This window comes from Talpa europaea (assembly GCF_964194135.1).
Source record: "Talpa europaea genome assembly, chromosome: 4".
Taxonomy (NCBI): domain Eukaryota; kingdom Metazoa; phylum Chordata; class Mammalia; order Eulipotyphla; family Talpidae; genus Talpa; species Talpa europaea.
The window spans coordinates 71,889,988-71,962,076 of record NC_140070.1 but is presented as its reverse complement, the minus strand read 5'-3'; the positions used below and the strand labels follow the sequence as shown (position 1 = coordinate 71,962,076).

Genomic DNA, 72,089 nt, shown 5'->3' with positions numbered 1-72,089 from the left:
CATTATATTTCAATATGTAAATACATTAACACAACTACACAGTTTTTACTATAAATTGATTTCAATTATTTCTCATTTATGTTAGCTGTGACAGTATATTAATATGTTATATTATGTATATTAACTGAAATACATATGTTTTCACTAAGATTTTGGGTAGTGAAGGGATTATTCAAGAATTTGTTACTGAAGGTACTGGGCCAGATAGACCTGAGAACCATTGGTTTAGATTTGTCACCATTCAATCTCCAATTCCTGTGTGAAATGGGAGTTCTATTAACCAGAAAATAGGAAATGTCTCTGTAAAGGTAATAAGCATGTCTTCTATGGTTTTAACACGATGCACTGTTTCATTAATTAACAACTGAATAATTAAAAGTTAGAGTCCACATAATGCAAAAGGCATCTGATAAGTATTTTGAGCCAAGAAAAAGTCTGTTTTTTTATTAATTAAATTTTTTGTTACATCATTGTAGTCCCCATAGTTCTCTCACTACCATATCACCTATGTTCATCCCTCCCCTGTTTTGCTCCCCTCTGTCCCCCTCCTTTGCTGTATGCTTCAGTTCTATGGTCAGCTTGCTAGTTTTGACCTTTTCTTGACTTTTTGTTTGGTTTCCCCATATTCCACATATAAGTGAGACCATCCGGTATTTATCCTTTTCCTTCTGGCTAATTTCAGCTAGTGTAATCCTTTTTTCAAGGAGTCAGCAGTCTAATTGCTGAGGAGAGTAATAGGCACAAAGCACTAAGGAGCACTAAACAATAGAGAATTTAAGAAAGTTGTCTCTGTAATTGTGTCTGCAGTGTAGATTTTTTTGTGCTTCTTATCAAGGGCACATCCACACAATCTAAAAACCTAAGCAGAGAGTAGCCTAGAGGATAGTTTAAAACTATCATGTGTATGTATTTATTTATTATTTATGTTTTTATTGTGCAGTTAATGTAAATTTCTTGATCAAAAGTCAACTGTTCTTTCCTCAGGAGCTGGCACGAAGAGAAGCTGTTGGCAATAGTAGAAATTCTAGCCTGGAAATACCCAGAAATTCTAGCCTGGAAATATCCAAATTATCAATATCTAAAGCCTACTTTTTTCTATCAATCAGGTAATAATGTCATACAGGTAAGTTTGGCACAGCTCATTCAGTGAGTCTCTATTGTCAGCTTTATTCCTAAGTGCCCTCAAAGCACCCGTAATGGACCTTCCTAAAGTTGAATTTGGGATCAATAGGAGACTCATTGATAGGGTATTTTTGGAATTTACCTTTTCTTTCTTTATTAAAACTGGGATAGTTGCCTATCTTTGGAACTCAAATATCTCAACCCCTCTCCCAAACTCTCAAAATCACCAACATTGGTTCTAAAACCAATTTAGAATATTTTTCCATAGAGCTTATTTATTTGATATTTGAAATCACTTATAGCAATGAGAATCTAACATCTCCCCCTAATCTAAATTCACAAATACAGGTTTGGTTCACCTGTGAGTGCCTTATCTTTAATACCAGAGATACTTTCTTTTATAAATTTTATTCTTAAAAATAATTTCTACTAGTATCTCTATGAATTTAACTGTTATCCCTCATTTGTATTCTATTATCAGAATTACATAGTATAGAAAAGGCTAAAAACTTTCCCAAATTTCTAACTAGATTAATTTAGAAATGAGACTACTTTTTTTTCTTTTCCTAGTTAAACAATGATCTCGGTTTCGCAAGGAAAAATATAGGCAAATTTAAACATTCAGATTCCAAGATTTGAAGACACATAGCAAGTGGGCTTTATCTGAGCTATTCTGTTTCCGAATTACAATACAGACATATGAACAAAACAGAGGAAAAAGCAACTAGTAATTACACAGTAGACATTTCCTTTGTGATAACCCAGAAACCAAGTGTCCTTGTTTGGGTTCCCAGAGAAAGAAGATTTAGCTTGCCTGGATGCCGCTAATGAAAACTTGTCATTATTCATAGATATAATGCATTTAAGCCACTTTGAAAGTAGCACCCATCAGGAAAAGAACATATAAAAAGCTCATTGCTTTCTGAGTTGGCATTCCTCTGGAATAAGTTAGTGCAATTCTTTTACTCTCTCTCCCTTTGCAGGTCATATGTGATGAATAGCCACCCAAGTTTCAAACTATATATGCAGAGCTCCTTCAGTAGAAGAGCGGCAAGCCCTAAACCCAAGGGGATTCTCTGCATGTTCCTGGCTCAGCTGGACCACGTTCAAAAATTATGTCTAGCAATGCTCTTTCAGATTCAGAGTCTTTACCCAAGGATGCCCTACAAATCCCATCAGCTTATGTATATGACATTTGTAAAGTTAAACTAAGAGGTCACAATTCAAGCATTCATAGACTTCAGGTTCTGACAAAAATAATTCTGTGTTGAAGTTAAAAGGATTTCTTTTTACTTTTTGGTTTTTATTTTCATATAAAGAGTCATAATTCTTTGTTGCTAACTGCTCTCTGGGAGTAATATTATACCAATCACAAAGAGAGATTCATATCCTAAAGAGAGATTCTTGTTATTCTCTGAACTCTGCCTCCTATTATACTTCAAAGATGCTAGACTTGAGCCATTACTATGCAGATTACATTCCCAGAAGACCCCAAATAACATTTTATGCTATTTCAAGTGCCATGATTATAAAACAGTAAAGGATTTAAGAAAACAAAGGTACAATATATGTGTAGAAAGTATTAAAATACAAATTTTATAATTATGAAAGCATATAATAAGTTGCAAGCTTTTAAGACCAAATAAATGAGAGTGACCACAGAGGGACTAAAATTGAATATTAAAACACTGTACCAATAATAACAAAACTCTTTCCTGTATGATGAAATTTAGTATTACTAAGGAAAACATAGCATAAGATGTCCATAAGAAGCTTTCCATCAAACTTAACAAATGCCTACAACTATTGAGGAGATTTAAAAAGTCTCTGGTCAGAAAACAAACATAAAAACAAATCACTGAAAAGCACAATGAAAATCAGCCAATGTTGGATCCCAAGCTTGGAAGCTTCCCAGGTATAAGCTGAATCCCCACCCCCAAATTCACTGAGGGCAATGAGAGACATAAGAAAGGGAAACCACTCCAGGGTGGTAGGTGACAGTATAATGATCAAGGGAACATATTTATAAGGTTTGTCTTGGGAAACCACAAGACAGGCCGTCCTTCACACTCATGTACCAAATCTTAAAAGTTTATATAGAAGTTTTAGAAGTCACATATATTGCCTAGATGGTCTCACCACCATCCTATACCAAGGCTACAATTTTGGATTAGCTTCTAGGAGCAGGAAAGACAGGTAGAATGCAGATTCTAAAGTAAGGGGAAAGGGAGGTAAGACTGCAGGTCCAGCTCACAGAACATCCGACAATCACATCCTCCAGATGACTTCCCCCACCTTGCAACACTTAAATATCATTAAATGTTCAATTAATAATATGTTGAATGCTATTATGAGTTATCATTTCATTTATTCATTAAAAAAGCTCACTTAACATCAACCATGCAAAACATTGATTATGTTATTGAAAAAATAAGAACTTACCTTCCTCCAGATCCTTCTAAAACTTTTACATGTGTTATTTCATACAATCTTTACCAAAAACAATCTATGATGTATATACTGATTTTTTTCCCTCGAGAGAGAAGGAAATTTAGCCATAGAGAGAGTAAGTTGTAAAGATACCCAAAAAATCAGTGGCACAGTTGAGATTTGGAATCACTGAGGAGTAAGTATAATTTAAGGAAGCAGTACAAAACATCACTGAAGTCATGGCCTCTGGATTCAAATTCTAGCTCTTCCTCTAAGTAGCTATGTGATACAGAATGTTCCCTTAACTGTCTATTCCTTAATTTTATATTGCATCAATTTTTGTCTCTCTTAGATGCTGGTTAGCATAACAGTCCGTTATGCTTATAGAACACTTAGAACAGAACCTGGCTCTTGATAAATATTAGCCAATTTGTACCATTTTCTTCACCTTGAGTAGTTCATGGTCTGATAGAAATCAATGTCAATACGAATAAATGCTTATGAAGACAGCAGGAAGAAATATAAAACCATATAAATGAATCCATTTTACTGGAAAGAGTGTTTGAAAGCTATGTTAAATTGAAAAGGGGAAGGGAAAGTCTCTAAAGATGAGATCACATTGGTGAATCAGTGACTGGAAACTGATGAGGCTTGTCTGGAATGTTCTTTTGAAAACTCTGAGATGAAAAAGTTTTGACAGAGGGAAGGAGATGATTGAAGAGTGTTGTTCAATAACTTCAATAACAGAGAAGACAAAGCAGCAAGGGGAAATGACAGAAAGATTAGTAACTTATTTGAAATGCTTGCTAAAGGGTAACATATAAAATATGTTATAGGTAAGTTATCATGATTATAGTAACATTTTCTGGCCATAAAACTATAGTCATGTCACTTGGCCATGTATAGGCAATTCCCTATGCCTCAGGGAATATGGATAACTACTAATCAAAAGTATTAGAATTTGACCTCTCTGATGGCATGGGGTTGAGACTCAGGACTATCACCTCTATGGCCTGAGTTCGATCCCCAGCCAGGGAGCTGACCCACATATGGCACAGCAGACCTCTCCTTTCTACCCGCTGCTCCCCACTCTGTCTCTGATGAATCCTCTCACCCCCCCACCTCTGGCCTACACCCCAATTCTTCTATGCAAAAATAAATAAAATTTAAATTTAAAAAAAGTATTATAAATTCTTTCCACAGCTGAGCAGACCCTAAGATCTATTGAATGAAATTAACTATGATTTTATTTTTTTAAAGATTTATTTATTTATGCATACAAGAGCTGGGATAAAGGCCAGAGATGCAGGGGAGTGAGTGGATTCACCAGAGTCAGAGCAGGGAACAAAACAGGCAGACTGACAGAAATACACTGCTGAGGGGAGCAGCGGGCGAGACAGGAGAGGTCTGCTGAGCCATGTGGGTTTCTCTCTGGCCAGCCGGGGATCGAACTCGTTCTGCAGAGGCTGTGGAATGCTTCATAGTGAGGTGCTTAACCCCTTGCGCCACCAGAGAGGCCCTGACTATGATTTTAATACAACTTTAAAGAGATTCAGATTCAAACTATTGTCAATGAGGTTTTCATCAACACCATTGCCATAAGTGGGTTCTCAGATCGCATCACAATTGCTATTAACTTTTTGTCTTTTATTACTTTCCAAATGAATTTCTCCTTCCTGGTACATAAATATCTTCTTTGAAACTGTGGTATTAAGCCCCACTTCTATGCCTTGTGGGTCTGTCATCCAGCAGACCATCAGCCACTCCCTTAGTCTTCCATTTAATTCCAAATTCAAGTACCTAATATTAATTTCTCACTTTCTGATTATACAATGCCTCAGGCATTTTATCTCATTTTCTATATGTTTGCTTTCATCCACATTGAGACGCAAGTTTATGGACTTCACCAATTTCTCAAATTTTCATTTATTCCAAGTGTTTTTGAGTCCCTAAGATGTATGCGTGTCCATGACATTGCCAGAAATTCATCTACTGAGTTTGCTTATGCATGACAAAAAAGGGTTTCCAGAGTGTTGCTCCTCCTACAAGGACATGAATGATCGCATGTTGGATCCAATTACTTTTACCATTTAATATTTTATCCTAGCAGGCATTCATCTTTTTTTTTTTTTTTACATGATATGGTCTTTTATTTTTTTTTTTAATTTTATTGTTATATTCCCCATACAATTGCAGCCCCACATTCTGACCCCAATCCCTCCCCTCCCGCCCCCGCCCCCCTAAAAGTGTCTCTGGTTCATAGTTTTTTGTTGATTTTGATTTTCACTTTCTTATAGTTATTCATTTTCCTGGTCCCTTATTTAAGTTTTCTAGATTCCTGCTATGAGTGAGACCATCCGGTATTTTTCTTTTTCTTTTTGGCTTATTTCGCTGAGCATGATCCCTTCCAGCGCCATCCATGTTGCAGCAAATTGCATGTGTTTATCTTTTTTGAATGCTGAGTAATATTCCATGGTATATATGTACCACATCTTCTTGATCCAGTCATCTATTTTTGGGCATTTGGGTTGTTTCCAAAGCTTAGCTATTGTAAACAGTGCTGCTATAAACATAGGGGTGCAGGTGTTCTTTGGAATTGATGTTTATGTGTCCTTTGGGTAAATACCTAGGAGTGGAATTGCTGGATCATATGGAAGCTCTATGTTTAGTAGGTCCAGAAATCTCCACACAGCTTTCCACAGTGGTTGGACCAGTTTGCACTCCCACCAACAGTGCAGAAGAGTTCCTTTTTCTCCACACCCTCGCCAACATTTGTTGTTGCTAGTTTTTTTAATATGTGCCATTCTCACTGGTGTAAGATGGTATCTCATGGTAGTTTTGATTTGCATTTCCCTGATGACAAGTGATGTTGAACATTTTTTCATATGCCTGTTGGCCATTTGCATTTCCTCTTCAGAGAAGTTTCTTTTAAGCTCTTCTGCCCATTTTTTGACTGGATTATTTTCTTTGTTGTTGTTGAGTCTCATCAGCTCTTTGCAGATTTTTGTGATCAGTCCTTTATCATTAGTGTTGGGTGCAAAAATGTTCTCCCAGTTGGTGGGGTTTCTCTTTGTTTTTGTTATTGTCTCTTTTGCTGTGCAAAAGCTCTTTAATTTGATGTAGTCCCAGCTGTTTATCTTTGCCTTCACTATCACTGCTTTGGGTGATGTGTCTGTAAAGATGTCTTTGATGTGCAAATCACGTAATGTTTCGCCTATATTTCCTTCTATATATTTTATGGTTTCAGGTCTTATGTCTAGTTCTTTAATCCATTTTAAGTTGATTTTTGTGTATGGTGTGAGGTGGTGGTCAAGCTTCATTCTTTTGCATGTAGCGACCCAGTTTTCCCAGCACCATTTATTGAACAAACTTTCTTTGCTCCAATGCATATTCTTTGCTCCTTTGTCAAAGATTAGTTGACCATAAATCTGTGGGTTTATTTCTGGATTTTCTATTCGATTCCATTGGTCTGTATGTCTGTTCTTGTTCCAATACCATGCAGTTTTGATGATTATGGCTTTGTAGTATAGTTTGAAGTCTGGGAGTCTGATGCCTCCATTCCCTTCTTTTTTTTTCAGGAGAGCTTTGGCTATTCGGGGTTTTTTGTGATTCCATATGAATTTCATCAATAATTGTTCTATTTCTTTGAAGAATGACATTGAAATTTTGATTGGAATAGCATTGAATCTGTATATTGCTTTTGGAAGGATGGCCATTTTAATAATGTTTATTCTTCCAATCCATGAGCAGGGGATGTCTCTCCATTTCTTTGTGTCTTCTTCTATTTCTTTTAACAGTGTTTTATAATTTTCTTTGTATAGGTCCTTTACCTCTTTTGTTAGATTTATTCCCAAATATTTGATTTTTTTTGTTTCAATAACAAAAGGGATGGTCTTTTTGATTTCTTCTTCTTCAGATTTATTGTTTGTGTATAGGAAGGCTACTGACTTTTGCGTGTTGATTTTGTATCCTGCCACTTTACTGAACTGATTGATGAGTTGAATTAGTTTTTCTGTGGAGTTTTTGGGGTTCTCTATGTATAATATCATATCGTCTGCAAATAGTGATAGTTTGACTTCTTCTTTTCCTATTTGGATTCCTTGGATGTCTTTCTCTTGTCTTATTGCCCTGGCTAGGACTTCCAGTATTATATTGAAAAGCAATGGTGAGAGTGGACATCCTTGTCTTGTTCCAGATCTTAATGGAATTGCTTTCAGCTTTTCACCATTGAGAATGATACTGGCTGTTGGCTTGTCATAGATGGCCTTTATGATGTTGAGGTATGTTCCTTGTATCCCAAGAATTTCAAGGGCTTTTATCATGAATGGGTGTTGCACTTTGTCGAAAGCTTTCTCAGCATCTATTGATATTATCATATGGTTTTTATATTTCTTTTTGTTGATGTGTTGGATAACGTTGATTGATTTTCGGATGTTAAACCATCCTTGTGCCCCTGGAATGAATCCAACTTGGTCGTGGTGAATTATCTTATGGATACATTGTTGGATTCTGATAGCTAAAATTTTATTGAGGATTTTTGCATCAGTGTTCATTAGGGAGATTGGCCTGTAGTTTTCCTTTTTTGTGTTGTCCTTGTTCGGTTTTGGTATTAGTGTAATGTTGGCTTCATAGAACGTGTTTGGTATTGTCCCTTCCTTCTCAATTTTTTGGAAGAGTTTGTGAAGGATAGGCACTAATTCGTCTCTGAATGTTTGGTAGAATTCATTTGTAAATCCATCAGGTCCTGGGCTTTTGTTTTTGGGGAGGTTTTTGATTACCATTTCAATTTCGCTAATTGTAATTGGACTGTTTAGGTGTTCTATTTCTTCTTTATCTAGCTTTGGGTGATTGTAGAGTTGTAGGAATTTGTCCATCTCCTCTAGATTGTTAAACTTGTTTCCATATAACTGTTCATAGTAGTTACTGATTATTCTTTTGATTTCTGCTGTGTCCGTTGTGATTTCTCCTCTTTCATTGATGATCCTGTTTATTTGTGCTTTCTCCCTTTTTTCCTTTGTGAGCCTGGCTAGGGGTTTGTCTATTTTATTGATTTTTTTCGAAGAACCAGCTCTTGGTTTCATTGATCTTTTGGATTGTTTTTTTAGTTTCAATTTCATTTATTTCTGCTTTGGTTTTCATTATTTCTTTTCTTCTACTGGTTTTGGGGTTTTTTTGTTGTTCTTTTTCTAGATCTTTGAGCTTCGAGATTAGGTTGTTTCTCTGCGTTCTTTCTTGTTTCTTAATGTGAGCTTCTATTGCTATATATTTTCCTCTTATTACTGCTTTTGCTGCATCCCATACATTTAGGATATTGGTGTCCTCCTTGTCGTTCAATTCAAAAAATTTTTTAATTTCTTCTTTGATCTCCTCATTAGTCCAATGGTCTTCCAGTAGTGTGGTTTTTAATCTCCATGAGGTAGGAAAGTTCCTTGCCTTCTTTTTATGGTTTATTTCTAGTTTGATGCCTTCATGGTCAGAAAAGATGGTTGATATGATTTCAATCTTGGTGTATCTGTTGATGTTTGTCTTGTGCCCCAGTATGTGATCGATCCTGGAGAATGATCCGTGTGCGCTTGAGAAAAATGTGTACTCCGTTTTTTTGGGGTTTAGTGTTCTATAGATGTCTGTTAAGCCCAATTGCTCTAGGTCTTTATTTAGAGCTTTGGTTTCTTTACTTATTTTTTGTCTTGTTGATCTATCCATTGTTGATAGTGGTGTGTTGAAGTCTCCCACTACGTATGTGTTTTCTCTGATGTCTGTTTTCAGAGAGGACAACAGTTGTCTGATATATTTTGGTGCTCCTTCGTTTGGTGAGTATATGTTAATGAGTGTTATTTCTTCTTGAAGTATTGTCCCCTTGATCATAATGTAGTGACCATTGGGGTCTCTTTTTATCTTTTTGAGTTTGAAATCTGTTTTATCTGATATAAGTATAGCTGTTCCTGCTTTCTTTTTTGGTCCATTTGCTTGTAGGATTGTTTTCCATCCTTTAACGTTGAGCCTATTTTTATCTTTTGTAGCTAAATGTGTTTCCTGGAGACAGCAAAAGGTTGGGTTTTGTTTCTTAATCCAGGCTGCAACTCTGTGTCTTTTTATTGAAGAGTTTAGTCCATTTACATTTAGAGTTAATATTGATATGTTAACATCTGTATTTGCCATTGTGTTTGTCTTTCCTTTGATTTTATTTATTTATTCTTTTAATAACTTTTTTTTTTTTTTGGCCTTCTTTCATTGTTATTCGTCCCTCTGCAGTTCTGGCTTTAGGACTCCTTGTAGTATTTTTTGGAGTGGGGGTTTAGTTGCAATGAAATTCCGGAGTTTCTCTTTGTCTGGGAAGGTCCATATTCTTTCTTCAAAGAGGAAGGAGAGCTTTGCGGGATAGAGTATTCTTGGTTGGCATCTGTTTTCTTGGAGTCTGTTGACTATGTCCCTCCACTCTCTCCTTGCCCGTAGTGTTTCTTCGGAGAAGTCTGATGTCAGCCTGATTGGTTTTCCTTTGAATGTTATCTGTTTCTTCCCTCTTGCCAGCTTCATTATTTTTTCCTTGTCTTGGATTCTTGGGAGCTTTACTATTATGTGTCTTGCTGTATTTTTCCTTTCGTCGTGGAAGTTTGGTGTTCTTCTTGCTTCTTGTATATCAATTTTCAGCTCCTTCTTCACATTTGGGAAGTTCTCTTCAATTATCTCTTTGAATATTTTCTCTGTTCCTACATCTCTCTCCTCTCCTTCTGGTATTCCTATAACTCTTATATTTCCTTTCCTCATGGAGTCAGATAGTTCCCGAAGTCTTTCCTCGTTCTTTTTCCTTCGTACTTCTCTTTCCTTTTCTGTTTTGGTTCTTTTTATTTCTGTGTCTTCAAGATTACTTATTCGTTCTTCCATTTCATCTATTCTGCTTTCATTGCTTTTCCCAGAATTCTTTAGTTCTTCCATTAATTCTTTGATCTCCTGCATTTCTTTTACTTCCCTCTTTAGGGACTCAATTTCTTTCTTCTGACCATTGTTTTCCCTCTCTAGGGACTCAATTGCATTCTTCTGATCGTTGATTATTTTTCCCTTATCGTTGTTTTCCTTTATGACTTCTGTCAGTTTTTTAATCACGGCAATTTTAAATTCTCTTTCTGGAAGGCTCAGAAATTCTTCCAAGTTATTGTCGTTGCAATCTGGGGGCTGGCTTTCTTTTTGTGGTGTGCTTTTTCTCTGGAGAGTTGCTAGGTTGTGTGTGGTTCTTCTCCTCCCTACTGTCTGTTTTCTAATTTGCCGTATGCGTTGGGACACTGTGTTGTTGGGACTGGCCGGCATCTTGGGTGGGCTTCTCTGTTCCCCTCTGGTTCTTCCAGGAGTCATCTGTCAGTTTCAAGCAGCCTTTACTGGAGAAAGGTCCCTGTTCTAAAATGCCGATGGGGGGACACACTCCCCTGTGCGCCTGGTCTGCCCCGGCGGTGGGTTCCTGCTCCCCTCTGGGCTTGGTCTGCAGGCCAGAGGGGGTCTGGTGTGGGCGAACTTCCCCCGCTCACCTCTGGCTCCTGAGGAAGCCTTCTGCAGGTAGTCTTTACTGAAGAAATGTCCCTGTTCTAAAATGGTGATGTGGGACACACTCCCTGCGCTTCTGGTCTCAGGCACACTCTTCTGCGCGCCTGGTCTGCCCTGGCTGTGGGTGCTCGCTCTCCCTGTGGGCTCCGACTACTTGTTCGGAAGGGGCCCGGTGTGGGCTAACTCCCCAGCTGGCCACTAGCTCCTTCAGTAGCCTGTGCTGGGGTCAAGTCGCTAGGTGGCGCCAGAGATTTCTCCTAGAGCCCTTGGGGAGCTGATTTTCCACCCCGTGGGACAGGGAGCAGAGCGGGGATGGTAGGGTACACCTCAACGGCTTTGGGGTGCTGTGTCTGCCTTGTGCCCCACCGTCGTGGGGAACCCACGCCCCAAATTTCGTGCCCCGGGTCTCAGTTCCAAAGCCCTCAGTTCCAGGACGCGGGCTGTAGCCCAGATCAGTGGCGCGGGAATGGCGCCTTTTGAATCTCGCTCCCCTGCCTGGGCGCCTTGTTCCTGCTCACTCAGGGAGGGCCTCCGCCGTCTCCCCACAAGCCTAGGTCGCAGGCGCGGGGACCTGGGCAGCTGCAATCCGAGCGCAAGCCTAGGTCGCAGGTGCGGGACCTGGGCAGCTGCGATCCGAGCGCCGCTTTCGCGCAAGCTTACCGGGCGGCCGGGGCTGTGTGCTGGTGCTGGTCTCCTCCTGGGGGGCGGGGCTCTCTTTAATGGCGCCTGGAGCTCACCTCCGCGGCGGATCCTGCAGGGTTCGCCTCAGCTCCCGTTCACGGGGTGTGGTGGCTGAAATAGTTCCTTTCCACTCACAGTCCCACTTGCTGCATCCGTTTTTCTTGTTGGGCGTTTTGGTTTGTTGTTTTCCTCCTCTCTGCCGGTTGGAGAGTGCCGCCTCTGTGGGCGGGGGAGGGGAGCAGGGTTCCGCGCTTCCCTCCCTTCTCGTCCTCTTTTATGGCAACTTTCTTCTTCGGGCAGTTTGCTGGAGTCACCCGTTTATCTTCCGTGTCCCAGTTCTCACTGGGACCTGCCGCTTTTCCTCCCTATTAACTTTTTTTAATGGGAGATCTTACTCGCAGCGTCTCCTCGCCGCCATGTTGCTCCGCCCCCCCAGGCATTCATCTTTTAAACTTGTAAGTTTATAAGTAGACCCTGAAACTTACTGAAAATCAAACTATAAATCTATAGACTTTCAGATAGTTGAATTTTTGCCAACTGCACACCACCAAAAATCTATTGGGGGACATTTTTGGGGAAATCATACCCCCTAAAAACCAAAATCATTGCTTTTAACACAAATATTAATAATTCATCCACTATCAACTGCTTTCAGGAACCCAATAAAGTATTTATTACTTGTTGCATTGGCATGATCTGTATAAGCAGATGATCCATCATCTTTAGAGATAGATTCAGAAAATATTACCTGGTAAAGTCATGTTTTAAAATTACCTCCCATCTGATAATTTTCTTATAATAAACATTGCCATTTAAGGGTTTGTTTCTATTTGCTCCACCTGTCTCCTGCTTATACCCTGCAGCCTTACATATTTCTGGAAAACTTGATTATAATGATATTGCATGGAGGAAAATACATGTCTACCAAACTTTGTTTTATACACAGATGTCTTTACCTACTCTCTAGAAAACTACTGCACTAGAAAACTTTTCAAGTGCAAAAATTTTCAATAATTTTAATTATATGCTATTGTGCTTCCATTTTTACTTTATAAGTTATAAATTGAAGCAAATTATAAATTGCTGCCTGGAATTTATAAAATAAGGCCCAAAGGTTGCTACAGAAAGCTGTCTGCTTTACATATGTATCTAATTACTGTTTATATGGTTTCACATATACTAGCAACTCAAGAAGCCTAGATTTCAGTAACAATATAGTTAATGAAATGAATAGAATGAAATGAAAGAAAGATAACTAAAAATTTAATAACTAGTTAAAGTGAGGAATTCATTCCATTTCACCCACACACACCAGACAGTGTTTAATTATTAAACATCTTCACTGTCTTAAAATATCATATAATCATCTAAGTATAAGGAAAAAGTGAAACACCCACTTTAATTTTCCAATTTCATTAACCAGAGTGCTTGTATTCTAACTTCATTAGTGTCCTTTGAGGTTAAAAAGAAAATTTTTTTGGAAAATTCAGACAAATAGATCACTGTTGGCATTTACTCGAGATATGCTTTAACCTCTTAAAAAAACATTCTGAGAACTCATTAGCCACATAGAGTCATAACGTAGGCAAGTAATAAATGGAAATGATGAGTTCATTGTAAAGTTTAAACCAATGATAGCAGGATCAGGAATTTTTGTTAACCTGGAATGCATAATTAGCTCTGAGGTGAAATGAAAGACAAAATCATTTCACATATCAGTAAAAAACAAATTAGAACATAATTTTATAAACCACTATAGTCTCTTCGCTATTAAGAATCAATGAAATCTGTAATTAGGGAACAATATAGAAAGGTTAAAGATGAGTCTATCACCAGGAAACCTAAAGTGTTTAGGTTAATGAAATGTCTGTGAAAGTCATATTAATTAGTTTAAAAGATCATAACTTTTATTTTACAAATGCCACAATAGAAAGTATTAAGGTTTCACACACACACAACTGTGTCCCACCCATTTACTACACAATGCTTATCTCTTCTAGCTATCTTCCCCTAACGAGTAGTGCATATTTCTGGAAATCCTTCATGAGATAAGAATTTAATTTAAGATATGACTTTGAAGATAATAAGAAAGTCAAAACTTATTAATGTTTCATTACTGGAATGTTGTAAAGTGACAAATATATTTCCTTATTTTCCTTTGTTTTTAATTCTGTCTAAAGTCATCCAGAACAATTCCTTTCATTCAAAAGTGAAAGACGGCCATTAAAATTATGTCCATTAAAATCCAGTTTAAGTTGGAAAGAAAAAGCCAGAATAAAACTGTATGTACTATATGGGCAGGAGAAATATTTTTAAAAAGATTAAAACCAGAATCAGTCATAACCACCACACCTGTTATATTTCTATACCACAAAGATAACCACATATCCACAGGAAAACAATCACTAAAAACAGAAATTTTGTTGTCATTGTCCTTCCATGAAGCAACTACAATTTTTTTAATTAATATTTTATTTTAGATACCTTCCGGCAGATCAACATGGCGGGGAGGAAATGCTGCGAGTAAGATCTTCCATTAAAAAAAAGTTAATAGGGAGGAAAAGCAGCAGGTCCTGGTGAGAACTGGGACACGGAAGATACACTGGCGACTCCAGCAAACTACCTGAAGAAGAAAGTGGCCATAAAAGAGGACCAGAGGGAGGAAAGTTCAGAACCCTGCTACCCTCCCCCACCCACAAAGTCGGCACTCTCCGACCAACAGGAAGGAGAAAACAAAAAAAACAAAAGCAACCAACAAGAACAAACTCCGCATCAAGCAGAACCATGAGTGGAAAGGAACAATTTCAGCCACCACACCCCGAGAACTGGAGCTGTGGAGAACCCTGCAGGATCTGCCAGAAGGTGAGCGAATGGCTCCAGGCACCATTAGAGAAAAACAGAGACTCCCAGAGACCTACACACAGCCCCGGGTGGGCCAGGAAGCTTGTGCGGAGAAGCAGCGCGCTGGAAAAGGACACGCGGAGTGCGGCTGCCCAGGTCCCCGCGCCTGCGGCCTAGGCTTGCAGGGAGACGCGCGGGATCCCTTACTGAGGTGAAATGTCCCTCCCTGAGTAATCAGAAACCAGGTGCCCAGACACGGGAGCTGGGTGCAAAAGGCGCCATTTCTGCGGATACTGAACTGGGCTACAGCCTGCGTCTTGGACCTGAGGGCTTTGGAACTGAGACCCAGGGCACAAAATTCGGGGCGTGGGATCCCCACGACTGTGGGGCACAAGGCAGACACAGCACCCCAAAGCCGTTGAGGCTTTCCCCACCATTCCCACTCTGTTCCCCTATTCCACAGGGTAAAAAAACAGCTCCCCAAGGACACTAGGGACCTTTCTTCAGTAAAGACTGCTTGAAACTGGCAGAAGGCTCCCAGAGGAGTCAGAGGGGAGCTGGGAAGTTCGCCCATGCCAGGCCCCTTCTCACCAGGAGTCCGAGCCCAGAGTTGGAACAGGCACCCACGGCCAGGGCAGACTGGGCGCGCAGGGGAGTGCGTACCCACATCGCCTTTTTAGAACAGGGAACTTTCTTCAATAAAGACTGCTTGAAACTGGCAGAAGGCTCCGGAGGAGCCAGAGGTGAGCTGGGAAGTTTGCCCACACCAGGCCCTTTCTGGCCAGCAGTCTGAACCCAGAGGGGGAGCGGGCACCCACAGCCGGGGCAGACCAGGCACACGGAAGAGTGTGCCTGTCTCCAAAGCACCATTTTAGAACAGGGACCTTTCTTCAATAAAGACTGCTTGAATCTGGCAGAAGGCTCCCCGTGGAGCCAGAGGGAGAAAGTTCCCTGCGCAGTCAGAGGTGAGCTGAAAGACCCCACAAGCCCGGTCCCACCTGGCAGGAAGTCGGAGCCCAGAGGAGGATCCAGAGATTTGGAACCCAGAGTGCAATCCAGCTGCCCCACCTCCAGGGAAGTCTGAGGGACTTCAAGACGTACCTTTGAAACTAAACACAGAAGGAGGAAAGATTCTGTGACAGTGACTATTAACATACTCAAAGTACCACTGCCTCACTAGACTTCTGGCATAACAGTTTTTGACTCGTTTGGATTGCCAGTTTCTGAAACTCCCAAAAGAACACACCAAAAAGATGCCAGCCAGTACCAGCGGCACAGTGTCCCAATGCATAAGGCAAATTAGAAGAAAGGCAGCAGGAAAAAGAAAAACTACAAGCAAAGTGACAACGCCTCAGAAAAAAGACACACCACAAAAAAAAAAAAAAAAACCACCCACCAGCTTGCAACTACAGTGACTTGGAAGAACTTCTGAGCCTTCCAGAAAAGGAATTTAAAATTGCCGTGATGAAAAAACTAATGGAAGTCGTTAAGGAAAACAACACTCGAGTCCCTAAGAAGGAAATGAAGGAAATACGGGAGACCAAAGGATTAACAGAAGAACTAAAGAATGCTGGGAAAAGCAGTGATAACAGAATAGAAGAAATGGAAGAACAAATAAGCACTCTTGAAGACACAGAAATAAAAAGAACCAAAACAGAAAAGGAAAGCGAAGTACGAATGAAAAAGACTGAAGAAAGACTTTGGGAACTATCTGACTCCATGAGGAAAGGAAATATAAGAGTTATAGGAATCTCAGGAGAGGAGAGAGACCTAGGAACAGAGAAAATATTCAAGGAAATAATTGAAGAGAACTTCCCAAACATGAAGAAGGAGCTGAAAATTGATATACAAGAAGCAAGAACACCAAACTTCCATGATGAAAGGAAAAATACAGCAAGACACATAATAGTAAAGCTCCCAAGAATCCAACACAAGGAAAAAATAATGAAGTTGACAAGAGAGAAGAAACAGACACATACAAAGAAAACCAATCAGACTGACATCAGACTTCTCCAAAGAAACACTACAGACCAGGAGAGAGTGGAGGGACATGGTCAACAGACTTCAAGGCAACAGATGCCAACCAAGAATACTCTATCCTGCAAAGATTTCCTTCCTCTATGAAGAAAGAATAAGGACCTTCCCAGACAAACAGAAACTCTGGAATTTCATTATGGCTAAACCCCCACTCCAAAAAAATACTACAAGGAGTCCTAAAGCCAGAACCTCAGACAGACGAATAACAATGAAAGAAGGCCAAAAAAAAAAGTTATTAAAAGGATAAATAAATAAAATCAAAGGAAAGACAAACACAATGGCAAATAGAGATGCTAACATATCGATATTAACTCTAAATGTAAATGGACTAAACTCTTCAATAAAAAAGACAAAGAGTCGTAGGCTGGATTAAGAAACAAAACCCAACCTTTTGCTGTCTCCAGGAAACACACTTAGCTTCAAAAGATAAAAAGAGACTCAAAGTTAAAGGATGGAAAACAATCCTACAAGCAAATGGACCAAAAAAGAAAGCAGGAACAGCTATACTTATATCAAATAAAACAGATTTCAAACTCAAAAAGGTAAAAAGAGACCCCAACAGTCACTACATTATGATCAAGACACAATACTTAAAGAAGAAATAACACAAATTAACATATACTCACCAAATGAAGGAACACCCAAATATATCAGACAACTTCTGTCATCTTTGAAAACAGACATCAGAGAAAACACATACGTAGTAGGAGACTTCAACACACCACTATCAACAATGGATAGATCAACAAGACAGAAAATAAGTAAAGACACTAAAGCTCTAAATAAGGATCTAGAGAGCTGGGGCTTAACAGACATCTCTAGAATACTAAACCCAAAAAAATGTGAGTACACATTTTTCTCAAGCGCACACGGATCATTCTCCAGGATCAGTCACATACTGGGACACAAGACAACATCAACAGATACATCAAGATTGAAATCATACCAAGCATCTTTTCTGACTATGAAGGCATCAAACTTGAAATAAACCATAAAAAGAAGGTAAGGAACTCTCCTACCTCATGGATATTGAAACCCACACTACTGGAAGACCACTGGACTAACAAGGAGATCAAAGAAGAAATTAAAAAATTCTTTGAATTAAATGACAAGGAGGACACCAATTTCCTAAACATATGGGATGCAGCAAAAGCAGTAATAAGAGGAAAATATATAAGCAATAGAGGCTCACATCAAGAAACAAGGAAGAACTCAAAGAAACAACCTAATCTCGAAGCTCAAAGAACTAGAAAAAGAACAACAAAAAACCCCAAAACCAGTAGAAGAAAAGAAATAATAAAAACCAAGGCAGAAATAAATGAAATCGAAACTAAAAAAAAATCCAAAAGATCAATGAAACCAAGAGCTGGTTCTTCAAAAAAAATCAATAAAATAGACAAACCCCTAGCCAGGCTCACAAAGGAAAAAAGGGAGAAAGCACAAATAAAGAGGATCACAAATGAAAGAGGAGAAATCACAATGGACACAGCAGAAATCGAAAGAATAACCAGAAACTACTATGAACAGTTATATGGAAACAATTTCAACAATCTAGAGGAGATGGACAAATTCCTACAACTCTACAATCACCCAAAGCTAGATAAAGAAGAAATAGAACACCTAAACAGACCAATTACAAGCAGCGAAATTGAAATGGTAATCAAAAACCTCCCCAAAAACAAAAGCCCAGGACCTGATGGATTTACAAATGAATTCTACCAAACATTCAGAGATGAATTAGTGCCTATCCTTCACAAACTCTTCCAAAAAATTGAGAAGGAAGGGATAACACCAAACACGTTCTATGAAGCCAACATTACACTAATACCAAAACTGAACAAGGACAACACAAAAAAAGAAAACTACAGGCCAATCTCCCTAATGAACACTGATGCAAAAATCCTCAATAAAATTTTAGCTATCAGAATCCAACAATGTATGCATAAGATAATTCACCACGACCAAGTAGGATTCATTCCAGGGACACAAGGATAGTTCAACATCCAAAAATCAATCAACGTTATCCAACACATAAATAAAAAGAAATATAAAAACCATATTATATCAATAGATGCCGAGAAAGCTTTCTACAAAGTGCAACACCCATTCATGATAAAAGCCCTTGAAATTCTTGGGATACAAGGAACATACCTCAACATCAAAAGGCCATATACAACAAGCCAACAGCCAATATCATTCTCAATGGTGAAAAGCTGAAAGCTTTTCCATTAAGATCTGGAACAAGACATGGATGTCCACTCTCACCACTACTTTTCAATATAATACTGGAAGTCCTAGCCAGAGCAATAAGACAAGAGAAATACATACAAGGAATCCAAATAGGAAAAGAAGAAGTCAAACTATCATTATTTGCAGATGATATGATAATATACATAGAGAACCCCAAAAACTCCACAGAAAAACTAATTCAACTCAGCAATCAGTTCAGTAAAGTGGCAAGATACAAAATCAACATGCAAAAGTCAGTAGCCTTCCTATACACAAACAATAAATCTGAAGAAGAAGAAATCAAAAAAACCATCCCTTTTATTATTGAAACCAAAAAAATCAAATACTTGGGAATAAATCTAGCAAAAGAGGTAAAGGACCTATACAAAGAAAACTACAAAACACTGATAAAAGAAAGAGAAGAAGACACAAAGAAATGGAAAGACATCCCCTGCTCATGGATTGGAAGAATAAACATTATTAAAATGGCCATACTACCAAAAGCAATATACAGATTCAATGCTATTCCAATCAAAATTTCAATGTCATTCTTCAAAGAAATAGAACAATTATTGATGAAATTCATATGGAATCACCAAAAACTCCAAATAGCCAAAGCTCTCCTGAAAAAAAAAAAAAAGAAGGGAATGGAGGCATCACACTGCCAGACTTCAAACTATACTACAAAGCCATATTCATCAAAACTGTATGGTATTGGAACAAGAACAGACATACAGACCAATGGAATCAAATAGAAAATCCAGAAATAAACCCACAGATTTATGGTCAACTAGTCTTTGACAAAAGAGCAAAGAATATGCAGTGGAGCAATGAAAGTTTGTTCAATAAATGGTGCTGGGAAAACTGGGTAGCTACATGCAAAAGAATGAAGCTTGACTACTACATAACACCATACACAAAAACCAACTCAAAACGGATTAAAGAACTAGACATAAGACCTGAAACCATAAAATACATACAAGGAAATATAGGCAAAACACTACATGATATGCACATTAAAGACATCTTTTCAGACACATCACCCAAAGCAGTGATAGTGAAGGCAAAGCTAAATGGCTGGGACTACATCAAATTAAAGAGATTCCACACAGCAAAAGAGACAATAACAAAAACAAAGAGAAACCCCACCGACTGGGAGAACATTTTTGCACACAACACTAATGATAAAGGACTGATCACAAAAATCTAGAAAGAGCTGATGAGACTCAACAAAAACAAAGAAAATAATTCAGTCAAAAAATGGGCAAAAGAGCTAAAAAGAAACTTCTCAGAAGAGGAAATGCAAATGGCCAACAGGCATATGAAAAAATGTTCAACATCACTTGTAATCAGGGAAATGCAAATCAAAACTACCATGAGATACCATCTTACACCAGTGAGAATGGAACATATTAAAAAAACTAGCAACAACAAATGTTGGCGAGGTTGTGGAGAAAAAGGAACTCTCCTGCACTGCTGTTGGAAGTGCAAACTGGTCCAACCACTATGGAAAGCTGTGTGGAAATTTCTTGACCTACTAAACATAGAGCTTCCATATGATCCAGCAATTCCACTCCTAGGTACTTACCCAAAGGACACAGAAGCATGAATTCCAAAGAGCACCTGCACCCCTATGTTTATAGCAGCACTGTTTACAATAGCTAAGCTTTGGAAACAACCCAAATGCCCAAAAATAGATGACTGGATCAAGAAGATGTGGTACATATACACCATGGAATATTGCTCAGCATTCAAAAAAGATAAGCACATGCAATTTGCAGCAACATGGATGGAGCTAGAAGGGATCATGCTCAGTGAAATAAGCCAGAAAGAAAAAGAAAAATACCGGATGGTCTCACTCATAGCAGGAATCTAGAAAACTTAAATAGAGACCAGGAAAAAGAATAACTATAAGAAAGAAAATATCAAAATCAACAAACAACTATGAACCAGAGACACTCTATGAGGGGTGGAGGGCAGGGAAAGGGGAGCTTGGGGTCAAAATAAGGGGGTTGTAATTGTATGGGGAATATAAAAATAAAATTTAAATAAAGAAAAAAATTTTTTTTAAATTTACTTTATATAATTCTTAAATCATTTTTCATTTTTGCACAATGTATGCCTTTTCATTTTGGATATATTCCCCATACAATTGCACCCCCCCCCCTTTATTTTCACCCTAGTCCTTCCTCTCCCCATCCCTCCCCCCCACCCAGTGTGTCTCTGGTTTATAGTTACTTGTTGATTTTGATTTTTACTTTGTATTAATTAGTCTTTTTCCTGGTCCCTTATTTAGGTTTTCTAAATTCCTGCTATGAGTGAGACCATCCAGTGTTTTTCTTTTTCTTTCTGACTTATTTCGCTGAGCATGATCCCTTCTAGCTCCATCCATGCTGTTGAAGCAACTACAATTATTTACTAAATGTTCCTTTTATTGGGCCTCCCTGGTGCCACAAGGGTTAAGCCTATAAAGCCACTGCAGCACGAGATTGAGTCCCAGGCAGCCAGGGAACAACCCACACCAGGCAGCAGACCTCTCCTGACTCACCCACTGCTCCCCTCAGCAGTATACTTTGATCAATCTGCCCATTCTGTTCCTCACTGTCCCTTGTGAATCCTCTCACCCCCCCCGCACCTACGGCCTGTACCCCGGCTCTTGTATGCATAAATAAATAAATCTTTAAAAGTTCCTTTTATCTATTTTCTTTCTTTTTAATGTTCAGGTGTTAAAAACTCCTAACAATACTTTTCAAAAATATTTTTAATTAGCAGATATTTCTTTTGTAGTTTATCTAAAAATCCTCCCATCTTAAATTGATTAATTGATCTAATTACATTTAATTCATAAAATTTTGATCAATGGGGACTTTATATTATAAACTGTGCTACATTTTAATCCTAAAAAAAGCTTATCAACTTTATATCACATGACAAATTTTTAAAATGCTGACTTTAGTAATTACTACACAATTATTTTCTAGTTTGAGACTATAATGGCCAATAGTGACTAGATTCCACACTTGACGGATGAAATATCTTTTTTAAAGATTCATTTTATTAATTTATGCATGTAAGAACTGGGTTGTGGGCCAGAGATGGGGGGTGGAGTAAGGGTGAAGGATTCACCAGAGACAGTGTGGGGAACAGAACAGGAAGATTGACTGAAATACACTGCTGAGGGGAGCAGCAGGTGAGACAGGAGAGGTCTGCTGAGCCATGGGGTTTAGCTCCCTGGACTGGAATCCAGCTCATGCTGCAGTGGCTGCTGATAGCTTCATAGTGCTGAGACTTAACCCCTTGTACCACCAGGGCAGCCCTACAGATGAAATATCTTTCATACCACTTTATAGGATGTTTTACTGACATTCTGTCCAAGTTTCCTAGTAATTTCTATCTTGACCTTTTGCTTTTAAAGCTTTCAAAAATTGTAATGAGCTTCTCCCTGATATAAGTTTAATGAAACACAAAATGCATTATATCTTAGAGTGAAAATAGATAAGTTGCTATGATTTTTATCATCAGAAGGTAAAATACAGATTTTTTAATTCTCTCTGGCTTCATTAAATCCATCTTTATCTCACAGGAAGATCAACCCATATATGATGTCAATCTTTGGGGGTAAAGAACAGTAGTATGTTTCATTTGCCTATGGCCTGATAAGGATATGATTGTTCCCATTAGGTTATAAATTTCTAAAGGCAGGGATCACTCTATATTGAAAGTTATTTTCTCCACGTTATGAGGCTGAGAATGGCTCTAAGTTGCCAGCAAATGGATGAGAGACTGGTGCAGGCATACAGCTACTAGATAGCAAAATTTCTCAGTTCAGCTTCTCCTCCATCCTCTCCTAGGCATTTCATCTAGATTCTAGGGACATGGGAAAGGTTTTTATATTGTTGCCATCTTGGTAGTGAATGGGAAGTGGCACCAAATGATAGCCATGGAGATAGACTTACTCCTGCTGTGTGTTCAGCACAACCACAGGTCTTCAGAACTGCAGGTGGTGGGCTCATGTCCACAGGTTATAATGAAGCTCCCTTGTTGTCTAGGGGTCACAAAGAGGCTCCTCAGGTCAATCTGATTCCACCACTCTGCAAATATTTCTCCTGCTCCTATGGGAGCTGCTAAGGAGAAACTTAATTCACTTTTCTTTACCACTCTTGTTGAATTTGCCAAATCTGTATTTAACAAGCCACCTTGCAAACACCAGCCACGATCTAAAAAGTAAAGAGAGCTACATACTATTAATTTCAGCTATTTTTGCTTCCCCTCTGTTTTTTTCTCCCCAAGACCTAACAAGGCAAAGGATAATTTCTCTACAAATTTCCAAAATATTCAGGTCCTGACTTGGGCTTTAGAACCCAAGAACCTGACAAGAATTCAGCAAGTTTCATCCATATCCAAATATAAAAAACTCACAAATTTATAATCCCCCTACATCAACCAGCAACAGGTCTTTACAGTGTATTATCAATAGATCATAACTTTCCTAAGATTTTTTAATTATTTTTTAATTTTATATATTTTTTACATCATTTTGCATTTTTGCACAATGTATGCATTTTCATCTTGGTTATAGTCCCCCTACAATTCCCACCCTCCCCCTTGTTTTTATCACCAAAAACCCTGAATAGCCAAAGCTCTCTTGAAAAAAAAAGGAGGGAATGGAGGTATCATACTCCCAGACCTCAAATTATACTACAAAGACATAATAATCAAAACTGCATGGTATTGGAACAAGAACAGACACACGGACCAATGGAACCAAATAGAAAATCCAGAAATAAACCCACAGATTTATGGTCAACTAATCTTTGACAAAGGAGCAAAGAACATGCAATGGAGTAAAGAAAGTTTGTTCAATAAATGGTGCTGGGAAAACTGGGTCCCTAAGCTACCCGCATTTTTAAAATGTGGGTTAAAATTTTTTTTCAGGGTATAAACTCATGATTTAATTTTCTCTCAATGCATAAATATTTTAGAGATCTAAAGCTATTCCAAAACTCTTTCAAGTGAGCTTGGTTGGTATCAAAATCTAAAGACTCTCTACAATTTGCATGTACAATCAATGTTTAAAAAGAATATCTTTAAAACTTACTAAATTAGTGAGTACAGCAGGAAAGTGAAAGATCTAGGAGAAGAGGGAAAAAATTCTTTCCTGAACTTTTACACAGTAATTCCATTAAGGCAGAAATTGCTCAGATCCATGAGCATTATCTTGGAATTTTCTGGGACAGATGTAGATATTGAGAACCAAGTTGGGTGAGGTGGAAAGCGAGGCTCTGAGACCAAGTCCACAGATGGAATGGGACACATGCCCTGAGATCCAGTCCCCCTCAGGGGCTGGTAAAGTAGGTCCTTGCCACTGGGAGGTAATACAGATTAAACTACTTCAGTTGCTTTCAAGAGAAACAGATGGGCAATGGTGTCTGAGATGAAAACATATATGTAGAGGCAGGAAGGCCACAAGACAGGATTTCTATGACTGGAGCAGACGGGTGAAGGAGGAGATTTCTGGAGCCCTCTGTGGCTTTTGCAGGCTTTTATTGGAATTTACCAGGCACATGGCAAGCAGGGGTGCCAGGGGGCCAGGAGGCTGGCAGGCCTCCTAGCCCCCAGCAAATCTTCACTCTTTCTGGGCTCTCCAACGTTCTCTCATAGCCTTTGCTTCTCTGCTCCTTTCACTCTGCTCTCTTCTTTAGCTCTGCTTGAAGCTCTGTGGCATCCCCATGATGCTGCCCTTATAAGCCCAGTCTCTCAGCCCAGGTGTACCCACTTATGCATGCCCACACCCTACTCCAGGTGCCACCATCAGGCATGCATTCAGGACCGCAGATCCATCATCATTCCTAATGGCAGGAAGGCAGAAAAGCCTAATACTTTTTTACCTTATCCTACAGTATATCACCCACCAAAAGACACTGAGTGCAGTCAGACAGAAATTGGACTTCTTCAAAGTGTCAAACTAGCAAGAAGAGAGCAGCAATCCAGTTCTAGTATAAAATGGTGTAGGGGCAGGACAGGCCACAGTGCAGGTCTTCTGATCCCACGCAGACCAGGTAAAGGAGGAGTCAGAGTCCTCAGTGGTTTTTTGCAGGTCTTTTATTTGGGGTTCACCAGGCATATGGCAGGCAGGGGTGCTGGCTGGGGGGCTGGGAGGCTGGCAGGCCTCCCAGCCCCCAGCAAGTCTTTACTCTATCTGGGCTCTATGGCGTTGGTTCTGCTGCTTCTCGGCTTCTCTTTCAGCTTCGGCTTCTACTGCTTCTGCTGCTGCCGTCCCCGTGACGCCGCCCTTAAAAAGCACAGTCTTAGCTCAGCTGAATCCCATCGACCTATGCCCACACCCTATTCCAGGTGCCCACCATCAGGCATGCATTCAGGACAAGGACCCATCATCTATCCTGATGGCGGAAGGGCAGAAAAGCCTGACATTTTCTTTACCCTACAAATGGTCTTTAAGATGGTTTATGATTCAAAATCTCGGGGGGACAAAGCCAAGACAGAGACTCTTACTGTAGGGTAAGGTAAAAGATATCAGGCTTTTCTGCCCTCCTGCCATCAGGATAGATGATGGATCCTTGCGGTCCTGAATGCATGCCTGATGGCGGGCACCTGGAGTAGGGTGTGGGCATAGGTAGATGGGATTCACCTGGGCTAAGACTGGGCTTTTAAGGGCGGCGTCATGAGGACGCCAGTAGAAGCCGAAAGAGAAGCAGAGAGAGAGAGAAGCAGAGAAACAAGCAGAGAACACCAGAGAGCCCGGATAGAGTGAAGACTTGCTGGGGGTTGGGAGACCTGCCATATGCCTGGTGAACCCCAATAAAAGACCTGCAAAACCCCTGAGGGCTCCAGAATTCCTCCTTTACCTGGTCTGCATGGGATCCTAGAAAACCTGCACTGTGTCTGTTCCTGCCCTTTACAGTTACCTGGTGCTTCCAGGTAGTATAACTGACCTACAGAACCAACTAAAAAGAGTTACACAGGTACTCAGAAACAAGGAGGGGGGATTGAGGGTGGGGAGACAAACTTACCAGAATACAGGTTTCACTAGTTTCCAAAGTAGAGCATCCCTATGAAAACTTTTCTAAGCAAATGGCATGAAGTATTTACCATTAATTTATTCAATATATGGGGGGGAAATTTTTGCACATTCCCGAATCCAAAATATAACCTACCAAATCATATCAAATAACATATAAAAACTAAAATAACACTAACATCTAACAAAATCAAGAAGGATACGTATGATAAGAACACAGTTATAGGGGCCTCCCTGGTGGCACAAGGGGTTAAGCACCACACCATGAAGCAATCCGAAGCCTCTGCAGCATGAGTTTAATTACCTGGCCAGGGAGCAACCCACATGGCGAAGCAGACCTCTTCTGTCTAGCCCACTGCTCCCCTCAGCAGTGTATTTCAGTCTGCCTGTTCTGTTCCCTACTCTGTCTCTGGTGAGTCCTCTCACCCTCCGCGCCCGCTGTCCTGCATCTCTGGCCTGTACCCCAGCTCTTGTATGCAGAAATAAATAAATCTTAAAAAAAAAAAAAAAACACAGCCGGTGGAAGGAGCTTAAGGAGGTCACGCTCACTGCTGTACCTCCTCTGGAACAGCCACTACAGAGCACACTGGACACTCACTTTTCAACATTTGTCAAAAAAAAAAAAAAAGCCTCTTCAGATTCCTTTCAGTTAGAAAAAACAGGTGTTAAGGTAAATTTTATAAAAGCAAGATGTTGTAACTTGAACTTTCAAAAGGCAGGGGATGAGTTGAGATAATTATGAGGTAGAAAGGATGAGCATGAGGCTGGAAATAAATGAGGCAAGCCTATGATCTTAACTGGAACACTCCATAACTGTCAGAGCTGATGTCAAAAAAATCCCTTCAAATGTGACCTCTGTCAATCCCTTTGTCATAGGTCAGGACGGTTCCTAGAGACAGGGAGATAATTATAGTTTACAGCTAAGTGTTAGGGGTAAGGAGGGGTGTGGGGTAGTGCTGATGCCAAAGTATCAGAGTAGGAAACAAGTAATAAGGCTGAAATAGTCGCAGTCTTAAACCACACAAAGACTTGGTCCTTGGTTGCCCTCTGCCAATAGCTGCCATTAGTTCTCAAACAGAGTCAGCTGGAGAAATTGTAAACCCACAGTTAGCTGGGAGTTTCCAATTCAGGAAATAGAGAAACCCAAATTGGGGGCCAGGAATTTATAGTAACAGGGCTGCTCCTGAAAGGACACTTGATTTTACATGAGGTGACTGTTCAGCTGAGGGCAAGGCGGAGCATACTGGGAGAGGAGCTGATGCTGCGGACCTGACAGTGTGCTCTACTGTCTTGCAGACCAAGCCCTGCCATACACCAAGGCACTTTCAATTTACTCTTTATCAATAAATACTCTTTATCAACAAATACTCTTTAGCATTGAGTCTTTAGACACTTAAAATGTTCAACAGTATAAACATACAATCCAGTGACTTTCATTGGCCTTTGGTTATTAACCTATCTGTGGAGGTTTCCAACTTCCCTTTGCTTGATTAGAATTTGGGGCAGACCTGGGAATTCATATGTGGCCCTAAAATTTGATATATTCTACTCAGTCACTGGTTTGATCTTCAAAAGCACAATCTATTCAATATATAGCTCCATCTTTCTACATGAGACAATTCAGCCCTTACTTACCTTATGGATTGAAGATCTTTTTAATTAAAGGTAATGATAAAGAGGATCTCCCAGGTGGCACAAGCAGGTTGAGAGCAGCGCTGTGAAGCTGGCAGCAGCCTCTGCAGTGTGGGTTCAATTCCCGGCCAGCCAGGGAGAAACCCACATGGTGTGGCAGACCTCTCCTGTCTCGCCCGCTGCTTCTCTCAACAGCATTTTCAGTCTGTCTGCCTGTTCTGCTCCCTGTTCTGTCTCTGGTGAATCCTCTCACCCTCCCATGCCTCTGGCCTGTACCCCACTTCTTGTATAAATAAATTTTTTTAAAAAGTAATTAAAAAAGGACTTTGCCTAATGCAAAATATCTGCTGGAGTGTTATCTATTGTTTTATCATTTTTAGTTGTGTGGATTAAAGTAACTGCCTCGAATTTTCAAGGAATGCTTACAAATTGAGGATCAATTCATGATAACAGGCTGCCCTCTTGTGACAAAGTGTTGTATATTTTACTGATAATGCTGGACTATCTCATAGCCTTTAGAATCTAACTCTAAGCAGCATAAAAATGAAGTGAAACCTTAATGCAGTTTGGATTTTTTTTTAAAAGAGAACTTTTTATATACCATTGGATAATGAGTAGTTCTAGTTAGGTAGGTGTTCCAGGGCACTGAAGGTTCAACCTATCTCATTATTTAATAAATTTAATGGATACATTCCTGCTTACAAAATTACCTAAGTTTATAGAACACATCATAGAACTTAATAACTTAAGTTGTCATCTATGCCATTGTGACTATAAATGCCATTTCCAGATTGAAGGATCTGTTAATCAGTAAGCATCACTAATGGAAATGAATAGTACATATCTTCTGGCTTTTGAGGGCTCTTAGTCTAATGCATGAGATAAATTATATAATAAACAAAACAAAGGAAAATTGCAGATACTGTAGTACCCGTGTATGTATTATACCTGTAAGCATGGTGGATAAAATTCTTAGCTCTGCTTTAGAGAAAAGAGGAAACAGACAAGGATAAGCTAACATTGAAAATACTATTAAAATATGAATAAGACATACAAAGTTTTATTATATGCTATGTGCAACCCTAGATGCTGAGGATATAATAATGAAAATATTTAGTCCCTTATTTTAAGAAACTGTTGTGCAACAGAGAAGTCACATTGCAAACAATTTGAATGCAAAGTAATAATGTCTATAATGTTGTGAATTTTCTCTCCTTCATGTCTCTTAAAACTACCCCCTTCCTTTCATTTCATTACCACCATTTAGTACAAAAACAGTAACGCTAATATTATTGATTTTGAATTTTGTAATGATGTTGGTTTCTGTTTTCTTCTAGTATTTTCCCAAGTCTCCTTCCTTATTTCTAGGAGCAATACTATGGGACTCGCGATTTAGAAGAATGGAAAGGAAGCATTTCATGAAAAGTGATAGTAACCCAAAATTGTCTTCTAGAAGTTTAAGCCTTTGGGAGAACTTAGAAGGGTTGTGAAATAGGTGGAGAAAAAAAGGTATTTTGCTCAGTGAGAGAGATTATATAAATGTAAAGGAGTAAGATTTTTTTTCCCCAGATTAGAAAAAAAAACTCTACACCCCATACCTCTCTATTCCTTTCCCATGGTTGAGAAGAGGGGAAAACAGAGGAAGTCCTTGCTGAACAGGAGAGACCTAGGAGCAATTCCAGAGAAATATTCCAGGTGATATAATCCCAGAAGACATCACGAGAGGCTCATGGAAAGGATTTCTACATTCTGGATATGGTAAAGCAGGAGCCTGTGGGTCTAAACTGCTCATACAGAAATGGATAAAAGAGAGGTCAGCGGTGGCTTGTGTGGGCAGATGGCCAAGCACTAAATGTGTAGGCACTACGCCTCCCTCCACTCTGGCTCTTACTTTGGCTGTGCTCTGCTGCCCAGAAGCCTTCCGTAGGACTGAAGCAATATCCCTCAGCTCCTGGGAGTGCAGATAGCTGACTCTTGGCAATAATACTCACAACTGAATAAAATCATCTCATTCTGCCCCCAGGAACTGGGCAATGTGGACACATAAATGTGGGGCTGTTTATCCCAGTTTAGGGCAGTTTTATAAACCCATCAGTGTCAAGTAACAAAAAAAAAGGGAGAAAATAAATTTATCAAACTTATTATTCCTAATGGTGTGACATGAAAATTGCAAGAAACCTGTCACTTGATGATTATTTAAAATGAACAGTAAAACTCTAGAGGGGATACATGAAAAATTAGAATTGCTTTGTCTTCAGGGCAAGAACTCTAAATACATGTCCTTTTAGTGCTTTTGTTGCTGCTGATATTGGCAGAAAAACCCTTAAACAAGCAAAAGGAAATTCCTGGTGATGATACAACAGACAGATTTTAGAAGTTCTAACTCCCACAAATTCGATAGATGTGCAGTCCATGGCCTAGAAAACCCTATTAGATAACTCCAGGAGGCACTTAACTGATAAGAATAAGACATTGTTGTAAACAAGGAATAGGAAGAATTTGATTAAATGGTTTCGCGAAACGTGCAGATTTCTAAATGGGCATACAGCCTTCTCCAAATGCAAGTGTCCCTAGAAAAACTTCCCCAAGCAGAAAGGGTATAAACTGAGATGCAATTACCGTTCATTTATATGGAAGAATTTTTGAGCATCCCCAAACCAAAAATAACCTGAATCTACCCGATAGCATGTAAAAAACAAAATAACGGTAACATATAGTGATAAGATACATACACAGCTTGTATGGAGTAGTTCCCAGGAGAGCATGTGGTGGGGCCACTCTGGCTGCTCTGGCCACAGCCGCTAGCGGCTGCCGCAAAGCAACCGGGAATGTCAGTTTCGCTTTGCGACACTCACCTTAAAAAACAAAACCCCTCCAGATTTCTTTTACTTAGTGAGAAGTGGCATAACTCCAAAAGGGGATTTGTATTATCATCAACAATGTGTGTGATTCCTGAGTATTGTAACTAGATATTTTACTTTTATCTCGCGCATAATTGATATATTCAAATTTATCCACATGAAATCTGAATCCTCTCAATGGCAAAATTTAGAAACTCTCTAACCACCCTACTCTACCCCATCCAGAAATGTAGATAGATATAGACAGTTACGAGTCAATGATTTCTTTCCCCCCTGTAGTGGCAGGAGGAGCACAGGGCATGTTCTTCATGATAGGAGCAGACTGGTAAACAGAGGAGAGTCCTGGAGCCCTCAGTGGCTTTTGCAGGCTTTTACTGGGATTTACCAGGTACACAGCAGGCAGGTGGGGGGGTGGGGGGGTTTGGTCGGAAGGCTGGTAGCCCTCCCAGCCCCCAGAAAGTTTTCACTCATTCTGGGCTCTCAGGCCTTCTCTCCTGGCCTTGTTCTCCGATTCTGGTCTGCTGTTCTGTTCCGTTCTCCTTCACTCTGCTGTTTCCTTCTGCTCCGCTGTTTTGTTCTGCTCTGCTGGTGTCTTCCTGACGCCGCTCTTATAAGCCCAGTCTCTCAGCCCAGGTGTACCCACTTACGCATGCCCACACCCTACACCAGGTACCCACCATCAGGCATGTAGTCAGGACCACAGGGTTCCGTCATGAATCCTAATGGCGGGAGGGCAGAAAAGCCTGATATCTTTTTTACCTTACCCTACACACCCCTAGGAAAAAAAAGAAATAAAAATAACATTGCAGACATTTTCATGAAATCATTCTTTTTAATTAAGCAACCAAAAATATCCTTATTCTGGAGATGGAATGACAAACACGATGAAATTTAGGTCTCGATAGTATGGCTCTAACTCATTTAGGAGGTTTGACAGGTTTACATTTCAAACCACCTCTATGAGGATCCCTTCAGAGGTACCATCTAGATTTTCTCTATATAAGTAGCCCAAAGTAACATATTCCTCATGTCCCTGCTATTGGGGGAAAAAAGTCTGTTATATGTTCTTTTATACAGTTGTCAATTGGATGGTATAGAACAGCCCTTAATTGTTTCTCTTGTTCCCTTCTCTATTTTGAGTCCACTTATAGGACACTGTAAAGGCAGGAAATGGACCACAGTGCAGGTTTTCTGATCCCATGCAGACCGGGAAAAGGAGGAGTCAGAGTCCTTAGTGGCTTTTGCAGGTCTTTTATTGGGGTTCACCAGGCATATGGCAGGTAGGGGTGCTGGGGGGCCGGGAGGCTGGCAGGCCTCCCAGCCCCCAGCAAATCTTCACTCTATCCGGGCTCTCCGGCGTTCTCTCTCAGCTTCTCTTTCGGCTTCTTCTGCTCTTCTTGGCTTCTTCTGGCATCCCTGTGACGCCGCCCTTAAAAGCACAGTCTTAGCACAGGTGTACCCACTTCTGGTACCTGCCATCAAGCATGCATTCAGGATCACAGGGTTCCCTCATCTATCCTGATGGCAGGAGGGCAGAAAAGCCTGATACCTTTTACCTTACCCTACAGACACCCACTAGGTTTTCTCTGTAATGGAGCTTGAAAGGGGATCTCAGGGCTTCCCTGGTGGCACAATGGGTTAAGACACAACCCACAAAGCTATCTGCAGTCACTGCAGCACAAGTTCAATCCCTGACCAGGTAGCTACCCACATGGGGTGGCAGACCTCTCCTGTCTCGCCTGCTGCTCACCTTAGCAATTTATTTCAGTCAGTCGGCCTGTTCTGTTCCCTACTCTGTCTCTGGTGAATCCTCTGGCCACCCCCTCCCCCCAACACCTCTGGCCTATACCCTAGTTCTTGTATGCATAAATAAATAAATCTTTAAGAAAGAAAAAAAGCGGATCTCAACGTGTTTCAGAGAGGGAATGAAGAAATGTATGCCTTAGAGGACCACATCTACACCACACAAGACCTTTTCTTGCTTTTGCCAGGCCATTGTGGCAAAACTCCAGTGCATCACTATGCTGAAATCTCCATTTCCTGTTTTCCTAGCTTGCCTGACAACTCTTTATTATCTTGCTTCAGCATGTCCAGCGCTCCAGCAGAGGGCTTGGTAATTTCCTCTCCAACAAAGCACATGACAGATACATCTTTTTAAAAACACATAACCTGACCTTACCTGAGAATCTGAAATAGCTCCTGCCTGGAATAACTCCTTTTCTACTATATTCAAAATGTTGTATAATCTAACCTATTTGTAGCGCAACTGTTCTCCCTTTCCGCCTCATTCTCTACAACTGTACCAATCTACATTCTCTTTCATACCTCTCTCTTTGTACACGCTAATGCCTCAACACGCATTAGAAAACAATTTAATCCTCTCTGTCATCAGTCAAGCCTTCCCTAACCCCTTCACTACAGCTGATGCTCAGTCTTTCCTCCACACCACACCTCACATACTCATATTTCTACAATCATCACATAGTATTGCGGCACGTTTATACAGGTAGCTTTGCTGATAGAACTTAAGTTTCTTGGATAATTCCAACTTTCCCCTTTTTCCAAATGCCTGTTATAATTGAGGAAGTCTTGTTGATGAGCTTGAATGAAATGATTAAGTAGCGTGGTAATTCCACTCCTTTCAAGGAGATTCATGGTTGGTTGTGTATTTCTTCAGGTCTGGGTCTGTTCTGCTAATCTCAGTGTCTGCACTCAAACTTCTGGGTGATAGCTGTTTTCTGGGGTGTCTTGCTCCTTCACCCAAGTTTCTGTGATCCCAGGTCAGTAAATACTTTTCAGATCTCAATTTGTGTTACAAATGCTTTTGTCCCAGAGGCCCACATAAGACAAATTGGGGCCATTACTGAAACTGTCTACCGCAGGAAAGCAAGCGAGCTTTGCTTGCCTGTATTTGTTTCTAATGGGATAATTTTCCTATATTTGTTGGTGACTGCTGACTAGAACATAAAATAATGGAGGAGAAAGAAGAAATCACCTTATTCTCAGAAATTTATCACTTTTTTAGTAGGTAAATGACCATGTAACTCTGGTTACAAAGTGCAATGGAATCTGTGCAGTGACAACCTCTTTCCCATTCTTGACTCTGCTGTGTCAATGTCCCATTTGTTTTTTATTTTATAATTTCCTTTTTGGAATTTGGGAGATTGTAATTAATTTTCATATGTTGCAGAGATTTTCAAACCTTGACCCTGTGTATTTTTGACTTGTTCAATGAGAAGGGAGGGAAAGGTAAATCTAACCCTTTAGGTTGTCATCATCATCATAACCCTTGGTCATCTTTGAAATGATTTTCCTTTATCGCATATGAAAAACTGTGTCTATAGTCAGTATAAATATTGCTCATTTATTTTTTTGACATAGGCTATGGAAAATAAGGTTGAAATAAGATACCTCCTAAATGACTTCACAGGCACGGGCTTTTAGAATGCAAGTTTCTACTAGGTCATTATGTTCTAAGGATGTATTTATTAGCTTGATCATAAAAATAAAATGTGTCCTAACAAATTATCTCTCTTCCCCATCTTAAGTGTTTCCCCCACTTACCAAGTGTCTGATAAGAGTAAGCACATTTCAGTTCTTGCTATTTCTTCATTCTTCATTTTGGCAATCCTCACCTTGAAAATCTTTTCCGTAGACATTTTCCTTAAACATTTCCTGGATGTGCTAAAGAATAACACTAACAAATATTGGAGAACAAAAGTCCTTTGAAAACCTACGCTAACAAGTTTAGTTAATAAATGTCCAATGAGTTCATAATGTTATGTCTACAGTAGATTTTCATTGTGGTTGGTGTTTTGCTTTCAAATGGTCTCTTTTCCTAGAATGTTGCTAAAGGAAAAATAACAAATTTATAATTTTCTGTTTAGAGTATTCATGAATGTTTGAATATTTTAATAATATATGTGGAAGAATTTTTAAAATTCAGTTCTAAATGCAAATTATTCTTAAATACTATATTTACTTGACTAACATCATCTAATATTGAAAGTTTGTTTTTCTGCATTCTTAGGCTTTGAGATATATATAATCTTAAATTTGCTATTCTAAGAGAGCTCCATGTTCTCCAACAAGAACCAATTAGACCATTTTGTTCTTCTAAATGGTCTGCAACACCCGTCTCTGCCCACACTTCCCTAAATACAAAAAAAAAAAGACTTATTGCATCATTTAATTTTGCATATATCACTCAACAAATATTTGTGAATCCCCTGAAACAGACCAAGTATTCCTTTATACCCTGAAAATACAAAGGTGATTAATACAAACTTTTCTACTCTTAGGAAAACCACAGTCTATTGATGGAAACAGAGAAAAAGGCAAAGAGTTATAACATCCCATGCTGTAACTGGGACATGAAATAACATTTCTGGGATATAGAGAAGGGCAAAAGCAAAGGGAGAAGTGAACTTGGGTGACATAATAAGTTAACCATGGAAAAGGTCAAGAAAGTGTCCAGGTGAGAAGGAAGGAGTGAGGGCAAATCTAAATTAAGACCCAGAAGGGGCAGAGTGTATCTAAAAGCAAACCTGGTGGAACATTCAACATGTACCCAATGAATCTGGGGGAATGATCTGTTGTTTTGAATCTTCAAACACTTTCGGCAATATTATGTTCCATTTAGAGTACTTTAATCATGACTGTTAGCCTGCATGCAAACACATTCTTCCATGTCCCTGTGAGATATAATTCTACCCCTAGCCAAGAGCCTCGCATTCCAGAAACTTAAGCCATGATGCAGAAATCCAAATTCAATTCATCAACACCATCTGCATAACCAGCTGTTCACCTCCCAGATTTCCTCCTTTTTTCAAAAACCACGTGTTTGCTGAAAAGAATTTTTTGAATGAAAATGTTAATCCTAGTGTTGAAGTCCTGCATTTTATAACCCCAAAGTCACCCCCTCATGTTCTCTAACGTTGTTATTTATGCCACCTCAAGGAGCAGATTTGTCTTGCAACAAGACTCAGGTATTTGATAACTTTTAGCAGTATTTTCACCCTAAAATCGCAAAAGCACTCACCAGGAAACCAGTTCATGTGTTTGTTGATTTGCTGGGGTGGATATATTCAGCAAACTGCAGAGCTGCTGGCAGCACTCACCACCACACAGTTTATCAGACAGCTCCCCTTTTGTCCTCTGTGCTCCTTTCCTAGAGGATTTGACTTCTTTGTTCATTTGTCCATCCATGTATCACTCACAAGCATTTACCTAATGTCTATTTATAAAGTATTCAGAATGCTTTACCATATGCATGTTTTATTTCTATCTCGATTCTTAAAATTTTGAGAAGTAGAAATATCTAAATCCCAGATTGAACAGTACATTCTAAAAGAAATACTGATTGCATTGTTCTAGAATACAAGTTCTTTAATTCACAAAAAGTTGTTACAGTTGATGGAAGAAGGCATTTTATATTTCCTGTGGCATACAAGTGCTTAGATTGAGAAATACTTCTTCGCTTTCTTTAAGGGAAACATTATAATTGCAAAGTGGTGGTCTGTGAAAGAAAAAAAGAGAGAAAAATAACCATTAGTAAGACAGCAAAGTTTATTTTCTTCTCATAAATATTAGTCTATCCTCTGCATTATACCAGCTACTCCTCCAAATGCTAGAAATTGAAACAGACCCATAGGATCATTTCCACCCCACCTTGTTTGGCAATAAAAGTATAAAATAGACTGAATACCTATGAAAAAGAAATAGTTATCTGTTTCACCCTCTCTCCTTGCTACTTATCAGGGTACTTACATGAGACGAAAGGTATAATTGGATACTGAAATGCTGAGTCCTAAACTCAACCAAGCCACTCCTCTTGCAACAGCAACCATGGAAGAGATGGACTGTGTTGCATAGGCAAATTTTGCCAAATAGATTCAATCAACCCTGATTACCACTTACTCACATTCTATGTCTTGGAGAAATGAGTGGTTGAAGATGTCTGAGAACTCAAGTGACTGGGGTAAATCAGGCAACTCTCTAGTTATTTATCTTCCCATTTCTGTCTTGAGAATTGTCACAAAAAAAAGTAATCAGCTAATATAAGCGAAAACTGGCAAAAATTCAAAAAAAAAAAAGAATGGAAGAAGTAAGTAATAACTGGAAACTTTCTGCATCAGTAATAGTAATTTAGCCAAGAAAAAAGGGAGCAATTCAACAGCTCAGGTGTGGGTAGCTGACCTTTTTTGATATATGCACTATTCTAGAACTTTAGACCTACTGTTTCAGGAAAGTATCCCAGGTCACCTTCATCATACATATATTTCTCAGATCCTAAATTGGAAGGCCCTACTCTACTAGAAATGCCCAGAATAAGAACTATGTTGCAATCTCTATCAGTTTGTTATAGAGATATGAATACTTGTAGAAGTCATACACAGTTTAATCTGGACCATAAAGCATGACAATTTATAACTCACATCCCCAATCATTTGGCAGTGCTAATTCTCATTAATTGCATATTATGTGAATGGACAGATCTAAATAGGAAAAGCAACTAGGTGGTTATGGCAATTATCTAGATAATTAGACCTAAAGCATACATTTCATCCAAGCATCTGTTAGCATCGCCAGCCAGCAAGGAATGCTATTAATTTTGCCAAATACCCACAAAATGTATTTTTTGTATTTTTCCCTAAGTAGAAACAATTGCATCTAAATTTTGTAAATTTTCAGTTTTTCCACTGTTTAAATTTCACATGGAAATCAAAATTATGTGCATGTTTATCTTTTGCTCGATAACATATTCCAGGGACTTCACTCTATTTCTTACTTAACCAATGGAGGAATTGTCTACAATATTTATCTATGTAAAAATGATTAAGAGGATAGTGAGTCAAATATAAGAATGGACACGTCTGTCTGTCTTTTTTCCTCTCATAACAAGTGATTGCAAAATGAGAGATGTGCATAGAGAGAGTAATTGACAGTCAGTAGGCTACCAACATGACTATCATGTGGTGAGGTGGGAGATGTAAATGTTCACCATCACCTCCTCCTTTGTATTTCCTTTATGAATATATAACAAGGAATTTGAATAAATTGCAAATAGATATCTATGCATAGCCAGTTTGCAATAAACAAACACCGAGAATACAAAGCAGCCCAAGTAGAGGAATTGGTGCACATTTCATAAATGATGGAATATAATGGTAGCATGAACTCATAATTAGAAAGGAAAAATTGCTTATCATGTGAGATCATGGTCTAGTTTCATTCTTTTGCAAGCAGCTGTCCAGTTTTCCCAAAATCATTTGTTGAAGAGGCTAAATCAACTCAAAATGGATCAAAGACTTGAATGTAAAACCTGAAACCATAAAATACATAGAAGAAAACACAGGCAAACATTTCATGACATAAGCTTTAGTGATGTCATTCGGAATCTGTCCCCAACAGCAAGGAAAACAAAAAGAAAACATAAACAGCTGGGACTACATCAAACTAAAAAGTTTCTGTACAGTGAAAGAGACCATAACTAAAACAAAAAAGACACCCTACTGAATGGGAGGAATTATTTGCACATCATACAACTGACAAAGGATTGATATCAAAGACAAAGAACTCCTAACACTCTACAAAACATTCTAGAGAAACAAATATCCCAATGAAAAAATGGGCAAAAGAATGAAACAGATACTTCTCCATAGAAGACATTTGAGCAGACACATGAGAAAAAATATGTTCACCACCACTTCTTATCAGGGAAATGCAAATCAAAATGACAATGAGATACCACCACACCAGTGAGAATGGCCCATATCAAAAAGACCAGAAATGACAAGTGTTGGGGAGGATGTGAAGAAAAGAAAACCCTCCTACACTGCTGGTGGGAATGCAAACTGGTCCAGACTCTATGGAAATCTGTATGGAGCTGCCTCAAGACATTAAACATGGATCAGCCATTTGACCCAGTAATTCTACTCCTATGCATCTACCCAAAAAATTCAAAAACACTAATTTGAAAGGACACTTGCACTCCTATGCTTATTGCAGCACTATTTACTATAGCTAAACTATGGAAACAACTTAAGTGGCCCTGAACAGAGGAATGGATGAAGAAGATGCAGAATCTATACACAGTGGAATACTTTAAAAAAAGAAACACATAAACTCATGTCATTTGCAGCAACATGGATGGAGCGGGAAGGGATAATGCTAAGTGAAATAAATCAGAAGGAAAAGAAAATACTGGATATTGTCCATATGTGGAATATAAAGAAACCAAATTAATAGTCAGATAAAGACAAGCTGAAAAAGAAACACTTGATAGCTGACTACAGAACTGAAGCATCAGGTGATGGCATCCCCTTCCTGTTCTTTTCAATGCTGTCCTAAGCAACTCTGTCACCAAACCAAAATGCCCATTCAGTATTCCTACACTAAATGATGTCTGTTTTTCTCCCAACTGGCATGCGGTAAGATAGCCTAAATCACCATATTTAATCTATCTAGTTGATCTGAGAAGTAAATCAGATAAAAAGTACTTGTCAAAAATAAAATAGAAAATCCTCACAACTATTGTTATTATTAAAAATGTTCACTATTTTTTAAAAATCAAGGGGAAAATATGGAATTAATTTTTAAATCATATTTTTACAACTTCAAAATAAAAAATTTCACTCTTAAATATAAAAAATTCAGAATTTTAATTTACATTGTATAAACACTGCAATTTTTAGGATAGGCTAATATTTCCATCTGCAGAGTCAGACATTTCTGTAAAAAATATAATATGAAAGGTATAATAAAATGATATGTAAGTACATGAATCCTTTTAAAAAAAAAAAGATTTTATTTATTTATGCATATAAGAGCTGTGGTATAGGCCAGAGGATGGGGGGGGGGGTGAGAGGATTCACCAAAGACAGAGTGGGGAACAGAACAGGCAGACTGACTGAAGCGCACTGCTAAAGGGAGCAGAGGGTAAGGCAAGAGAGGTCTGCTGAGCCATGTGGGCTGCTCTGTGGCCAGCCGGGGTATCGAACTTGTGCTGCAGAGGCTGCTGACAGCTTCACAGGTTAAGCCTCAACCCCCTGCGCTACTAGGGAGGCCCAGTGCATGAATTCTTAATCCATACCTTAGCAAAATAGTATTTTCACATTTAAAAGATAAAACTTTGAAATTAACATTTAGTTTTCTTACCTTTCTGGGTATGTAACTGATTTTAACATGAGGCGATAGATGCTGTATTTGCATGTCAAACATAGCTGATTTGAGGTCTGAAAATATGTCAAACCAATGCTTGAAATATTTACATCATTTAATAATTGAGCAAGAATCTTGACTTCTTGAAGTTTATAAAATGATGTATTCTTCCTGAAAAGAAAATTTCATATACTCAGCATTTTAGTAAATGAGAAATGCAATTTGACTCTAAAATTAATATACTCTTAATACAATGTGAGAGATAAATCTTATAGGAAAATGGGCCAAATAACAAAATATTTGTGAAAATATTTATTGAAAGCAGTAATTTAAAACAATAAGACATTAACAATAGCATATATATCCTCATACACAAATATTTGGGGAATGCATTTGGGGAAAAAAAATTAAGTCCTCTTGTTTTCCAGACTAGTTGTCTAGACTGTAAATTTGGCTAAGATTAGAGAAGTCACCTATGCTTCTTTTTTTAGACTCTTGTACAGCTATTTCAGATTGATATAATCCCTTGATTTTATGTCCCCTTTTATCAAAATTTTGTGTAGTAAAGAATAACTACAAAAGTCTAAGATTCAGAAGAGAAAAATAAAGGCAAAATTTAATAAGCATAATTTCCTGAGCATTTATAATGTACCCAGAACTATAATAAAGCTTGATCTACTTAACCTCACCTAATAATCCAATAACTCCTTTCACTGAGTAACTTTAGTATTGCCATTTTACTGATGGGAAAAGTATCAGAGCAATCAAGTGCCTTTACTAGATTCAGATAGTTCATACAAAGCAAGAATGCTAACACAGCCATACCAAAGCTCTTTACCACTCGATTCAATTTCTCATCACTATGTACCAGAATGTTGGGCCCCAGAGTCATTTAGATCAATATGAACATAGATGACAACACAGAGGAGGAAGAGTGGAAGAAAAAGGGATAAGACGGGAGGAGAAGAGAAGGAGCAAGGGAGAAAACAGATTAAAAAATATATATACAAGACCTCCCTGGTGGTGCCAGAGGTTAAGATTCAGCACTATGAAGCTATCCGCAGCCACTGCAGTACAAGTTTGATCCCTGGCCAGGGAGGTGACCCACCTGGCACAGCAAACCTCTCCTGTCTCGCCCGCTGCTCCCCTCAGCAGTGTATTGTATTGTATTTCATTCAGTCCAACTGTTCTGTTCCCCACTCTGTCTCTGGTGAACCCTCTCACCCCCCACACCTCTGGCCTGTACCCCAGTTATTGTATGCATAAATAAATAAATCTTTAAAAACAAATAAAATTTAAAAATATATATACAAGTGTTATATGATAACATATGCTGAAGAGTGTGATTCTGCACATCTAAATCATATACAATATTACACAATAATGTTACATCTAAAAAAAAAACCTGTTGAAATAAACTCATCCATGAAGACAATAGACTTCTCAAAGTCCCTCTTTGCTCCTCCCTGGTAGTTACCACCTCTCCTTAACAAAACAGATGTCACTAGTCATATCTCTACTTTTTGCCTAAGAGCGTACCAGATTTGTCAGAGATACTTTAGCATCAACATATGCAGATGGTTTAGAATCCTGATTTTTTTTATCTTTGGGTGCATGAAAACAAGTTACAAAGTCAGTAAGAAAAGCCAGGGTACATGCGTTACCTATCATATCCACCTATTAAATTTTCTGCAATCTCTTTATTAAGGATAGCACTGTGAACAAGACATTATATGAACAAGACATTATATGAAAAACAAGCCAAGGTGGTTTGGTAAGAAGAATACTGAAACAAGAGTTAAAAAGAAAGTCTTTTCCCTTTTGTAACTCTTTAAGTCATGTATTACATAATACAAATTATTTAGTCTCTTTCATGTTCAATATCTTCCTCCATAGAATGAAAAAAGAGTCCAATACCTAAGATCCTTTTAATATTTAACATTTTAAGTTTCCCTGGGTAAAAAATGTATACCTAAATTATCTTCTAAGGTAGATGTTTAAGAAAGTAAATATTAAAAGAAAAAATAGTAAATTATACTTACTCATAGAGTCTTGCCTCTTCAACAATTCCAAGTTGGTTTAAAAATTTAAATGTAATATGTCCATCCTTCATAGTTTTATCCAGAACCATTATACTGAGAATAAAATAATAGGCTATAAAACAAAAATAGAGAATGCAATTTACGTTATTTTTAACTTGACTTTTATACACATGTAGCTGTGTATGCATGTGTAATACATGTAACCTAGGCACATAAAATATATGCAAATAGCATTGAGTCATTCACTTAGTAAATGAACAATATCATTTACTGCTTGTAAATTTTTAACTAATCTTGAAAATAGGAATGAGAAAGCCTGTCACAGTTGTAAGAGCATATAGTTAGTGGATCCTTACCAGTCTGCAAAAGAAAAATAGTATGTCTAAGGTAAATACAAGGTTACTTAATTACTGATTACTAGTTCTAGCTACACTAACTTGAAAAATGTAATTCTGAATTACACTGTTTGTTTTAAAATGGCTGCAAAACTAAAACAGCTTATACAGTGTGAACTCACAATAACTCTTGTTCAAAATGCACCTACCGAAATTGACATTATCTACTTTTCACAGGCAAGGATGCTGAACTCACTCCTATGCTCAATATTTTCAAGGATATAAAGAAAGTTATGGCTTTTTGTGGGTTTTTCTAAGGATATAGATAAAGTTATGACTTTCTTTGGGTTTTTCTAAGCATTGTTTAAAATACTAATAACTTACTACAGAATGGATGTGTGTCAGTAGTATCCAAAAACACGATGGTCCTAAGAGATCTTTTTTCTATTCTTTCTAGAAGACAATGCATGTATATTATATCAAAGGGAACATAGATGTGATACATGAACTATCTGTGAGACATACATGAACTAAAATTGTGCATGCTAACTGTTAAATGTTGCTACTACACAGTCACAAGTACCTTCCTGCCTTATGCCTCACAGTACTGCCTCAAATAATGTAATGTATTTATGAATGAATTTTATCAGTTTCTAACACAAGAAATATAAAGGAACATGTCTGACTTGGAAATGCCCAGCTTTAGATAAAATACTTTGATTCACCTCACTCAACAGAATGGATATTCAGATTTGCTCAGATGATTTCTGACAGTATGACATCAATATGTTACAGAATAAGTTTACCTCCTGCTACAAGTACATAAAAAATAAAGGGCCTCCCCTGGTGGCGCAGCGGTTGAGCACTAGGTTGTGAGGCTGCCCGCAGCCTCTGCAGCACCAATTCGATCCCCAGCCACCGGTGAGGGTCCCACAAAAAAAAATAAAAATAAAAATAAAAATCAGGATTTACGAACCAGAAGTTAAATAGACAACCAAACTTAGATGAGGAAAGGTGAAATATCAGGAGACAGAAATGCAAAATTAAACAAGACTAAAAGGACTGGAACCCTGAATACCCCAGGATTGGGAACTGGATATAGCATCAACACATAGGCTGAAAGTGCCAACTTCTGTGCAGAAATAAGAAACACGATGCTTCAAATGAAGGGAGGGTGTAGTTTGACACCTCAACCAATATTAAAAAATCTGTTGCGGGGCCTCCCCGGTGGCGCAGCGGTTGAGCGCTGGGTTGCGAAACTGCGCGCGGCCTCTGCGGCGCCGGTTCGATCCCCGGCTGCTCCCCGGCCACCGGAGGAGGGTCCCACATGGCGTGCAGACCTCTCCTGCCGCCCGCTGCTCCCCTCAGCAGTGTGCTTCGGTCCTTCTGCTTGCTCTGCTCCCCGCTCTGGCTCTGGTGAATTCTCTCACCCTCCCGCGCTTCTGACTGTACCCAGTGCATGTATAAACAAAACAAACAAACCAACCAGCAAACAAATGAATGAAGCATGCCTCTATAAAAAAAAAAAAAAAAAAAAAAAATCTGTTGCATTTCTTTATGCAAATAACTAACAGAAACAGAAATTTTCAATAGTGTGGAAGCAAACACCTAGGAATAATATTTTCTTTAGTGGCAAAAGAATGCCTTATTTATTTATTGTTTTTTATTGAGTTAACATTGGTGTACATGCTGTTTGTATTTTGGAAGTACAGGATCCCCCTTTCCAGTCCAATGTACCCATAGTCCACCTCTGTAGTTCACTGTTCTCCCCCCCTACCTCGTGCTTGTCCTCCACCTGCCCCTCTCCCTCTGAATGTCTCCTAGCACTGAAAACTGTCAGACACTGTTGAAAGAAAGCAAAAAAGATATAAATAAGTGGAAAGATATTCCAGGCTGCTGGTTTGGAAGAATGAACATCATTAAAATGGCCATTGTACCTAAAATAATATACAGACTCAATACAACTTCTATTAAAATTCCAGTGGCAGGCCTCCCTGGTGGTGCAAATGGCTAAGTCTCAGCACCATCAAGCTATCAGCAGCCGTGAGTTCCATCAACCCACATGGCACAGCAGACCTCTCCTGTCTTACCCTCTGCTCCCCTCAGCAGTGTATTTCAATATATACACCTTTTCTGCTCCCCACTCTATCTCTGGTGAATCTTCTCACCCTCTGCACCTCTGGCCTATACTCCCGTTCTTGAATGCATAAATAAATAAATAATTCCAGTGGTATGTTTCACAGAAAGAGAAGAAATATAACATTAACAACAACAAAATAGAATAAACAATACTAAGATATTCATGGAATCAGGACCCCCCCCCCCCCCGGTAGCACAGGGGGTTAAGATGCAACCTATGAAGCAATCCGCAGCCACTGCAGCACAAGTTCGATCCCTGGCCAGGAAGCTACTCACATGGCGCAGCAGACTTCTCCTCTAGCCCGCTACTCCCCTCAGCAGCGTATTTCAGTCTATCTGCCTGTTCTTCTCCCCACTCTGTCTCTGATGAATCCTCTCATCCCCCACAGCTCTGGCCTATACCCCAGTTCTTGTATGCATAAATAAATAAATCTTTAAAAAAAAGATATGTATGGAATCACAAAAGAAAAATGAAAAATAAAGGACCGTGATTGTTTCTTTTGGAAATATTACTCAATGCTTATGCTCATTTTATCTAAAAAAATCAACTTGTTATTGAATGTGTACAACTGGTTCTAACAAATTTTAAAGTTCCTTGAAAGTATATAATGGAATTTGAAAGGGTAGAAGAAAATATTTTTGTAAAATGTAAATTTGCATATAAAAGTAATCATTTGTTTAAAATGCTAATAACTTACTACAGAATGGCTGTGTGCCAGTAGTATCCAAAAACACGGTGGTCCTAAGAGATCTTTTTTCTATTCTTTCTATTAAAATATCTTTCCACAGCTCAGCTTGATAACCTAAGTTTTGAAAAATATAACATTAGAAATCAGACTTACACCAAAAAAAAAAATTTCAAATCACTAAAGGAACAAAAGAATAAAAGCATTACAATAAGTTGTGAATTTTGTAACTTAAAAATAATTTTAAAAATAATTTTGCATTCAATTTTAATTAAAATAGCACAATTTACGTGTAAGTGTCACAAATAATTCACTCCCCAGATATCTTATCAGAGCTTAGCATACCCATTATGGCTATAGCTCATTTAAAGCAGTAGTTTTTATTATTATATAGTATTATAAATTCAGAATTTTTACTTGTAACTCTCATTCATAAATTCAGTCAATTGGTTAGCTAAAACATTAGCACAAAATTTAGCTCCATGAATATATCCCCATATATTCCCCATATATTATATATATAAATATATGTATATATATTATAGATAGTAGTTATATTAACTATATATTGTATCTACAATATACATGTCAGATAAATGCATTATATGTACATATAGAATATGTGTTTTACACACACGTACAAGATGCTTCTGACTTCATATATTTGTCTATTTCCACATTGCCACCTTCAAACTTGAGATTTGAATGTACTAGAAAGCATACAGAAGTGAGAATTTAGTGGTTTGATTCTAGTTCTCACTTGTAACCTTAATGAATCCATTTGTTCACACAGGAATTACAATTTTCTCATTTATATAGAAAACTGACTGAACCAGAAAAGCAATTGTACAAACAAGAAGTCTCAAGAGGGCCTCCCTGGTGGTGCAGGGATTAAAGACAGCGCTATCAAGCTATCAGCAGCCACTGTAGCATAAGTTCGATTCCCTGCCAGCCAGGGTGATGAGCCACATGGTGTAGCAGACCTCTCCTGTCTCGCCCACTGCTCCCCTCAGCAGTGTATTTCAGTATATCTGCCAGTTCTGCTCCCCACTTTGTCTCTGGTGAATCCTCTCACCAACACCCCTGACCTCAGGCCTACACCCCAGCTCTTGTATGCATAAATAAATTAATCTTAAAAAAAAAGGAGTCTCAAGAGAGGGTCTCCCTGGTGGTGCAGGGGTTAAAGTCTCAGGGATACCAAACTATCACCAGATACTGCTGAATGAGTAAATGCCAGGCAGGGAGCTAACCCACCTATGGTACAGCAGACCTCTCCTGTCTCCCCTGCTGCTCCCCTCAGCAATGTATTTCAGTAGATCCTCCTGTTCCCCACTCTCTCTCTGCTCAATCTTCTCAACCACCCCGCCCCCCGCCATCTCTGGCATACAACCCAGTTCTTGTATGCATAAAAAATAAAAATAAAATATTTAAAATAAAAAAAAGAAGTCTCAAGAGAACTGGTCACACAAGATACCTTGTGAATACAAAGGGTCTATGAGAAAATAAGTCTGGCAAAGCTGCACAGTAAATGCCTCACCTAGAGATTCTCTAAGTGTGTTAGTATAAACCTTCTACTGACAAAAAAAACTACCGGGAGCTATTTAATTCAGACTTTGTAATCGCTATCCATTTCATTGAGACCCTTAGGCTTTGAAAACATTTTTGTCAGAGCCTGTCATGATACTGATCACATATATCTTGTTCATAACATGTTTGGAACCTAGTATTTTCTTTTGAAAACCTGGAACAAACCGTCTCTAATTTTCTTTGGAGTTCTAACATTCCATGTTTCTGTGGATTGCTTTCACGCTATAATTTCCCACTAGCAGACTGGTTATGAGAAGCTGAGTGTTTAACTGCTCCTACTAAACATTATCAATTTCAAAAATGTGAACCATCTATGGTTCATGTCTACTTGCAAATGTAAAGCTAAATCCGATTCACATCTCCTCACTTGCTCCTAAAACTCCTTGTAACAAAACCTTCAGTGCCACTAAGACTGCACAAGTCTTTCTTTAAATGGAAATATAGCAATAGATGAATGATCAATAGGTAAGATGAGATCCTTTTGTGCATCAGAAAAGTGATCACCATGAAGTTGCCAAATTTGCCCACAACACTGAGCATAGAAAGGCAGTTTATCAAGTTTCTCTCACTAAATATCTTGAAAATATTTAGTAGAAAATTAACCATTTTCTCTGGTTGTTCCACAATTTTTCTATAAAATGTTGACTTATTCATAAGCACATATGAAAACATTTAACAGAAAATACTAACACAATTATGTTATTCATTTTCACCAAGAATTATAGTAATAACAATCTCTCTTACCTAGCCTAGGACATGATTTCTTCTTAAAATCATCACAATCCATGCACAAACCAATCTTGTAATCTTTGTATGAAGTACAAGGAAATGAGATAAAATTGCAGCCTGTTTTCAGAGCAGCCATGAACAAGTAAACTGCTCTCTGGTGGTCACATTTAATAAAATTAATACCTTAAGGGTAAAATAAAGAAAAAGAACTGTAGAAGCACTAAGCTAAATACAAGCAAATTAGAGAAAAAAATCAAGATTAAGTTGTTCTCAATACTATGCACCTGATGAATATTAAAATGTTGCCTGGAATATACAGTTTTATCTCAAGCAACTAAAGAAATGGTACCATTGAAAACAATGCCTTTACATGAGATTTATGAGCAATGTTCTAAAGTAATAATGAACAAAGCATAGCATCTAATTCAACAACAAAAAAACACAAACATTGCACTACTATACTAATAATTCATGTGCCCTAGTCTCCTTTTTAAATTCATAATACTAACATTTCTACCCAGTGTCAGAGGTGACCATGAAGCCAGTGCCACTAGGATATATTGTGTCCCTTCTCTTACCCAAATTCTTATATCTTTATCCCTTTTCAAGCTGCAGTAGTCATTAGCCATGTGTTCTATCAATAGTTGTCACTATAAGATCTAAGAACATTGTTTGCTATGGTTTTAAAAGGAGCCAAATTCCACACCTAAGTAGCTGCTTAGCCATCTATGTATAGAATGAGCAAATGCAAGAGTTTATAAATCTGTGTTTGTACACTACTATGATGATGGTACAGATTAAACAATGACCCAGATTTGTGTTAAACAACACAATAGCTATAACTGCTTCTTACACTGGCTTACACCTTCTCCTATTGAAGATGATAAACTAAAACTATAGCTAGAGCTCATCCATGACCAAACGAAATGATACTGGTAACCTTTGTCAACTGGAAGGGAGCAAACTAAACAATTTCATTAATAATGCTCCTGAATCATGGGTACTAGTGATCAAAAGCTTACCCACAGATTAAGAGAACAAAAAAAGCAAACGGATTTCCTTTCATCCTTTTGAATTATATACATGTAATTCATTCAAAAATACTGTTGGTATACCTGAAAAAATTGATTTAGGACAGCCAGGTTGTTTTTTTCCTCCATTTGGATAAAAATCTATATGCCCCAAAGGTTCTTTAACTCCTAAACCTAAGGAAAAAGAAAAAAACAACCAGTAACCACAAAATGTATTAATCAGGTCAGTAACACTTGCATAAAACAAAATATCCTATAAAATACACTGAAAGTGATGCCTTAAAATTTGAAATCAAAATAAAATAAATGCTATTCTTAAAAAGATGAGATTTCTGATATTACTTCCTCAGATTAATTCCTTGTGAATTTTATGTCATTAATTTAACATATTTACCATTCACTAATTCACTATGTGACAGTCACAGCTCCTTATGTTTTGAGTATAGAAGTGAATAGGACAAAAATCCTGGTTGGAATGGAAAATTATATTCTAGAAGGTGGAAAATAAAAAGGGAAAATACAGTATTTCAGATATAACAAAATTCGGAAAGAAAAATTAGGTAGTATAAAAGTCTAGTAAGTGACTATGGGGGTAAAGGTTGCACTTGTAAGAATTAGATAAGGAAATTTCCTACTCAGGAAGTGAAAGTTGAGGGAGACCTGAAGGATATGAGTAAGACAGTGAACCAAGTAGACATCTGTGTGAACTTGTCTGGGTATTTTTAGAAACCAGGGTACTAAAGTGTAATCATAATATACATAATAGCAAGAAAATAAATGCAGAGACATAACTGAAAAACATCAGGATCTTTAAGCAGGGAGAGGATATAAGCATATCAATAATTTAATTAATAACATGAACATAATTAATTATTGCTTATCAAATTCCTGTTTTCAGGTTGACATGCCACTTTTGAAATCACAAGGAGGAAAGCTGAAGACAGCGAGCCATTTGACAACACAGGAAATGACTAGCTCTAAGAAACCCTGTTAGTGAGAAACATAGTTATTATATAATTACAGACATCATTATTTTACCCACTACTCTTTCTCCTCTTCCCCAGTGTCTACATTTCCTATTTTATCTTCAAATAATTAAGCAGTAAATCTTGCATTTTTACCATTGACATCAGAATGAATGACATCCACAAACTTTGCATCACTATAATCTAATCTGTCATTTGACGATTTTCCAGAGAATTTTGGCCCAGCAGGGTCAAGACCTGAAATTCAAGAACACTAAAAATCAATGAATCAAATCTTACTACCAAGTTCAATTAGTTATAGTGCATTTTCATTACATTGTAAACATAAGAAACCTACACAGTTTTAGCCTAAACTTGTCCAAAAACATGTCTAAAAATAAATGAAATTAGATGAATAGCAAGTGTTTTTGTCACCAGACTTTTTGACTTACGATGTAAATTACGTTTGGATAAACTCACCCTATATCGAAAATATTATAAGCAGAAAATTGATGTAATACACTTAACCCGCCAAATATATTTGCTTAGTCTAGTTTATCTTAAACATGCTCAGCACACTTCCATCAGCCTGCACTGGGCAAAATCATATAACACAAAGCCTACTATATAAGAAAATGCTAAATGTTTAATATAATTGTATACTATACTTAAAATGAAAACCAGAATAGTTATTTACCCTCATGATCACATGACTATGCTAGCTATCACAGCTGCATCTTGAGAAAATATCAAACCATATATAATAACTAGCACAGGAAAAAGGCCAAAATTCAAAATCTGAGGTCCAATGTGTGTCACTTTACTACCATTGTAAAGCCAAAAAATGAAAAATTGAACCATCATAAATCAGTAACCATTTGCATTTTTTTGACTGACCCTTGAAAGCAGACCCTTTTGGGAGGTGGGAGGCAGAATAGAAAATAGAGACTAGAGACAAGAGGAGAGCACAACGCATTACGACAGAGGACTGTGGGTGCTTTCATGGTGGGAAAACTATGGTGACCATGCCTGAGAGAAGAAATCCTACATTGTGAACAATAAGCAAGAATGTTTACAAAAATTAAAAAGTTTTAAAAATCTGTATTTGAATAATATTTATTATTACCAATCTTAAGAGTTTATTAAAAATCCTGTGTTAATACTACAGATACCTCAACAAAAAAAACTCCCATTTTGAGACTTCAACACACCACTATCAACAATGGATAGATCAACAAGACAAAAAATAAGCAAAGAAACTAAAGCTCTAAATAAGGACCTAGAGCATTTGGGCTTAACAGACATCTATAGAACACTAAACCCCAAAAAAACGGAGTACACATTTTTCTCAAGCACACACGGATCATTCTCCAGGATCGATCACATACTGGGGCACAAGACAAACATCAACAGATACACCAAGATTGAAATCATACCAACCATCTTTTCTGACCATGAAGGCATCAAACTAGAAATAAACCATAAAAAGAAGGCAAGGAACTTTCCTACCTCGTGGGGATTAAAAACCACACTACTAGAAGACCACTGGACTAATGAGGAGATGAAAGAAGAAATTAAAAAATTCTTTGAATTAAATGACAAGGAGGACACCAATATCCTAAATGTATGGGATGCAGCAAACGCAGTAATAAGAGGAATATATATAGCAATAGAAGCTCGCATCAAGAAACAAGAAAGAACTCAAAGAAACAACTTAATCTCGAAGCTCAAAGATCTAGAAAAAGAACAACAAAAAAAAAACCAAAACCAGTAGAAGAAAAGAAAAGAAATAATAAAAACCAAAGCAGAAATAAATGAAATTGAAACTAAAAAAACAATCCAAAAGATCAATGAAACCAAGAGCTGGTTCTTCGAAAAAATCAATAAAATAGACAAACCACTAGCCAGGCTCACAAAGGAAAAAAGGGAGAAAGCACAAATAAACAGGATCATAAATGAAAGAGGAGAAATCACAACGGACACAGCAGAAATCAAAAGAATAATCAGTAGCTACTATGAACAGTTATATGGAAACAAGTTCAACAATCTAGAGGAGATGGACAAATTCCTACAACTCTACAATCACCCAAAGCTAGATAAAGAAGAAATAGAACACCTAAACAGACCAATTACAAGCAGAGAAATTGAAATGGTAATCAAAAACCTCCCCAAAAACAAAAGCCCAGGACCTGATGGATTTACAAATGAATTCTACCAAACATTCAGAGACAAATTAGTGCCTATCCTTCACAAACTCTTCCAAAAAACTGAGAAGGAAGGGACAATACCAAACACGTTCTATGAAGCCAACATTACACTAATACCAAAACCGAACAAGGACAACACAAAAAAGGAAAACTACGGCCAATCTCCCTAATGAACACTGATGCAAAAATCCTCAATAAAATTTTAGCTATCAGAATCCAACAATGTATCCATAAGATAATTCACCACAACCAAGTAGGATTCATTCCAGGGACACAAGGATGGTTCAACATCCGAAAATCAATCAACGTTATCCAACACATCAACAAAAAGAAATATAAAAACCATATGATAATATCAATAGATGCCAAGAAATCTTTCGACAAAGTGCAACACCCATTCATGATAAAAGCCCTTGAAATTCTTGGGATACAAGGAACACACCTCAACATCATAAAGGCCATCTATGACAAGCCAACAGCCAGTATCATTCTCAATGGTGAAAAGCTGAAAGCAATTCCATTAAGATCTGGAACAAGACAAGGATGTCCACTCTCACCACTGCTTTTCAATATAATACTGGAAGTCCTAGCCAGAGCAATAAGACAAGAGAAAGACATCCAAGGAATCCAAATAGGAAAAGAAGAAGTCAAACTATCACTATTTGCAGATGATATGATAATATACATAGAGAACCCCAAAAACTCCACAGAAAAACTAATTCAACTCATCAATCAGTTCAGCAAAGTGGCAGGATACAACATCAACACGCAAAAGTCAGTAGCCTTCCTATACACAAACAATAAATCTGAAAAAGAAGAAATAAAAAAAAACATCCCTTTTATTATCGAAACAAAAAAAAATCAAATATTTGGGAATAAATCTAACAAAAGAGGTAAAGGACCTATACAAAGAAAACTATAAAACACTGTTAAAAGAAATAGAAGAAGTCACAAAGAAATGGAGAGACATCCCCTGCTCATGGATTGGAAGAATAAACATTATTAAAATGGCCATCCTACCAAAAGCAATATACAGATTCAATGCTATTCCAATCAAAATTTCAATGTCATTCTTCAAAGAAATAGAACAATTATTTATGAAATTCATATGGAATCACAAAAAACCCCGAATAGCCAAAGCTCTCCTGAAAAAAAAAAAAAAGAAGGGAATGGAGGCATCACACTCCCAGACTTTAAACTCTACTACAAAACCATAATCATCAAAACTGCATGGTATTGGAACAAGAACAGACACACAGACCAATGGAATCAAATAGAAAATCCAGAAATAAACCCACAGATTTATGGTCAACTGATCTTTGACAAAGGAGCAAAGAAAGTTTGCTTTCTTTGCATTGGAGCAAACAAAGTTTGTTCAATAAATGGTGCTGGGAAAACTGGGTCGCTACATGCAAAAGAATGAAGCTTGACCACTACCTCACACCATACACAAAAATCAACTCAAAATGGATTAAAGAACTAGACATAAGACCTGAAACCATAAAATACATAGAAGGAAATATAAGCGAAACACTATGTGATATTCACATCAAAGACATCTTTACAGACACATCACCCAAAGCAGTGATAGTGAAGGCAAAGATAAACAGCTGGGACTACATCAAATTAAAGAGCTTCTGCACAGCAAAAGAGACAATAACAAAAACAAAGAGAAACCCCACCAACTGGGAGAACATTTTTGCACACAACACTAATGATAAAGGACTGATCACAAAAATCTGCAAAGAGCTGATGAGACTCAACAACAACAAAGAAAATAATCCAGTCAAAAAATGGACAGAAGAGCTAAAAAGAAATTTCTCTGAAGAGGAAATGCAAATGGCCAACAGGCATATGAAAAAATGTTCAACATCACTTGTAATCAGGGAAATGCAAATCAAAACTACCATGAGATACCATCTTACACCAGTGAGAATGGCACATATTAAGAAAACTAACAACAACAAATGTTGGCGAGGGTGTGGAGAAAAAGGAACTCTCCTGCACTGTTGGTGGAAGTGCAAACTGGTCCAACCACTATGGAGAGCTGTGTGGAGATTTCTGGACCTACTAAACATAGAGCTTCCATATGATCCAGCAATTCCACTCCTAGGTATGTACCCAAAGGACACAGAAACATAAATTCCAAAGAACACCTGCACCCCTATGTTTATAGCAGCACTGTTTACAATAGCTAAGCTTTGGAAACAGCCCAAATGCCCAAAAATAGATGACTGGATCAAGAAGATGTGGTACATATACACCATGGAATATTACTCAGCATTCAAAAATGATAAACACATGCAATTTGCAGCAACATGGATGGCGCTGGAAGGGATCATGCTCAGTGAAATAAGCCAGAAAGTAAAAGAAAAATACCAGATGGTCTCACTCATTGCAGGAATCTAGAAGACTTAAATAAGGGACCAGGAAAATTAATAACTATAAGAAAGTGAAAATCAAAATCAACAAGAAACTATGAACCAGAGACACTTTTTGGGGGGTGGGGGGTGGGAGGGGAGGGATTGGGGTCAAAATGGGGGGTTGTAATTGTATGGGGAATATAAAAATAAAATCTATTATTTAAAAAAATAATAAAAAAAATAAAATGAACAAATATTAAAAAAAAACTCCCATTTTTGACCATTTTTATTTGAAGAGTAATAAATAATAAAGCAGCAGTAATTTATATTTTATAAAAAGTAATGATTACTAATCCTGGGGGGTGAGCAATGAGGAACATCCTGGTCCTGTCTTAAACTCTGAATCTCACTAGTTCATCTTGGATCTACCTACATGTTTAAAATAATCTTTATATTTCAAGTGGAATTTGAGCTGTGGGATAAAACATATTATTTTATCTGATCTATCTTTCTCACAAAGAATTTCCCACACATTTGAGTAAAAAAAAATGTTAAATATAGATTATTAAATATATTATTTCTAGTATATTTGAAATTCTGAATAAAAACTCCAGACTTGTGATCTATGGGAGAGTGTCAATAGAAGGAGAGAGGGAAAAAATCAAGTTCAATGCCTAGCAGAAAAAACAATTTTAAAAAATATTTTAAAAAGTAAAAATAAAATGTTGCTTGTCTCCAGCCCTTTTATTATGCTTAATATATGTTACACCTAATATATTTAGTCCACCTGACTGGATGAAGCAGAAACTTCTCTTCCGATAAAGGCAGGTAGGTAGTTTATCCCCTCTAAATCCTGATGATGAGCTTGGTATGTTGGATCATTCAAACTATATTCACATGTTAGTAAAAACACCATAAATTAGGTGGGGTTGCCATCATTCGAGCTCAGCTAGTGTAGCAATTGACTTTGGGTGCTAGAGACTCTTTTGTAAATCCTGGCTCAGCTTTTACTAATTTGTGACCCTCCTACACTCATTCAGCTAACCCCAGTTTCCACATTTATATAATGGGAATAACAATAAAAAAGATCAGAGTAAGTAAGTTTAGGTATACTTGAGTTTTATAGAGTTCTAACTACCTATACAAGTTATTCACCTCTCCCTTCCTCCTTTGCTTAGCTAAATGACTCTATAAATGTTTATAAACACTCAAAATTATTATAATTCTTCTATGGGCATAGATCTCATTAACTGTAAAAGAGCTAAATTGATGGGGTAAAGATACTACCTCAGTAGTTCTAAAATCACCACTACCAAAGGGAAGCATGAAACCCACATGAGGGCCTCCCTGGTGGCCTAAGAGGTTAAGCACAGCATTATTAAGTTATCTATAGCCTCTCCAGCCTCTGCAGCATGAGTTCCATCCCTGGCCGTCTAGGGAGCAACCCACATGGTGCAGCAGACCTCTCCTGTCTTGCCCGCTGCTGCCCTCAGCAGTGCATTTCAGTCAATCTGCCTATTCTGCTCCCCACTCTGTCTCTGGTGAATCCTCTCTCTCTCTCTCTCTCTCTCTCTCTCTCTCTCTCACACACACACACACACACACACACACACACACACACACACACACACGCCCTGCACCTCTGGCCTGTACCCCCAGCTCTTCTATGCATACATAAATCTTTAAAAAAAAAAAAAAAAAGGCCTCCCCAGTGGCGCAGCAGTTGAGCGCTGGGTTGCGAAGCTGCTCGCAGCCTCTGCAGTGCCGATTCGATCCCCGGCCACCTGGTGAGGGTCCCACATGGCGTGCAGACCTCTCCAGTCGCCCGCTGCTCCCCTCAGCAGTGTACTTCGTCAGTCTTCCTGCTCTGCTCTCCTCTCTGGCTCTGGTGAATTCTCTCACCCTCCCGCGCTTCTGACTGTACCCAGTGCTTGTATAAATAAACAAATAAATCTTTAAAAAAAAAAAAAAAAGAAAAGAAAACCCACATGAGCATTATTTGGTGAGTAAGCTTTAGAATTTCAATGACATTCTTATGGAAATATGAGGGGAACTGGGATCCAGAATCCTTCAAGCTTAGATAACAATTTCTAATTCTCTTTCTGGTGTTCAAATAATATTTTTGAAAGGTGAATTATATCAGTATTTGTGAAAATTAAATATATTTTTAGTTAATTCACAAAACCAGTTTTTATTTCACATGCCAAATTATCCTCTGGATTGTAATAATAATAATGCGTTCTTAAAATTCACAGGGGGCTGCAGAAACTTGTCTTTTTCTTCCCAATTCCATATGGGTAACTTAAGTTCTGTAATGAATGAAACAAGACTTTAGAGTCAAAGACTTGTATTTGCATGTAATATAGAAAAATGTATACATTTGTGCATAATTTCTGTTTCTGCATTATTGTACCAAGTGATTTCCAATGCTGAAGGTATATTAAAAATTAATTTTATCACAAAATTTTACCTGTTATTCTTCCAAGTTGACCTTGAAATATCTTTCCAACAAATCCACTAATATGAGCCCCTAAGCTCACACCTATGAAATGAAAATTATCAAGAGATGCTCCATGCTTCTGCAATAGAAAAGGCAGTATTATGATTTTCATTTTAGAAAATGGCAAATTCTTGTGCAGTAATATCTAAAAGTCACTTTTTCTGGTTTAATCTATTTCTGGGAGGTAGGGAATGGAATTTTATTTCAAAGCAACTATATCCTTGCTCAATTTTTTCCTTAATGTACCTAAATTTTCCCTATTCACTTGTAATAATAGCATTTAACTTCTCATTACCAAATTTAAAAACCTTTTTCTGTTATGTAGAATTGTATATATGAAATACTACATTTAGTTAACAAAGCATTTTGTAATAATAATAAGACATTATTCATTACTTACTTTGAGTTAGTTACCTTGATAAGTGCCTTGTAAATTTCATATTAAATATTTACAATGGTCCTATAAGTTATTTATTTTTATTCAATTGCCTAAAACTGTTAACTGGCACCTATTAAGTGTTAAATAAATGGTGACTTACCTAAAGTTACACAGATAGATAGATAGATAGATAGATAGATAGATAGATAGAGCTACATATATGTGTGTACGTATGTGTGTATATATATATATATATGTATGTGTGATATATAATACTATAGATGGAAAGAAGGATTTCAATTACATTGCCAACTCCATAGCATCTCTTCTGTATTAAAATTTAAAATGGTGCCTCCCTGGTGGCCAAGGGGTTAAAGTCAATGCTATCAAACTATCGCCAGCCACTGCAGCATGAGTTCGATCCCTGGCCAGGGAACTAACCCACATGGCGCAGCAGACCTCTCCTGTCTCACCCGCTGCTCCCCTCAGCAGTGTATTTCAGTCAATCTAACTTTCTGCTCCCCACTCTGTCTCTGGTGAGTCCTCTCACTCCCCCGCACCTCTGGCCTACACCCCAGCTCTTATATGCATAAATAAATAAAATAAATCTTTAAAAAAAACCAAACTGAATGGAACAGAGACCTAACTCCAAGGCTGGCAGAAGTGTACTGCTTTTCAGACTGTTTTCCCTTAGTTTTACAAATTCACACTTGATTAACTATAACATACCAGTCAGATATCTAAAGAATCTGAGGATTATATAGTTTATCCCCTCTGTCTACACAGAATCACTACTTATCTTGAAGTAGATGTAAGGAGTTAATAAATCTTAAAAGTTTTTCAGGTAAAACAGATAAGCGAGTCTTTAAGATATTTTTTTAAAAAACAAGACACGCCATGTACAGGTATCAAATTATCCACTAAAACAAAGAGAAGATAGCTGCATACACTAGTATATGCTTATGAGAAAGAAAGAAGTATGCATTACCATTTTGTGATATTGTATGACATTTTTCATATTATATAACATATATTAAAAAATTCCAGACTTACCAAAAGATTGTGAATGGACTCACTCAATTTCACAGCAACTTTTCTGGTATTTTTAACTGCTCTATTATAAATAAAAGTTGTGGCACCCCTGTTCCAGTCTACTACAATTAGATTAATATCATCTTGATCCAACAAAACCCTTAGAAAGTTCTGAAGCCATGAAGGAATGGAACCAATTGGTCTATATCCATGAATGAGCCAGATTGTTTTCTTGCTTGTGTTGAAATTAGTGTTAAGTGAATTATCCTGTTCAAAGAGTGGCTCAGCACAGTTAAAGTTGTTCCTTGTATACATCATCAGAAACATCTCCAATTGGGGAACAAACAAATCTCTTAAAGAATCTTTTACACTTAGCCTAGAGAACTCAAGGCATGTTTTTTTTTTCTCTGAAATTAAAAAAAAAAAGTCAGTCAAACAGTGCTGGAATAGTATTTGAATCAATGCCTGTTGCTGTTTCAAAGAAAAGAATTAAATTTGGAGGATGGGGGGGATTTCATTTCATTAGCACTTAAACATAATTTACTGAGCAACTGCCATGTTTAAAAAAGTAATTATGTGAAAACTCTTTGGACTAGAAATAATCAAAAACTACAGTGAAACCAAGTAAACATTGTTCGCTAAAAATTAAGAATTATTTTGTCTGTACAAAATAGAAAAGGTGTGACTAAAGTTATTAACATTGCTATTAAGTGTTATGTACCTCAATTAGAGTACACAAATAGATTATGAACTTTAACAAATTTTGCAGAATACTTATATACATACAATAAACATCAGAAAAAATATATTTTACCTGACCAGGGATCAAATAAATACAAATTAAAGCAATAAGGAATCATTTTCTTTCTATCAAATTAAACAAAATGGAAAAATCTTTTTAATACTCTTGAGAGTATTGGGACAAACATTCACATTCATGGATGCTAAGAGCATAAACTGACACAATCACCTTGTGAAATTTTATGTATCTGGTTGTACAAACACATTCTCTTTAAAAAAATTATTTTCTCTTTTCTTTCTAGAATTTACATAATAAAATAGATAATATATTAAGTGTACAGACATTAATCATAGGATTATGCATAATTACAAAAAATTTAAACTACCTAAAATATATTATTCTCATTCATGTGTGCTTATTATCTATCTATCCATCCATCCATCCATTCATTTTTACGGCAAAAATGAAATAACTAAGTCAATCAATAACAATATTGACCACTAAGCAATGAAATAATATCTGTTTTCAGGTGATTTCAGAATTACATATTTTTTTCAAAATGAGCATACAGTTCCAACATATATATCTGGTTTAATTTGGTAAGAATTTTGGAAAACAATTTGTCAATATATAAAAAATTTTCACAAAAGTGTCAGTATATTTCAGCCTGATAATTCTAATTCTAATAATTTATCTCAAGATAACATACAGATATTTATAAAGAATGAACTAATAAACATTATTTTAATATAGGAGGATTAGAAGTGATTTAAATGCCCAGCAATGATATGATTAATTAAATTATGTATACATATATATTACTTAAACATGCAATAATTATTTGATAAACAATAACAACATGCATTAATTGCAATCATCTTGGGATGAAAAGTATAAATGTAATTATTATCACAATTTAGAAGAAGAAAAAGGAGAAGGAAACGAAGAAGCAAAACTTGCATTAAGTTCCTAGGCTGACAGCTGAGATACGAGTAAGTCAAAAACATCATCCTTTATTTCTTCTAAGTGCTAGGGAATGAGGAAGTAGCAAGTAGGAATGTCTCAAGCCACAGTGCAATATCAGTGCTTCTTACTACACTGGATAAACTGTGCAGGGAATGGTGACCTTCCATCCACCTTCTCACCAGCTGGTACTCAAGAAGGTTTTTCACCTTCTTGCAATCAATGAATCCAAACTGCTAGTCTGCTCCAAACAAAGGCTGATTCTACCTGACCCCTAAAGTGAGTAAATCAATGTGACTTTTGTGGAAAATAAAGGAAAGAAATCACCCAAAAAAATCAACAGAGAAGGCTATTATCTGTTACCAGATGTAGACACAACTGCAGAAAACTCCTACAGCAACCTCATTAGAATGCAAGAAAAATCACATCTCAAAAACAGGAGCAAAAGGTCATTAAGAGAAAATATATTGAGGTAAAACAAAACAAAACAAAAACAGGATAAAATAAAAAATAGAGTAATGAGATACTCCAATTCAGGAGTGAAAATGCAACTGAGGAATAAAAATTCACAATATACATATGAAAACAAACATGGAAAATTTGCTATATTTATAGTAAAAGGGGAAGGGAGAGATTAAAATTATGAAAGGCAATATAGCTATGGGACAGAAAGTGATGTTTCAAATTAAAAACCATCAGTATTCTCCTGGTTGGAGTGATATTTGGAGGGGAAATGTTAGCAGTAACAATAATTAAAGGAATAATTGCATGCCAGGGTGTGGAAACTTAGGAAGCTCCTCAATGTAGACAAAATCATTTAATCACACTCACCAATAAACTTCCTAGAAACTGGTTTGGTTTTTGATGAAAGAGAAAAATATCCTAAAAATATCAAGGCAGAAAATGCAGGTTACAAATGTAGGAAAGCAGTTATGATGATTTCAGATCTGTCTTCCAAACCAATACATCAGCAGACAAAATTAAAATGAGGGGCCTCCCTGGTGGTGCAAGAGGTTAAGCACCGCACTATGGAGCAATCCGCAGCCTCTGCAGCACGAGTTCGATCCCCGGCCAGCAAGGGAGAAACCCACACGGCGAGGCAGACCTCTCCTGTCTCGCCTGCTGCTCCCCTCAACAGTGCACTTCTGTCAATCTGCATGTTCTGGTCCCCACTGTCTCTGGTGAATCCTCTCACCCCTCACATCTCTGGCCTGTACCCCAGCTTTTGAATGCATAAATAAATAAATCTTTTTAAAAAAATGAAAGAGGCCATCAGACATCAGCTAAGGAAATAAACAACATAATTTAGAAAAGAAAATATTCAAACAGCTCATAAACTTATTAAAATGTACAGTCTTCTTAAAAAGCAAAGATCAATTTAAATATTACCACATCATTTTACTATTATATCCATTGATCATTAACACTAATGTATATCACAGATTTAAAATGGTGAATATTTAGTAATCAACTAAATATATGACAATGAGAGACCAGAAAAATGAGTTTTGGTGCATACATAAGATGGAGACTACAGTATTTAAAAATCTACATATGTATACAGATGGATGTATTCATGTCCTAATTTTATCTATAAGATAATATAGTGTAGTACACATACACACATATATGCATATACGCACATTTATTAATAAAAATCATACAAAGTAAACCAATGCTTTGTTTGTGGTGATGTTATTTTTTTCTGTTTTTCTATGTTTTCTGTGCTATAATATTTTCTGACTTCTAGATCTAAAATATTCATTTGTTACTTTTACAGTGAGGAAGGCCCCACTTTCATGCATTATGCAAACATGAAATGTCTGTCAAGAAACTTCCAAATGAGTAAAATATAAATGATAAATTGTTACCATTTATAGTCTATATAAAAGACATATCTCCAGGATATATCATCAGCTCAAGAAGCCAATTGAATGAAAACAAGAAATAATTTTAATTTCTTAGTGATATTTTAAGGTTATTTGAGTGTGCACTCGAGTCTTTTAAAACGAAACTTAAAATAGAGAAAATGACTCCTTTTTGTAAAATCCCTACAGAAAACTACTCATTGTGAGCCTTAAAATTTGTTGCTTTTCTTATTATCATAAGGTAGAACAAGGTGTTCTTTATTACTATGAACCAGCAAATGATATTACTAAAATTACTAAACTAAAGTAACATAAACCAGGAGAATAAAGTTCTACTTTATTACCATAAGCGGTTTTGTTTTGTTTTTTTGTTATGCTTTGGCATAACATAAAACAAAAAGATTGTTGTAGTATACATTTACTCTTCAATTAATAACTTACCTATGTAAAATTTCTCTTGAAGAGAACAGTTATTTGAACATATGAAATTGAAACGAGATGTTTTGCAAGTCATGATTTTCAAATAATGAATTAATTTCTCTATTACTAAATTATTCTAATTTTCTATTGAATATTTCTATTAATTTTCTAGTTACATCTTCTTGTAAAAGGTTTCTAGTTACTAAATATATGAAAGGCAAATAAAACACTCAACATGCACATGCCAAATACATAAATATATATAAAAATATATATCTACACAATGTTTTTTCCATAATAATCTAATCTGCTTGTTATAATTATTGCCCATGCCATAGTGTATTTTTTCATGCCATGTCATAGCATTCTTTATGCCACAATGCAGACCATATTGATTATTTTATCACAGTTTTTAAGATAAATTAAATTATTGGTAAATATCTTACCAGATCTTGCCCAGCACATCAAACAGAGAAAAATGTAAACTCTCATTTGGAATCTGCTAAAAAGTGAAAAAGGCACACAGATTCACTAAGAAAAAACAATTCTGAAATTCATTTAGATTTTTTGTTGGTAAGAATGTCACAGTCTGGTAAGTTGGAATGTAAAAGGACTGAGCTTTTTTGCTCCTCCCTATTTGTTGAAAAGGTGAAGCAGCTTCTCTTTTTTCCATTTAGTTTGTGGTTGTGAGAAAGATTTTTAAGTCAAGGACTCTGTAATAAGTCACAAACCTTCAGCTGAATTTAAGGGAAAGAAAAAGTTAATTATATATATTTTTTATTCTTGTTAACCTCAGGATTTCAGAAGTGGTCAGGAAGAATAAGTCTGTTGAAAGCCTTGAGCAAATGTAGTATTAAAAAGTGCTAGAAATAGAAAGAGTCAGAAAAAGTTATGTTTTATGTTCATTTTGATTACAAACTTGTTTTTATATATCATAACATCAATAATGAAATCCATAACCATCAAGCTGTCAAGTATAAAATATGGTCTTTTCATGTTTATGTCATTTTGCAACCCAAACTCAGTGGCTATTTTAAAATTCAAAATCATAGCCTGTCTCTTGAGATCTACAATTTAAAAATAAAAGCAGTTTTGTTTGTAATATGACAGTCATTTTTAAATCATTTTTAAGTTATTTTAAACTTTTCACATTTTTACATAATCATTTATTTTTATTCTACTAATGGATTGTAGTAGGCAAGGAAAACAGAGAACTGTTTTAAGTAGATGCATTCTAAGTTCAAAAATTAAATTTGCTGGCAGCACTCCCACTGCCCACCTGTGAATATGCAGGTGCCTCTTTTCACCAACTCTCTCCCTCTGCAGGACAGCAGCCTCCTGCCTGCCCATGACCTGTCAAGGCAGCCAGCCTGCAACCACGCAGGCCTCTCTTAACTAACCTGTCCCTTCTGGGGCAGCTCTTCCTGCCCGCTTGTGTCTATGCAAGTGTCTTTAATTGTTTTATCCCTTCCCTAATAAACCTATTCTTTAAATATGAAAAAAAAATTAAATTTGTTTTCTGGAAATAAGTTGAAGTTTCTAAAGATACTTTAAGGCAGTTTACCTCATATATCAGTCTTTGTTCTGGAGAAATGTTTCAGAGAATCCACAACAAAATGAGGTATTCATTAAAACTCATCAAAATTTTAACTAGTCAAGAAATGTCATCATTATTTTGGCCTGCATGACTTCTGAGAATTTTATGTGACACTTCATTTTTAAAAGGCTGCCACTGCCACAATTTGATTAGAAAAATTAAAATAAATAAATAAATTCACCTTCTATCTCTTTCTTTAGATATTAAAAGTATTTATCTTACAATAAACATCCAAATAAGTAAAACAACAAAAAGCTCTATTTACAAGGGACAAATATGATTAAGAAAATCAGACTAAAGACAAAATGAGGGTAAGGAAAAAAAGTGAAGACAAATGTAAGGTCAATTTTTTTTTTAAGTATTCACTAGCAGGCCTCCCTGGTGGTTCAAGGGGTTAAGATGCAATCTATGAAGCTATCCGCAGCCACTGCAGCACAAGTGCGATCCCCAGCCAGGGAGATACCCACATGGTGCAGCAGACCTCTCCTGACTCGCCTGCTGCTCCTGTCAGCAGTATACTTCAGTCAATCTGCCTGTTCTGTTCCCCACTCTGTCTCTGGTGAATCCTCTCCCCCCCCAACACCTCTGGCCTGTACCCCACCTTCTGGTATGCATAAATAAATCTTTAAAAAAAAAAGTATTCACTAGCGTTCCTTACAGCATTCATGCACGCATTCATTTGTTCATCCATTTGTTTCTACTGATTTCTAAGCATGACTTAGTTGTTAGACAGAGTCATTCACTTATTATTCACTGTATTATTTCACCATTAACTATACATCCACATATATGTGAGATTGTCCCAAGTACTGAAAGATATTTACCCCTGAGTATTTCACAGTGAGAACAGTTTGAAAAGAGCATACCTCTGGGTCTCACTGGTGGCCTAGGGGTTAAGTCTCAGCGCTATCACCATCCCCCGCCAGGGAGCTAACCCACATGGCACAGCAGACTCCTATCTCATCTGCTGCTCCCCTTAGTAGTGTATTCAGGAGATCTGCCTGTTCTGATGCCCACTCTGTCTCTGATGAACCCTCTCACACCCCTCCCCCCTGCACCTCTGGCCTATACCCCAGTTCTTGTATGCAAAAATAAATAAATAAAATCTTTAAAAGAAAGAAGTATATATACCCAGGAGGCTACAAAACATGCGGTGAGGGAGAAAGCCAATCTAGTATTCAGAGTCTAGGGAAGTATTTTAAGAGATGCTGCCTAAGCTGAACTATAAAAGAGATTAAGAGTCACCTGGGAAAAGAAGAGAGAAAGGTACTCTAGTTTAAATATACAGCTTTTATATATAATATGCATTATATATAAATATACATAAACATTATATATAGGTTAACATTTTTATTTTTATATTCATATACTTCAGTGTATGACATCCTGATATGAGTAAAAAAGCTAATTCTTTATAATGTTCCATATATTAACCTATTAAACCCTTTATGTGACTAAAAGTCATATAAATATTGAGAGTAAATTGAATTCTTTTTAGATACTGCTAGGCTAATTGCCATGCAAACATTCAATATGAGTTAGGAAATACAATACACTTACATTAGAAAAATGTTAAACAGATCAAATTCTAAATAAACAGCATAACTGACTTCCAGAACTTGTAACATTAAATAAGCACTCTACAATTATAAACACATTAAACTATGAACTGTCTAATGAAAAGAGGATGTGATAAGAATACCCAAATATCGCACAATTGTAGACAATGATGCAAATTTTAATGTAGCAATATAACAGGATCATTACTATTTATAAATATAGAAAAGGCTTATAGAATTCAAAATCATATATACACATTGCATATTTCACAATGAAACCTAAAGGTACAGTTTCCACGGGAAGTGTTTGAGGTGATGTTAAAAAGGAAATGTGATGCTTTCAATAAGGTTTGTTAAGTAGATGAATAAAAACATACAAATAGATCTACACTGAATAAAGACGTGCCAGTATCCATTCATTTGATCAACTCTATTTGTTACATGTCTACCATAGGCTAGTTTCCTTGACTCCCTCCTAACTTTCTGTAACAATTTTTTTAAAGATTTATTTTATTTATTTATGCATACAAGAACTGAGGTGTAGACCAGAAGGGGTGTGTGTGTGAGAAGATTCACCAGAGACAGAGTGGGGAGCAGAACAGGCAAATCTACTGAAATACACTGCTAAGGGAACAGCAGGTGAGACAGGAGAGGTCTGTTGTACCATAGGTGGGTTAGTTTCATGGCAAGAGATTGAACTCTTCTTGCTGCAGTGACCAGCCATTGCTTGATAATGCAGAGACTTAACCCTTAGGCCACCAGGGAGGCCCCTACTACAACAATTTTGATAAGAGTGGAAAGAAAGAAAAGGTGGACACAGGACTTACAGACACCATATGTCAGCAGAACGGTCACTGTTGAAGTTACTGGCACATTATTTTGCATTTATAAGTGTAAAAAAATCTGTAGCTCCCATTATGCTATAAGCTTTCTTTATAGGCTGATTTTCACACTTACCATTGTTTCCCATGAATTAAAGACAATACCTGGAACCAAATAATCGCCCAGAAAATACCTATTAAATAAAGTAGTTATTTTAGTACACTTCATTCATTAGGAAATAGAACCTGAATTCCAAATATGAAACTAACTAAAGTCATAAAATTAAATAACATCAGAATTCATCAGAAATCAGGGTTTCAAAGATGTGTTGTTTTTCATTAGAAAAGATGATTTTTTTGGTCCACCAAGCAAGTAAACGCATGCCTCCTCAATTCAAAATGAATTATCATTATGCCCAACTAAAGACCAAAAGGTGTCCCAATTACTTATATATTTACAGGATGATTTCAGGGCTCTATGTAGACATATGGTATCTTCAGAAAGGAAGTGAACTTCACCATTGACAACTGATTTATCAAATTGCTGACATTCTGAGCATGTTTTTTTCTGCCTTTTTTAAAATTACTTTTTTATTTTTCAAAATCTTCCTAAAGTAAGAATTCACTCTTTACCCTGGAACACAGTATACAAAGTACACCTTTGTTATAAAACACAAGTATTGGATCCTACTACAAAGACCCAGGAGGCATATTCAAGAATTCCGGCTTCCATCACAAAATGCGTTGTTACTCCTTAGTATAAGCTGTTTTCAAGTTCAAATGCCTCCTGGTGGTGACCAAAACCTGGTGGTTATTTTCAGAGGCCTCTGAGGAGCACTTCCTAAACTTTAATTCCAGTATTCTTGTGGATCCATGTCCATGCATGCATGCAGTCATTCCTTCAAAAATCTTTTTATGAAGAAAATAATTATAAAATCCAAATGACTTAGGGCCTGCCTGGTGGCACAGTGGTTAAGTCTCAGCGCTATCAAGTTATTAGAGCACTGCTGCATGAGTCATAAATTCCATCCCAATCAAGGAGCTAACCCACATGGCACAGTAGACCTCTCCTGCCTTCGGTTGTGTGTTTCAGTAGATCAGCCTGTTCTGCTCCCCACTGTCTCTGGTAAATCCTCTCATCCCCCCATACTTCTGGTGTACACCCCAGTTCTTGAATGCATAAATAAAATCTTCAAAAAAAAAAAATCCTAAAAGTCAGTTTATTTAACGTCTGGAAACAAGAAATTGCTCTTTTGCAGCCTGGGAACTTCTGCAATACAATTACTGTCTTAAATTATCTCTATAGAAATTTAGTTTAAAATGTTAGTTGGTTGAAGACATCTAAAATCAATTAATAATGTCGCGACGTGGAAATGGAGGACACCTCCACGAGAGAGAAGGCCTTTGCACCCAATCTTTGCTTTATTCATTGCTTGGGTCCCAGCCCCAGCGCGGAGGGGCGGGAGCGCACCGAGCGGTCCCGCGGGGATGGGGGCGGGTCCCGCGGGGGTGGGGGCGGGTCCCGCGGGGGTGGGGACGGGTCCCTCAGGGATGGGGGCGGGTCCCGCGGGGATGGGGGCGGGTCCCGCGGGGATGGGGGCGTGTCCCCGCAGCCTCGCCCCGCCCCGGCGTGCGTACTCTCGTCGCTGGACCCGCCCCCTCCTCGGACAGCGCAGTAAAACCAGGAGAAGGGGCGGGGCCTAGGTGCCTCCTCCATCCTCGGGAAGAGACCGGAGGGATGTTCCCAGCTCAGGAAGAGGCCGACAGGACGGTGTTTGTGGGAAATCTAGAGCCCCGTGTGCGGGAGGAGATCCTTTACGAGCTGTTCCTTCAGGTACAGTGGTCGGGAAGGGCCGGCGGAGGGGCCGGGCGCGCAGGGTCGGAACCGCGATCGGAGGGGCGGGGCGCACCTGGATCTCCCTGAGCCCCCTCCCCTGCTACGCCTTGGTTTTAAGTTAGTTCCTCCTTAGCGCACCTGCCTCCAGGTGAGCGACTGGCTGGTGAAGTCGTCCCCATCTTTACTGCGGTGTCCTGGGCGGAGATTGTCCAGGGCTGCCCCAACCCCCAACCCTGAGTAAGGGCTTCTTGGAAGCTGCTTGGCCCTGGGTGTGCTGAAGCCAAAAGAAAACCGCCCTGTCAGTGGCTTCCTTCGGGCAGTAGACACTCTCAGGCCACACATCATAGGAAATAAGATATTGAAATCGTTTCCTATTCATTACCTAACTCCCCCAAGCCCTTTTTGTGGCAGGTATTTTTACTCCAGCACATACATGAGATTTGAGAAGCCAAATCTGAACTGCGGTCAGCTGATTCCCCACTAATCCCCTGTTTTCATATAAAAAAGACTTTCTGGAAACTTTTAGGAACTGGATCTTCTATAAGCACTCACCTGTCAGGTACTGCTAGGTGTCACTTGCTAAAGAGATACCTTTGTTCAGCCATTCGTCTAACCGTTCAGTGATCCAGAATTACTTATGAAACATTAAGCAAGGTGCTAAGCATACAAATTAAGAGACAATCTATGTTCTTTCTAAAAAGGAATGTTTAAAATTATTATTTTTAAAAGATTTATTTATTCATACATACAAGAACAGGAATACAGGTCAGACGCGTGGGAGGGTGAGAGGACTCACCAGAGACGGAGCAGGGAACAGAACAGGCAGACAGACTGAAACACACTGCTGAGGGGAGCAGCGGTTGCAACAGGAGAGGTCTGCCACGCCGTGTGGGACCCTCGGCGGCGGCCGCCAGGGATTGAACCCGCGCTGCAGAGGCTGCAGACAGCCTCACAGCGCTGCTCTCAACCACCTGCGCCACCAGGGGATGCCCTGAATATTTAAAATGATTAACATGATTTAGGGTAATCTACAAATGGGAGGGAACACATTTATAGCAGAATCATTTTAGAGTGATGTCAGCACATAAATGAATAATAGCTCAATGCCTCAAGTTTCCTCAACTTTCCAAGGGGAGTAATAATATCTACAATATGATAAGGATTAAATTAACTAATCCTGGTAAAATAATTAAAACTAAATATGGAATTTGCTATGTGTTTGCTGCTGTTAGTACTAGTAGTTAATACTACTAAAACTTAATTTCAAGAGAAATCAAGACAGAGTGACTTCACTGAACTTTGAATAAGGGCAAGTTCCAAATAAGACAATAGCAGAGCTAAGTTTCCAGGACTGAATGAAACTGAAGGGGACTTTTATTTGATTTTTGAGAAGCTCTGCCGTTGTGTGTGTGTGTGTGTGTGTTTGTTTTTTTATAATTTATTTATTTGTATATATTTTACATCATTATTCACTTTTGTACAATGTTTGCTTTCTTTTCTCAGGTGTAGTCCCCATAGAATTTCCACCACCAATTCACCATCACCATAAACCCTTGTGCTTATGTCATTCTTTATTCTGGAAGGATTTGCTAAAGTGAGGTATCTGTTAAAAAGTCAAAAACCTAGGAAATCCTGACAACTACAAAGTTATGTGCTTCATTCTGGGTGAAAACTATAAGGGGGCCTCCCTGTTGATGCAGCAGGTTGAGCGCAGCGCTGTGAAGCACGGGTTCAATTCCCAGCCAGCCGGGGAGATTCCCACAGGATGTGGCAGACCTCTCCTGTCTCACCCATTGCTCCCCTCAGCAGTGTATTTCGGTCCTAGGCTGTTCTGCTCCCTGCTCTGTCTCTGGTGAATCCTCTCACCCTCCCACACCTCTGGCCTGTACCCCAGCTCTTGTATTAAAAAAAAAAAAAAAAAAGAAAAAGAAAGACTATAACGATGTGATTGTTGCTACAAGAAAGTCCTCTTTTAAAAAAAAAAAAAGATTTATTTTTTATTTATACAGTAGCTGGGGTACAGGCCAGAGGCACAAGAGGGTGAGAGGATTCACCAGAGACAGAGTGGGTAGTAGAACAGGCAGACAGAAAGCACTGCTGAGGGGAGGGAGCAGTGGGTGCGACAGGACAGGAGAGGTCTGCAGTGCCATGTGGGAATCTTCCTGGCTCGCTGGGAATTGAACCAGCACTGCAGAGGCTGTGGACAGATTCACAGTGCCGCGCTCAATCCACTGCACCACCGGGGAGGCCCAAGTAAGTTCTCTTGTTAAATTTTTATTTTTGAAAATGATGTAGCATATCTTTGAGTTTGTAAAATTTAAGACATCTGAGCATATCCCATCCCTTTGTGATTTCACATATATTATCAGTAGTGAAAAAAGCACTGATTAAAATTGGTTTTATTATTGTATGTTATCCTTTTACAAATTTCTGACTACCCTTTGATAAGAAAATAAGTTTTAAAATCTTTGTAGTTCTAACTACAGAATATTGGAATAGGGATTTTCAAGGGAAAACAATGAATTCAGTTTCAAATATGTTCAGTTGGAAGTACAATCACACAGAGGTCACTAGGAGACTTGTTTCCATGATAAAGGCATGAATAGGAAAAATCAATTTATAGATGAGGTAGTCCTTGAAGCCAGGAGGGAGAATAAGCTAGTGACTGGGAAAGCAGGGTATTTTAAGAGAAAAACTTGATCCTAAAATATACATCATTTTAAAGATGAAAATTTATCTTTAGATTAAAAGCAGTTTGTGAATATATTTATCCAGCTCTATAAATAAAAGCAGTCAGGGCCTCCCCACTGCCACAGTGGGTTGAGCACAGCGCTGTGAAGCTGTCCGCAGCCTCTGCAGCGTAGCCAGGGAGCTACTCACAGGAGCTATTCCTGCCTCGCCTGCTGCTCCCCTCGGCAGTGTACTTCAGTCAGTTTGCCTGTTCTGCTCCCTGCTCTGTCTCTGGTGAATCCTCTCACCTTCCCATGCCTCTGACCTATACCCCACCTCTTGTATAAATAAAATAAATCTTTGGAAAAAAAAACAATCAGTCATTAAAGTACAATTAATAAGTATGAACCTTTCACCATTAAATCTTGGTTGTTCATCTTTGTGAGTTCCCTCTTTGATTATTAGCATGATGGATATAATTTTTTTGAAGTAGTAATTGAGTTTTTTTTACAATATTTGTTTCTTTGTAATGCTTTGTAACTTTGTAATGCTAATTCTAGGTCTTACTATTGATACAATTTGAATATTTTTAATTTATGTTATTTTATGCCATTTAATAACATACTATGGTATAATATTATGTAGCTGTAATATTTAGAACCTTTCTAATTTTTCACTCTTCTAAATAATGTACTACTCAAAACACCTAAGCATACTAAAATATTTTCCCTTTGGGAATATTTCCTAAGTGGGATTATTAGCTCAGAATATAAGGTAATTTGTTTCTCTTGTCAATATTTTTTAATATTATTGACAGAAAAAAAATAGACTGTAATATGATGTTACTTTTTTTATATAATTCAACTAACAGTGGATTTTTTTTTCAATGATTTTTTACTTATACACTGCTCATATGTATGGAAACAAAGTAGTAATTTTTTTTTTTTTTTTTTTGGTGGGACCTTTGCGGTGGCTGGGCAATGAACCGGCGCTGCAGAGGCTGCAGGCAGCCTCGCAGCCCAGCACTCAACCACTGCGCCACCAGGGGAGGCCCCAAAGTAGTAATTTAATCTTAGATGTAAGTGCTCTCAAAATCGCTTTAAGAGTTGGTACTAGTGTTTAAAATTTCATGTCCATAACACTATGATGTTTCTTTGATGAGCCAGAAAATGCCAAGAAAATATGATATTTATTGTTACAAAAATACATTATTAGCCATGTTACCTTAGTGCTATTAGCAGATTTTTTTTGAGTCTAAAGTGAATATACTTGATTTATCTGAGTGTAAAGAAATCCTTAGATTTATGAGAAAATAATTTTTAAGTTTCTTATAGGCTGGGCCATTAACCAAAGTGACTATATGCAAAGACAGAGAAGGAAAGCCGAAGTCTTTTGGATTTGTCTGCTTTAAACACCCAGAATCCGTGTCTTATGCCATAGCTTTGCTGAATGGAATTCGCTTATATGGAAGACCAATTAATGTGCAGTATCGATTTGGTAGGTTCTGTCACTGGTGACTCTTCCAAGTGTGCTTTGTTGTTGGTGTTGTTCTCAGTAATGTAAGCAGTTTGTTTTGTATGTATCTAGTGTACATTTTTGTATGTAGCCTAAGGCCAGAAAAGTACCGTTGGTCATAACATGCACAGGTATTCACAATGCTGTAGAATTTCTATTGCCAATTACATTGTGAACTCTGTAGCATCTCTTCTGTGTTAAAATTTAAAATGGGGCCTCCCTGGTGGCACAGGGGTTAAAGTCAGTGCTGTCAAGTTATGGGCAGCCACTGCAGCATGAGTTTGATCCCTGGCCAGGGAGCTACCCACATGGCACAGCAGACCTCTCCTGTCTCACCCACTGCTCCCTCAGCAGTGTGTTTCTACTGAAACACAGTTTAGATCCTCCTATTCTGCTCCCCACTCTGTCTCTGGTGAATCCTCTCACCCAACCTGAACCTCTGCTCTACACTCCAGTTCTTGTATGCATAAATAAATCTTTAAAAAATATATGTATCAACTGGGGACACACATTCTAGCTTTAATGCAGCAAGATG

At 37.8% G+C, this 72,089-nt stretch overlaps 2 protein-coding genes across 3 annotated transcripts in view; one reads left to right on the top strand and one right to left on the bottom strand.

The window, feature by feature from the left end:
* Positions 1 to 39,560: 39,560 nt before the first annotated feature.
* LIPI (lipase I) lies at positions 39,561 to 62,047 on the bottom strand (the record flags this gene model as incomplete). The annotated part of the gene is made up of 9 exons (XM_084231899.1): positions 39,561 to 39,738; positions 41,610 to 41,721; positions 44,782 to 44,886; positions 47,101 to 47,268; positions 48,201 to 48,290; positions 49,238 to 49,339; positions 56,122 to 56,230; positions 57,584 to 57,969; positions 62,002 to 62,047. 9 exons carry the CDS (start codon positions 62,045 to 62,047, stop codon positions 39,561 to 39,563), a joined length of 1,296 nt encoding a protein of 431 aa, XP_084088025.1.
* A 5,223-nt stretch (positions 62,048 to 67,270) lies between these two features.
* RBM11 (RNA binding motif protein 11) overlaps positions 67,271 to 72,089 on the top strand; it is a gene marked incomplete at both ends in the record, with an annotated part of 12,341 nt that continues 7,522 nt past the window's right edge. For both annotated transcript variants that reach the window (XM_084230969.1, XM_084230968.1), the window contains 2 exons: positions 67,271 to 67,366; positions 71,374 to 71,536. In XM_084230969.1, the coding sequence (XP_084087095.1) occupies positions 67,271 to 67,366; positions 71,374 to 71,536 (259 nt within the window). The remainder of the gene's footprint in view (positions 67,367 to 71,373; positions 71,537 to 72,089) is intronic.